Below are 72,089 nucleotides of genomic sequence, written 5' to 3'. Positions count from 1 at the left end.
TTGTTGTGATTAAGGTATTGTTTAGCCTTTCTTTCTCAGACATTTCATACAAAGGAAAATAACAACCAGGCACCCCTGTGCAGAGGCTTCCATTGGCAGACAGAAGGTGCTTGGCACCAGTGAGAGGCAGGAAGAGAAATATTCTCTGCCACTGCTAGTGCTACATCTGTGGAGACTGCATCATGGTTTGTGCACTCTAAAAGTTTTTAGAAACAACCAGAAACTTTTTCTTTCTTTATTTAAAAATGAAATTATACAAACAGAAGTGAGGCAATCTCATGTGCAAATGTCACTGTGACAAATGCCTCAGTTTACTGGAGAACCAATTACTATCCCTGACACATCAATAGCTCCCACTGCATTTTACAAGTGAGATACCTCAGTGGTGTTGTATGTAAATAATACAAAATAACTTGCTTACAAGAGAAGCAATCATAATTTTTTTCCTTCCTCTCACTTAACAATGCTTGTCATGCCCAGCTTCATTCACTTTAATTAAAAGACCATGAAGTCATTAAATGGAGATGATAAAGAGGTGCAGGATTCCATGATGGAATTCACAATGGATGTAAGCAAAGCTAATAGTATTTTCCTTGTTGAAAATGAAAGCTACTAATATGATCAGCAAGGATTACATTTGTTTGCTGTCCCCAGTATTTTAGGTCATAAAGCATATTGCTCCCTGAATGCCAAAGCTGACCCTAGGGCTAAAAAAAGTGGAAAATGAATGGAAGAAATTGGTTTGTTGTTTTCTCCCTTGTCTTGGAAGTAAAATAATGAATGCTGAACAGACAGCAAAACAAATCATACTTTCCTGGAGTGGAGCAACAAAAATCCTCCTTAAAATAGGACAGGGATGAATCTGGAAAAGCCAAATCTTTCTGAAGGCACTGACCAAAGAAAACTGACCAAGTTCACACTTTTCTGGTTGCTGCCAGCTGCAGAATCCATGTGAATGTCTCACGTAGGGACATCTCTCTTCACCTGGCTGGTACAAAGAGACTCTGCTGTTCACCCTCTCTGCACCTTCTTCAAAAGATGGCTTTGCAAGATTGGTACAAAAGAGTCTGTCTTCTTTCAGATAGATTGTGAAGTAATTTTTTTGTCTTTCCAAGAGGAATTCATTGCAACTATATTCATTCCAGTTGAAGAAAGGCAAAAAAAAATCAGAGGAAATATGGATATTGAGATTATATATTGATGTATCATTTTGGGAATATGAAAACAAAGGTTCTGAAATAGGAAAATTGTTTTTCCTTCTTCCACTTGCCAGAGCTATGTCACTCTTGCACCTTTGAAGTCCCTGTGAGCTACTGCATCAAGCATTATTAGATCTTGTGAGACAGAAATTCTTCACTAATAAGCTGGTGAGGTACTGGAACAGGTTCCCATAGAAGTTTTAGATGTCCCATCCCAGAAAATGTTTAAGGCCAGGTAGGATGGGGCACTAAGCAACCTAGTGGAAGGTGTCCCTGCCCATGGCAAGGGGGTTGGAACAAGATGATCTTGCAACCCAACCCAACCCAACCCAACCCAACCCAAACTGTTCTATGATCCTATAAAGAGCAACATCTTCAAGAGATGCAAACTCCTTTTCTGCTGGCATATGTCAGAGCTTTTTTGCTTTATAAAAATATTACCTTATTTTATTCTCTTTTTTTGGTTGTCATTGTCTTTAATGTGTTTTATATACAGAATTTGCCATAAGCAAGTAGACTTGAACTGGCTTTGACAGAAGTCCCAGTTTCCTCTGACTGGTTTTGTCAGAAAGGTCCCAGTGGATTCATTGCAAGCGTTTTGCTGAGGTGGTTAAGCCCCAGGCAGCTGCTCTCTCACTCCTCCACCAGCAGGCCCCTGAAGAGAATCAGAAGGGTAAAAGATGGAAATCTTGTGGGCTGAGATAAAGACAGTTTAATAGGGAAAGCAAAAGCCACATACACAAGCAAAAGTGAAACAGGGAATTATTTCCCTGCTTCCCACAGGCAAGCAGGTGTTCAGCCACCTCCAGGACAGCAGAACCCCACCACAGGTAGTGGTTACTTGGGAAGATGAAATCTGTCACCCTAAATGTCCTCCCCTTCCTCCTTCCTCCCCCCACTTTATACACTGAGCATGATGCCATATGGTCTGGAATATCCCTTTGGTCAGTTTGGGTCACTCACATCAGCTGTGTCTCCTCCCAGCTTCACATGCTACCCCAATTTCCTTGCTGGTGTGGCAGTGCAAAAAGCAGGAAAGGCCTTGGCCCTTCCTAGTCCACATGCTGCTGTCAAGAGGATGTACCCACCAGTACTTAAGAAGTCCAGTGATAAATCCAGTCTGGATAAATATCTACAAACAGTGCTGGCTGTCTAGTTGCAACAGGAATAACACAGAACTGCCACCATGATTAATGTCAATCATTGTTACAGCAGGTAACATTTGAGGTGTATAGAGAAAGTGAGTTTACTGACTAAGGAGTCAGCTCCAGAGGATGTGATCCAATGTCATCTTGCCATGCTCACATGTCAGAGCTCCTGTATTCAAAAGGGAGCTGCTCTTTGATGGTCCTAAGGTGTCCCAGGTTCTTCTGCTTTCTGAGGGAAGGAGAGGCTCTATCTTAGAATTACACAGCTTGGACCCAAACTGAAGCATACAATGAAGAAGAAACAGAACACAACAGACCTAACAGATAGAGGGCTGGCCTGCAGGATGCAGTCCTCCCTCAGGCTTTTGTCTGATTTCTCATCCTATTTTTACCAATCTACAGTCAGCTTAGTCTGCCTCTTGGTCTATTAGTTATACAATTTAAACAGAGTAGTTGAAAAGACTGTCCTTAAAATCCTTCCTTTGTTTGAGGTGCAAAACATTCACAGGTGTCACTAAATAGATTTTTAGACTTCACAAGGAAAGCAGCTATAGCTCCTAGCAAGCATTTGAGCCAGCCTCATCTGCAGTGGCAACAAAAACTGCAGTGCACAAATTGTCCCAGAAACATATTTTGTGGGGAAAAGAAGGTACAAAACATTGTACCTGTAGCTATACTGATGGAGCTGACTGAGCTATTAGAGACACAGAAGACTAAGTAGGACCTGAAGAGACCCTTCTGTTAATTTTCCCACACTGGGACAGAATTCAGTATTCTCTTGAGATAGACTTTAAAAACAATCAGTGACAAAGACATGTGGTGGAGATCTGCAAACTCCCCAGGGACATATTCAAGTCTTAACTGTATTAATTGTTAGAAGGCCTTTCCTAATACCTAACTTTAAGTTTTTCTTTTTCCTCTTTGAAGTGATTGCTTTCCTTTCATCCTCAGTTGAAATGAAGTATGCTTTATTGCCTTCCTTTTCATAGCAAACATTCAGAGATATAAAGACTACTATAATTTTTCCTTTATTTTTCCTTTTTCCTGTAGCTCAACAACAAATGTTTCAGTCTCTCTACACAGTTCACACTCTCTAGACCTCATGGACTTTTCTTGACCTCTTTTCATTTTCCTGCACTCTTGAAAACAAAGTCAAGAATGGCATATTATACTTCAAGGATGGACTTGATGTATAAGTCCACAAGTGACACCCTAGAAGTTTTTTGATTTAGCTTTATAAATAATGGGGAAAAAAAAGTTTGTGTTGAAAAAGAGAGTAGATTATCTGAGCCTGTACAGCATTAAGTAAGTGAAAGCTTCTCCTAAAGAGCTCACAAATAAACATGGCATAGTGAAATGGGCAAGAAACAGCACTAAAAAATATTAATAACCAAAAAGAGAAACACAGTACTATAATTCATAATAGATGATACATACTCTATTTGTCAGTAAACCTCAACCAAAGATAATGAGGAAGACACTTTGAGTCTTCATAGTTCAGAATTTGAGAAAAAGCATGTTTGGTTACATGCTGAAAACACACCCTATATTTATTAAACCCTGCAGCCCCTTGGTGAGGGGAATGGTACATCCCTATTCTAAGTGAACATCTCACAGAACAGCTCACAGAAGTATCAATGTTTTTGGCTGAGCTCCAAGCCATGTCACCTGTCCAAACTGATCCATCTTTTGTAGACCCATACGTAATACCCATCAAGTCAAATAAACTATGATCTAATCAAACCAGATACAATGACTACATAATGAAAGAAATCACCTATGAAGTCAGAATCTGAATGAGCATAAAGATACCTTCAAGAGGGACAGAAATTATTTTGCTGTGGCAAGTGTCCTACTCCAGGGTTTAGTATTTTGTTCTAATCTTAAGGAAAGTTTCCCTTGCTTTATTGAAAATTTAGCAAGGTTAGGCTGAAATTGGTGAAAAAAAAATCAATTTTTCATCTTTTGTGCAATGAAAAATGCTTTTCATTCCTTTTGAAAAAGTCTTCCATAAAGTAAGGTGGTGAGGTTTGTAATAGAAATACAATGTTTTTTCATGAGGAGTTGTAGACAGCAGTAAGACCTCTTCACCTTCGCTTCTCCAGGCTGAGCAATTCCCTGTCTCACAGTCTATTTTCATATATCTTGTGCTCCATTCCCTCCATTATCCTACAAACCCTCCACTGCTCTTGCTCTGCTCCATTATGTTCACACCTGTCTTGAGCTGGGGAAACCCAAACTGGGTGCAGTTCTCCACTACAATAAACCCTACACATGTGTATTTACAAATATGGGTTATTGAGTGTTATTTCACTCTAATCCACTGCAATGGATCCATTAATAAGAACCTGGATTGCCCTCTTCTTCTAGGGTGGGTTGTAATTGGGAGCCTGTCCTATTTTCACTAACCATTTTGTTTAGATCTCACATATTTAGGCAAGCTAATTTATATCCAAGGCTTTGACACTCATCCTGCTCACTCATACTACTCACATAATTTGCTTTAAATATGGCAAACATTTTTGCAGAAGTCAGGGTGTGTTTGCAAATTATTCCTGAAAAATAAAATGTATAGATGGATTCTTCTACTTGCTGTAGAAAATGATTGCACATTTTTCCCAGAGTCTGGCAGGTATTTATTGTGACATTTTAGAGGCTGTGATGCTGAATGGTCAAGTATTTAAATTTAATTATTTACTGATGTAGATAGTAGGGAATATATCTCTAGTTGCTGCTATAGCTACTAAATGCTGACGGTACTCTTCATCACTTGGTCTCTCAAGGGCAGTGCAAGGACTCCATGAGAAACAGAAGGAACACTCAGGTCCCCGATAAACCAGTTGTGATGATCAGAAAACTCTCAGAGGAGAGGCATAATACATGCTTCCTTGGACAGCAGAAGAAGGATGAGTATTTTAGGTGGCTTTTGGGAAGAAAAGGCATTACTGGTGTTTCATACAGTATTTTATCTGGCAGCATGGCCTGAGACAATTATGAGTGTGAGCTGTGTCACTGAAAAGAGATGGCCAGAGAAATGTTTGGCTTGTGAGCCTGTTCAGCAACTGGGCAGACGTGCACATGCTGTTAACATGAAGGTGGGTCTTCACCTTCATGTTAGATTCAGGAAATCTGCCCAAAGCAAAGGCAGACATTGAAGCATTTGCAGAAATTAAGCAGGGTTTGAAAAGTGTAAGTATTGGGCAAAGGATAGCATCAGATAATTCTTTATCCAAGTCTATTCCTTCCTGTCTTTTTGAAGTGTCTCCTAAATATTAACTAGATTATTTTGGATAGTTATTCCCTACTCTTCCTCTAGAACATGATATATGAAATAGGGTAGATACAGGTTAGCTATGAAAAGTTCTTTACTGGTGAGGCACTGGAGCAGGTTACTCAGAGAAATTGTGGATGCCTCACCCCTGGGACTGTTCAAGGTTGGCTGGGGCTTTGAACAATCTGTTCTAGTGAAAGGTGCCCCTGCCCATGGAAAGGGGGCTGGAACTAGACAAGCTCTAAGGTCCCTTCCAGCCCAAAACATTGCATAATTCTGTGTAAAAAGAACTCAACACAGGGAGCTGGAGAGCACAACAGGGCTCTTGACCATGTTCAGATTGCAGGAACACGACCTTGCAGGCCATGATTTCTGTTCTCATACTAAGGAATGCTGCTACATTTTATGGGACAGTCCCTCAGATCTGCTGAGTTGGTCACATTCAAAGTCCTCAGAGCAAGACACTAGAGCCTCAGGGCAGTGGGTCTCAGGCACTTATTAAATGGCTTAACCAAGTATTACTGAAGATAAACACACCTATTTCAGGCAGAAGTTGGGTTATTATTGTCTTAGAGTCTTTGAAGGAATAGATTATCATCAATACTTTTTAAAAAAAAGTGACAGGGCTGTTGGAATTTCAAAAGGTAAGAGGGGAAGTCATTCATTCAGTGGATATTACATGCACTTCATATTCTCACACATGTAAAAATTACAGTTTTCAAATACAGACCCCAAATCAGATACACTGGAAAAAGCAAATTAAATTAAATCCAGGGTTTTCAAAATGTAAGAACAAGAGTATGTATGCATACAAAGTATATTATATAAAATATAACATTACTGTGATATGCTACACATATGTATTTGATATTAATTAGTTTATGTACTTCTTGGGAAGGTGACAAATGATCTAGTGCATCCGCCTTCCAAGAATTCAGGTCTGGTGTTGGGTGCCTCAGGCAGATATCTCTACATCCTTGATTTCTTCTAGAAAATAGGGCATGATAAACAAGGAGACTTTAATGTGCCAGTGCAATTTTTAAAGTAGTTCTTTTCAAGAAGACCGAAGCTGGGAGCCCTTTAATGAAAAGCGTCCTGGAGATATAGACTTGAGATACTGTCAGATTTAACAAACCAGCTTTTATCACTTGTCACATACTGTTGTAGGGAAGCCCATTTAGAAATGTCATGTGCTAGAGCAGCTGTGTAGGTGTACACTGGATGTCAGAGCCTGTTCCATTTGCTGTCTTTCTTCAAAGTGCTCATTAAGGGACTATAGTGACCATCTTCTAACGTTGTAATTCTGGGTATTAAAGGTATTTTTGGCATCCAAATAAAATATTTATATCCTGTGTTAGTGACAATATATATTTTATATATGTTATATATACATCTATATTTTATATATTAATATATAATAATTATATATTATTATATATTAATTATATAACTATATTATATATTGTGTTTATATATATAACATATATAATATATATATATTTATATGTTGTGACAATATATCTTGTTCTCCATTTCCTCATCTGTCCTATAAAATGCAGTTTAAAATGGTGGTTACTGTAACTTCATTACTGAATCCAAGTGAATCACTTCATCCAGAAAAAAAGCACTGCACATAGGAAAACCAGCACGAGTTGTTGTATATGGCACAACTAAATATTCACTGTGCAGTCAGTATGTGATCTAATTAAATTTCTTATTTTTGCATGAGGCTTGTAGAGAAAGTGTTGTTTTCTGCACCATCAGAAGTTCAGTCTCACAACACTGTGCACTGTTCTTACCCTCACTGGTGGTGTTTGCACTGGATGTTCCCAGTGTGCCCTAGCAGGTTATTAGTGCCAGGATTCAAAGCAGCTGCCTCTCTTTCTCAGATGGCTACAAATTCTCAAATTCTCGTGTCTTAGACAGCCTTTTCAATACCATTTCTAAAAGTCAGTGTTGGGTACTGCCAATATGCTAAAAAGTTTTGATGCTGATTTTCTCGTACTCCTGCACACAGCAATCTTAGCAAGCTTGGGGTTGGGACTAGCAGGTGTGCCTAAAGACTACGAATACTTCACTTTTTATAGGCCAAATTCTGTAACATTCTGCTTACCCTAAAAAAAAAGCAAGTGGCAGATCCTTTATATTTTCAAACACAGAAAGTTTGATCATTATTAAAACTTGACATGAAAGATTTTCTCAATCTGCCTTAAGCCAGAGAGCCATGACAATTTTCCAGAATTTCTCCCTCCCTCCCCTCCCAGTAATGGTTTCATTTCCAAATACTAACACAAATAGAAAGTGCACCACCTTCTCTTCATGGCTTGAGGGGGGGTCATTAGTTTCTTACACATGTTCCAAATTAGCCTTCTACCTCAATACAGCCAGCTGTGGTTTTACCCTGTGCAACTTCAGCATGATAATATTTGCTTTCTAAAACCCAGAATGTTTTCCAAAGTAAATTGTCATCTTGATTGCATCATCATGTAGTGGGAAACCTTTATGAGTGTTTATGAAAAGGGCAGGAAATGAGAGGTAAAACTGTCTGTGTTTCAGAAAAGTTTATAGTGTATCTAAATTTCCTGGCCTTGAGGAATTTAGCATCTCTAATTCAGCACTGCAGTAGAATTAATTGCCTTGGATATTCTTTTTAATATGAGTGTAATAGTCAGACAAATATAGCTATTGAGAGACCTTGTAATATTTGGTTCACTTGTATGAGTGCCTGTAAATCCTAGGCATGGGCTGGGGCTCTGCTGCACCCCCAAGGCTCACATGGGCTGGCATTTCCCATATCACACTCAGCACTCCTGGCTCTCTGCTGCAGATTGGAAACCCTCCCACTTTTTATTCCTGTGGACCCAGAGGTGAAAGGGTAAGGAAAGAGGTAGTGGCTGGTGGTATCTGGAATGTGCCCTCCTGGTGGTTTCTGTGGGATCCCCCAGAGGGACCCCAGAGCACGGGCAGCGGGAATGCTCCCCCCGCAGCGCTGCACTGAGAGCAAAGTGCCTTCATTGCTTCGCAAAGCTGACAGCCCGAGTGTCTTGGGAACAGACTTAAATATTTACTTGCTATTACACCATCCACAGAGAACTCTTCTCTGGGGAGCTGTCATCAAGCCTTTAATGTAATATTCAGGCTCATTAACAGCCTGTGAGGACAGACTAAGAAAAAGAGGTCAGAACTCAATATTTGACTCGATGATGTCTGCACCTGAGGAAAAATGCAATAACCAGAAAATATCCACTCTCAGAAACAGTCTGTTTGTTAACAAGAGCCATGCTGATGGCACAAACAAAACATAAATGAATATGTTCTACATTTTAAAGGGCAAACCCCAAAGCAGAATTTTTTAGCCAGAAAGCAAAAGAAAGCCAAACACTTTATGAAGTCTGATAGAAGCAGCTATTGCTATCAATTACATGCAGTAAAAACTAAACTAGAATGGTAATAGACATGGACAGCACTAAAACTTCCAAACTTCCAGAGAGACAAACAAATAATGACTTACGAGTAAAAGACTACACAAGGGCAAAAGCCTAGCTTAAAGTAAGAAAGAAAGAAGGGGCAACACCCCTCCCCCAAGAAATTATAACAAAATACTAAATATGCATATATCAGTCAACTAAAGTCATGGATCATAGGTTTCCCCCTAGAGGAAATTTACCTTATGTGGCATCAATAAACTAATCATCTCAACCTGTCAAGATCACAGAATTAGGAGGAATTTCAGAGGACCCTCTCTTCTACCCCTACTCTGCAATACAGTTGTTTTGATAGGAGGCTTTTCACTCTGTTTTAACCTTGTTCTGTAATCCAAATTCCATATCCTTCCTATGAAATCCTCCTGTTTCACGGGTCTCACCACACGGATGGCTAATGTTTATCTCCCTTATGACAATTTAGTCACATATTCCTCATGCTGTTCAAAGCCCAGACTGGAGCAGGCGGCTCCTGAAGAACTGCAGCCCCTGTGAGGGACCCAGCCAGGGCTGGACCTGTGGGAAGAACCCTGAAATGCAGCAGGGAAACAAGGTGAGGATTACGGAGCAGTGATGAACTTACCCAATTCCCATCCCCTGTGCAACTCAGGGGAGAGCCAGCAAAGCCAATATTGAGGCTGAGCCCGGGAAGAACAAGAGGGAGGGGGCAGAGGAAGGGGACTTTAGTTTTGTCTTTTCTTCTCACTATCTTAATCTATTTTTAATTGTCAATAAATTGATATAATCCTCCTCTATCAAGACTCTTTTGCCCATGACAGTAATTGCTAAGCAATCTCTCTGACTGTATCTCAGCTCACAAACCCTTTCTTCATATCTTCTCCTCCATCCCATTGAGAGAGTGAGAGGTAGAGTGCTTGGTAGGCATCTGGCAGCCAGACAAGGTCAAACCACCACAAGTCCTTTCAGCCATCTTTCCAATTTAGAGAACATTATTATGTCATTTTATAGAGCACATGTACAGTATCTATCCTCTTCAATCTTAAATGAAGTAAATTTTAACTAAAGGTAGATTTAGGAATATAGAAAGCATTGAGCTGTAAGAATTATAGACCACCTAAGCCTTTCCTTGTCTTTATTTAGCATAAATAAAGCCTCTCAGAGAAGAGCAGGATAAAACTCTTCAGAAATAAGAGATGAGCTGGAATTTTCTAGAAGCATAGTTCATAAAATGAGCTTAATTGCAAATAACAGTGTTATTAGACCCACTTATCATACATAAACTGGAAGAGTTTTATGTGACTGGTATGGTAAGCAGGAAGAGCTTCCCTCTGAAGCAGCATTCTTTTGGGGCTGAGTTTATAATCAGATGGCTGGCCACAGAAAATATTAGGTCTTCTCAGAAAATTTAGTTTTTGAGTATCAGGGAAGCTACTGAAATTTCTCATCTCCAATGTACTAATCATCATTTAGTGATGTCTAAAATACAGATACAGCCTTTTAAAAATTATTTCCTATCATCTTAATGTGAACATTTATTTGTTTATTAATTCATTGTATCATATACTATTCTTCCCTTTTTTGTATTGGAGTTCCTTATCAGAATCTTAAGATAAGTCATAAATTTTTTTACATTTCACAGTCATAAAAGCCCAGTTTTGAGGGTGAGTCTCTTTGAATTCTACTTCTCACATTATAGAAAGGAGTCTATACTCTTTTAATCCTCAGTTCTTTAAACTAAGTGGATCCCATTGGTATATTTCTTGCATGGCAACATACAAAAGTGAATAATGTACCTGAGCTGAATCTTTACCAATGAAAAGTACACTGGAAGAAATTATTTCACAAATTTTCCAGGTTTTACCCTTGGCAATGCAACCTAGGATGACAATTCCCGTTTTTGTAATGCGACATGGTTGTCCAAAGTCCATACTTGACCAGAACTTTTCCTTCAAAACTGCTGAAGAAAGTTGCTCCCCTTCCTATACCAACAGGGATGATTCATTCCACTCATACAGCATGTCTTTGGATAATTTTAATTCTAACTTCCTTTTAATTTCATCTTATTTTTAATTCCATTTTCAAATTTGCCAGGAACATTTTTGAACTCTATTTTTGTCATCAAAAGAATTTCTGTCTTTAGTGACATTTGCAATTTTAATTTAAGAATTAATTACTAGAAACCATCATCATTAGTGCATTGCAAGATGAATCAGTTTGAAATCCCTGAAAAGAATTTAGATTTCATGCCGTGCCACCTCTAAAGTGTAATGAAGGTCACACAGATGTGAACTCAAAGTCACTTTAGACTGATGAAAGAGTAAGTTATTTACTTATCTCCAGATTTTCTGGTGTCTCAGGCTCCCCAGGGTCTAGCCTTTACAAAAGTCTATCTCTTAACACCAGGGGAACATGCAAATGACAAATAAAGAGAAGGGTTTGTTCCTGATTCTGTTCACCCTTCATTTTATTATCTATAGGTTTGGACTTTTTAACATTATTATATTACTATATTATTAGTATTCCTGTTATTCAATTCCCCATTAAATTAACTGCCCTGTTAAAAGACGGATTTGATTCAGTAGGCATGCATTATATTAAAGAAGGAATTCAGCTAAGTTTTTAGGGGTTCTGTCTGTCCTTTTCCTTACATGATAAATGAAATTGTTTCTAAAAACGGTCATAAAAAGTTTGGTTCATCATACATATTTTGGCCTAGTTATTCAGCATTATAGAAAAAAATTCAGTCATTTTTCAGACCTTGAAAGTAAGGGGCTATTTTTTCACTGAGATGTTCTGGAAGTATTTGGAGTGGCTCAGTTTCTGTGCCCAGTCCTGCAGTTTTTCTGCTTACCCACGTGGGCTCGTCCACACTGCTGGAACCCATCTGCCAGCAGAGCAGGGCCCTTGAGAACATCTCTGTGCACGGGGGGATGTTGTGTGCCTGTCAGATCCAGAGCTGTTGGCAGGAAGGAGCAGAGTCAGATTTGGATTTAAACTTTAAAACCAGAGATTTATATAATTTGATGGAAAGAGAGCAATTTCATCATTCTTCTTGGAAGTAATTAGAAACATTTTTGGAGCTAATTTATGTGCATAGAGAGATTTGCAGGACTGGTGTTATCTGTGCATTAAAAAGATTGTGCCAGAGAGCCATAATCCAAAAAATTCTCGTATCTTTGGTTTACTGTTATGGCCTCAGTGGAATTAACAAAGATACTTACATAACTAAAGTCAAATACATAAAGAAAATCTCTTGGTATCAGAACCAAAAGATGAATAAACAAAGAGTGGCAAGGGGAGATAATGTTTTAAGGACTATTGTACTTGAAGAAATTAGCATATTTTCTTGATTTTCTCTTTTCTTGAGTGACTGAACTTGATTTACAGCTGTATATTAAGAGAAATGTACAGAAGAAAGAAGGATACTATTAAGACCCTGGTGTTCCTGAAGCCCCTCATTCCCAAGAAAACTGATCTTTCCATTAGGCCATAAACAAAAATCATCTCAGAGCTGCTGGGAATTTTTTTTTTTTGTTTTGTTTTTTTTTTGTTGTTGTTTTTTAGGACTGAGCTAATAATAGAGATGGTCATAATTGCATTAAGTCATGTGCTTACATTTTTGTTCAAAGAGGATTTTATTAATTTGAATGTAAAAGAAATCCAGGGAAGGGAAAGCTGCCTAGGAGCTGCAGACCTAATCTTGGGATGCTCCTGCCCTCTTGTGACGGTTGTGAGATGCTTTCAGTAGCTCTTTATTGTGTGGATACATCACATTTATTCTTGTTCACACCCTCGACCCTTGTCAAAACACGCTCTCACTGTGACAGCAGGGGGCTGTGCCTACAAGCTGAGACCCCCTCCGTGCCTGAACTCTTTGGCCCTATAATTTTACTTACAGAGGGAAGAGAGAGGACCAAACAACAAAAAAAATCCAATCCACCACATAAAACAGTTTTCTGATAAATTTGTTTTTCTCCAGCTGCAAAATGGAGATTTTGCATTATAATAATGAAAACCATGGTTAACTTAATGTAACCATGAGTCTTGGAGAAATGTCAAGTAGAAATTATTATGAGAAATTTTGTTATATTTTTGGGTGCATGCTTTATCATTTATTATTTATTATAGAAGAACTGGCAGTAGCACCCAACCCTTGTTATTATTATGGGGTGGTAGGTTTGGTCTCAGCATCTGTTGCTGGGTGTGGGTGGCTGATGAGTCCAGGTACCTCCTTTGTGTTGCTGGTGCTGTTTTTGGTGTGCTTGGGTGGAATATTAGTGGGTTTTGTTTTTACTCTCTCTCTGGCAGTGGGCTCCTTTCCAGAAGTGTGGGGGGATTGAAGAACTGTTGGGTATGGTGCGTGGCAAGCTTTGGTTATGGTTGTGGGAGCAGCTCTGAGTGTTGGTTTGGTGTAGACACTGTTGATGGGGGGGGGTCTCGTCTGTGTGATTGGGTTTTAGTGGGGCAGCAATGTTCTACCCGTGGGGACCAGGGTGGTTTTTGGTTGCAGGCTTGGAGTTGTTGCTAACCTTTTTGGCATCTTAGAACTTCTGTGGGGGCTAGCTTGGGGAGCAATTTGTGCAGTTTAGGGTAGAAAGGAGTAAAAAAGTAGTTTGATTTAAAATAGCAGCTTTGAGAGTTGTAGATAAAGGTTTTCTTTCTGAAGGGAAAGAACTCCAAGAAGAGGTATAATCTTCAATCTTCGGTTTACAAGACCAAAGTTTTTATGAACTATTAGAGCAGTTTTAGAGGTTAAGTAATTTGCTTTCTAAAGCTCCAGCAGCAGGCATAGGATTAAGAGGATTATGAAGGAAGTGAGGGAGGCAAATTTTCTGATGATAATGAGTGGGTGTTCTACTGCTTGGCTGCCTACACATCTGAGAATAAAGAGATTGGCTGCTAGGGTTTAGGACCGCAGTTGTGATGGGGTTGAAAGGGTATTCTATGTTGTTTTGATTTCTGTATCAGGTGGGCAAGGAAAGGCTCCTGTGGAGGTGCTGAGAGCTGGGACACGCTGTGTTGTGTCACACTGCGAGGGCTCCACAGTCACCACGGCAAAGGCAGCAGCTGGCTGGCCGTAAGCTATTGCCACTGCTCCAAACACCATCTCAGGCCTCAGGAGACACATTTTGTGGTGACATGGTATCCAAGAGAATCAATTCAGACAAGGGGACTGATTTTAGGAATAACCTGATAAACTCTTAGGAAATGTGGTATTGGGTGCATACGTTACGTCCCTTATCACCCCCAACCCTCTGGAGGGATGGAGATGTATAAAGGACTGCTGAAGACTGTGTTAAGGGCATTAAGTAATGGGGCATGGAAGCACTGGGATGCAAATTTTGGGTTAAACATCTGGCCAACAGTCATATGAAACTTCTGCAGGTACTTGAACAACCTTGTTCCATGTTTTCTCCTCAGATGTGAAATTATTACAAACAATATGAAGAATGTTGATTTGACATTGAAATACCAGCATCATTATCCTGGCTGGTCACAGAATTGTGGACCAATTGTGTTTTTCATATAGCATCACTCACTGCAGCTGGGGAAGATTAGGGTCTATATTTTATCCATGTCTTAAATAACTACAGTTATCAATTTATAAAGAGTTTTCTTAATTATTAAAAATTATAGAAATTAGAATTTTAAATTAATTTCCATAACAAATTGTTATCGTGCCTCTTTGCAAACAAAGAGTACCCGAGGAACTGATTACTGTTTCTGGCCATTCTGGCCCGTTCCCTCCTGCCCTGCATCACGGGCTCTCTCCTGCCCTCCACTGCACCAGAGGCCACTCTGGGATCAGCTGGATGCTCTGCAGGATTCCTTTAGCACCACCAGGTGTCCCTGCCATTTAAGAAATCATCTGAAGCCTACCTTAGAAGAAAAAACACGATTTTTAAAAATTTTTTAATTTTTTTTTTATTATTTTTTTTTAAAATAGGAGTAGTGTTTCCAGAATGGGCAAAAATACGAGCAGCATCCATCCTCCCTGCCTTCCTCATTCTATCCCTCCGTGGCCAAGCACAGCCTGTGGCAGAACCAAGATGATTTATGTCCATGGAGGCACAGGCTTCACAGCTTTCCAGCAATGCTGTAGCACATTTACTGTCTCTGCTCTTGCCATGTGTCTTCCAACAGAAACGAACATGGGAAAGCATCTGACACGACCATGAGACACATTGCAAAGAAAAGTAGCCTGGTATTCATCTGCCCACCTTCAGTGGCAGCTCTGGGAGTGTGTGTAGCTACCCCACTGGGAATTTCCAGGCTTCCTGCACATCTTCCTTTGGTCCTTGACCCTGGGAATGAGCATTCAAACCCAGACTCACAGGGTCACTGCAGAGGTCCTTCCTTCCAGCCTTGTCTGTCTTAGAGTCTCCAGCAGAGAATGTCTGAGGAAGGAATATAATAATAGAGAAATACAAAATAATATTTTCTCCTTCCTATCCTCCCAGACTCCAATTCTCAGAAAAAGGCTTCCCATGCCTTCAGAAATTCCCTTTCCATGCCTTATGCTTTTATATTACAAAACAAATATTTGAAACTACTGTCTTTAACTGACCTGTACAGCGCCACACCATAGGAACCAATGGATTTCATGAAATAACCTATATTCAGTACTGATTGGTTCTATTAACTTTCCTGTTCTCAGCTCTGCTCCTCTCTTCCCTGTGGCTGGACAGAGGTATGCATACAGATCATATGAAGACAATGATGAAAACAAAATCAGAATCAGCCAAGAGTTTCCTCACCTGGGGCAGCTGCTGCATTGAACAACAACTCTCTGGCCCAGGGTGGATTTTTCCTCCCAGCCCAGACCCCACCTGCTCACCTCCCTCTTCCTGCTGAAGCTCTGGGGCTCACAGTTAAAACAGCCACATGCCAATTAATGGGGCAGAAACACCTTCCTTTTCTATCATGAAGAAAAGTCTCCTGAATCACTAAGATGTCTCAAATATGAAACATTGTGCCAGGTCATTCAATTGTATACTTCTGTATTCCTGATTTTCATATTAATTTATTAAATGCCTATCTCCAACTCTTTCAAAAGCATTGATTAAACTAATTGCTAACATGCATCCCACAAACCTGCTGAGTTCCATTTTTTGATTTAAAAATAATTTAGCACATCATAATATATAAAATATAAAAATATAAATATGGCAAATATATAACTTACTACTATGAAATCATTATTTTATAATAGGAGCTTTCTACAATGTATATACCAAAGTAATTGCTTAAAAAAACCTGGTCCAGAGTTGCTATTAATAGACCCTGTTTCAGTATATTTAGATGTGAAAGATGCATTACATCTCTAAACATGGCAGTTAAAAAATAAATTTACTCATGTGAGGGCTTAAAAGGAAAGCAAGTTTTTAATTTAATACTACACAAGTGAGGCAGAGACATTTAGAAATAAATCATTATGAAAAGTTGTCTACTCTGAAACGATCATTTGGATTTCTTTATAATTTTCTGCCTGACAATTTCACAGTAAAGGGTAGCTGTAGTTCTGTGGAGACTCTGACCAGTGCCAGCTGGAAGCATCACTTGGTGTTACACAGTTTGTTTTCTATGACAAGTTAATAAGCAAATAGATACATATGGCCTATTGATGCATTTACTGAAACATGACCATCTAAATTTCTAGCAGCCATCCCCTCTGCTTAAGCAGATGATAATCCCCTGAGTGAATTAGATGCCTCATGCTAAGTGCATCATTGCTTCCATGGGCTAAGCCAGAGCTGCTCTGTTTGCAGCCCTCTGCACTCTTCCAAGGGAAGGATGACTCAAGCATGTTTAAAAATCAGTTGGAACTCATGTCCCAGTGGTAGAGGGCTCACAAACAAGATAGAGAAAAAAGAAAGACATAGGATACTTGCATTAATTCCTACTTCTTTAGAATTTAACATATTCCTTCTGTCGTTAGGCTTTTAGAAGGCTTCCAGAGCACAATATTCCTTTGGGTGCTGTAATGGCATTTATGGAGGCCAGAAGGAAGTGCCAATGTATAAAACTTTCAGCAAGAATATTTCAAAACACAGAGCTATTCTGTGCCATTTGAAAAGAGTGTAATAGGAGGAATCAAGGCATTTTTCTAAAGAGGTGTACATTTTACATTTGTAACTAAGAAAATGTCATCTTTATTTCTTTACATTGATGTATTGCACAAACATTGCCATAGCAAAAGTATCTGCAAACAGGCTAATTCCAAGATACCACTGTAGTTTAGTATCACTTTTTATATGTAGCAAATTCCCAGACAGAGAAAGGCTTGGCAAGGAGATACTTGGAAACAACACCCCTTAAATGTTTTAGGCACATCCTCAATACTTCATAAAGGAATCTGACAGGCAGCAAAATAAAAAATCATTGCAAAAATAAAATTGGAAAATCAAGGAGGTTTGAATTGAAGTAATTCTAGAGAAAATTTCAGTCTCAAATTCCCCTGTCAGACACACAGATAGCAAAATGCTCACAATTGCAGGTTAGTCTCAGAAGCACCATGAAGACAAACTGGAGAGCAGAAAAAGCCCTCTGCTCATGTTGAAGGGAACGTAGATGTTGGAGAGTCCTGTTGAGCAAGCAACAGCCCTGTATGTAGTCTTTTCATTTTAGTTAAATTTCGAATCACAGTGATTTGGACATATGGAAACAAAACTTTCTCTTAATCACAGTTAGGGACCTCAGTGAAACTCAAAGATCTATTAAAGGCAAATGCAAAAATAAATTAGGACCTGGGTTTACAATCGATTATTATTATTATATAATATTATGTATTATTAAATAATAAAGAAAAACTTTGCAAGGGTCATCAGCCAAATGAAGGTCTCCACTGTAGTAAGAGCTGAGCAACAGATGCCAAGAGGATCTCTGTGAGAGAGACACATTGTTAATTGCACAGCTGCAGGAAACATTTCTGACCCAGCTGGCATCTTTTTAGTTACTCCTAGTCCCATCAAGAAATAGGAAACTGTAATGTTCATGCAGATACTTGTTTTGTGTTGCTGTGGCTAAGGGAAAAGAAAACACGTGGGCGGATTTTCTGGTGGATGCAAAGCGCAAGTGAGATAAAATTCTGATTAAATATTTAGACTCAGGGAAGACAAAGGTGATTTGGGACATCATCTGAGCCGTGCTCTCGATTAATAAGGAAATGGTAATGCTTCCTTCAACGAGTAGATGGCAGCAGTACCATTTGCTGCATAAATACTCTCCTGTAGCTGTGCTTTTGTAATAGGTGGACAGAGAAGGATGGGAGCCCCTGTTCTGGAACAGACAGCTAGAGGCAAAGGAAAAAAGGAAAGCAAATAAGTGCAGTTCCTCCAGCAAATTCAGTTCAAGGAACCCATAATATTGCATTTAGTATATAAGCAAACATCCATGAAAAAAACCCTACATTTTTTCTTCCAAATAGGATTTAATTATATTCTGTGCATGAAAAGAATGAATTCTGCCTCAGGTCTGTCAAAAATATTCTGACCATTATGAATCTCTGTGGAGCCAAAAGGAACACATACATTGTGTGACAGAGGCAGCTATCAAGCTGCATCCATGTATGTGAGAACTCTAGTTAAATGGGGGTGAAACGCAGCTGGCCATCAGGAGTCTGTGCACAGCATAGCAACAGCTCTGTGTTTGTGTGGCAGAATGATAGTTGCTGGATATTCAACCAGGTTTAGAGTTTGCCCTGCCTTTCTTTATCCAAAGATTGTCCCTGCTATCTAGATATGAATGATTTTTCTGTTTTAACAGCCAGGAAATAAAAGCCTTCAGGGATTGGAGTCTGATTGCTGTCTTCCTCTGAATTTGGATAAGTGAAGCTGCAACTCCTGTCCCCAGCTGTCAGCCCTGCTACACACAGCAGAGGGGAAGAGATGATAGCCAAGTGCTCAGAGCAGCCAAATAACAACTGGAAGGATCTGCCTGTATTAATCTGGCACAAAGCAGTGATGTTTTTGGTTGTTTATCAAGTTTGAATAACACAGTTTATACGATACTTTGACGTCCATATGTTTTTACATGGACATCAAAGACTTACATAGGTTGATATCCTGCCAGAGGTCTAGAGGAACAGAGCAGATGCACCTGCACCTTCAGGTACAGCGTTAGGCAGTGTGGGTTCATGGAGAGCCAGTGGGTTGGCTGGGGGAACAACACCAATACCTCCCCTGGGAATGGGAAGGACTCCACTTGAACAGGGGCATGAGGCAATATGAGGCACAGTGCAGTCCACATTTGTTACCTTTTATTTTTTTTTTTGTTACCAAAGAATGACTAATGTAATTAATCAGGATCGATTTAAGGTCTGGAAATGGTATTCTTCTACTTTTATCCCCGTGTTTTTTTTTGTTTTTTTTGAGAAATTTCTGCAGAATGAAACTAAATTTACCAAAGGTTTAGCATATGGACAGTCCACACACACCATAGGATAGAAACAGAGCATTTGTTCATAAATATGTAAGAGGATTCCCATCATTTCTTTCATAATACTTTGCTTGAATTTTTCTTTCTATGTTTATAATGGAAATGGGGAAATACTGACCATGGCTTAAATTAAATCTAACAACAAGGTTCTACCACAACCTTTCAGCATCCACTGATGCTGGGCTGCTGTTTAAGGCTGACCTTAGCTGACCATAGCAGTGGGATAATCTAAGGATAATGATTAGAAGGTCTGCATTGTCACACAGGAGGAGGGAAGCTGGTCGGGATTTTGCAGAAATCTAAGTTTTCAGGAATTGTTTTGCCACATATCAGCATAATCAATTTTATCAGTTGTATATAAACTCACACACAAGGTAAGTTGTTGCCTCAAGACTGACATGGGACACCTTGTCTGAGGTGGCCAGAATTCTTTCCTAATACTAAAAGTTTCTGCTGTTGATGAGGCATAGCAGTGACAACAGCAGCCATCTACGACTGACCAGTGCCTAATTAATGGTAATTATCCATTAATTGACTTCTGGACCACATGGTGATTGCTAACTTGTGGAAATTTCAGTGATCTAAGCAAGATAATGAGATTCAAAAAGGAAAAGACTCATAGATTCCCTGTTGCTCACAAATTCAGATCACTCTGAATTCAGATCAGAAATTACAAAAGTCAGAGCTTTTCATTATCTCTTTCCCAGAATTTCAATTTCTTCTCAAAAACATTACTGCATCATTTGTTTTATTTCATCTCAATAGAAAACACAGCAGCAATACATGACATGCTTACAAACTGTAGCCATGCATTTGGTAAGGCATATGAGGTGAAATTTATACTGAAAGGATATCTACCATATTTTCAGAACAGTCTGTACACCACAGGCATCACAATGACCTAAAGGAAAGCAGAGGAGTACACAGAAAGTTGTGCAGTCAGTTTCAGGTGAGGGATGCTGAGAACCAATGGGTAGAGTTTGATTTCTGGAGGGATCTAATTTGGTGTGCTACTTGGCACTCAGAAATGCAAATTGTTGGAAAATTTGTTGCAGTCTTCAAGTTCCTAACAGTCCACTTAACATCCACACAATAAAAACAGAGCCTGTGTGTCTGCCTGAAAGGTTACAGCACTTTGATACCAGCCACCTCTAAATGATCACATCAAATTTAGGTGAGGAAGACAGGTTGCTGTTAAGATCTACTCTTCCTCCCTTTTTCCACACATTCTTTACACATTTGTAGTTACTTCCCTCTGCATTAAACCATACTATTTAAGTACTATTTGCAGTACTCAGAGATTTGAAACATAATGATGGTAAATTATTTAGCAAACAATTAGAGGAAAGAGTGCAAACAATACCACTAATTTCTAAGAGTATCTTTAATCGTTTTGTGCAGGCTCAGAACCTGAAGCAAATATTAAGATAATTAATAGCTGTCAACTTGTCAGTCACATGAAAAGCACCTTCAGTCAATTATGCAAATGTGTCCCTCATACTTCAGAAGGTGTGAGCACAGTTACCTGCTGTTTCCATCAAGGTCACACTGCCTTCACAACACTCTTCCCATGGTGTAGAAGTTCAAATCCATTCTGATAGTTCCTTTAGGATTTCTAAGCCTTTGTTCAGCAATCACTATCAATGAATGAAACACTTGCTTTATATCTCCAGTGAGTACTTCAAACATAACCTTTGAATAACCTCCAATAATTGGATGACAGATGACCTACATATGAGTTTGGATGTAAAAATTGTTCTAACAAAATCCAGACAAGCATAGAAATGCAGAATTCATGAACAAAAAGGCAAAACAAAGCACCTTTCCAGAAGGCAGCTGTTCCCATTCTTTGTTTCGCAGGAAAGATTTCGGCTTATAGGATTTGAAGTACCTCGTCACTTGATAGCAATATATTCATGTCTTCAATAACTACTTAAATTATTAAATATAACTGCAAATTGCTAGTGTAGTGGATCTTTGGGACTCTTAACCTCCTGTGAAATGTGCTTTCCCCAACCCCTTTTAAGCGATAACCACTAGTAGAGGATGTGATGGCTGCCTCCACCTTACTCTGGACTTTGGGGGTGGATGGCAACATGGCAGCCAGGAGCTGTCTGGAATGGTGACCCAGACGTCTTGCTGCTATGCAAATATGGCCATAAGTCACTCATCTTTCTCTATAAATAGCGGACAGCCCAGGGCCAGGGAGCTCTCCTATACGGCAGCGGGCTGCACGCCAGGATCTCTCCTTGAGCAGGGACACCTCTCAAGGTTACTCCTCCAGGCTGAGAGATCCCTTCCCACAACAGATCCTCACTAAGTGGTCAATGGCAGGATAAACTTGGACTTCTTAGCTGAGCGGTCTAAAGGATTCACTGTGCATGTATAATCCTTCAGCCATAGACTGTTGACCAAGTCTTGGGACTAAGAGTGGACCCCAGTGTGCCTAGACTTCTCTCTGAGAAGGGGTTCAGAAAGCAGGACAGGCTATTCTGAACCTCATGATTCAGTGAGAGGGTCTTCCTTGACCCTGTCCTCTATGCAGTAACTAATCGAGTACACCTTACTGACAAATCTTGTTAAATCACTGTCACATTTCCCATTGAACATTAACTCACAACTTTATATTGACAATATGGTGGCTTCTTTCTTGTGAGGGAAGGGCATCACACCAAGGCACAAAGCACAGCAGTCTATCTTTTTATCTATCTATCTATCTATCTATCTATCTATCTATCTATCTATCTATCGAAAAAAAACAGAAGGAATGTTGCTGGAGGTATGCCAGTACTTCTACCAAGAGAGCACTCTCTGGGAGAAGTGCGACTCCAAACACTCACCTTCATTTTGGTACATCCTCATAAACCTCACAGGAGGCAGAAAGTACCCATACTTTTTTTTTCCATTAGTATCAGTTTTTCTAACTTAGAACTATAAATACTTTCCAGTTCTGTTGCTGAGCATTGTTGAAGATTATGTATTTGTACTTAACCATTGTTCCTTTTGAACACTGAGATTTCATTGCTCTGACTTCTTAGTGAGGGAAAGCAGCATTATCAAGATGGAGCTGGACAGTTTGTCTTCTGGTACAGGACTGTACAGAAATCCTGGCATAGCTGTTTGCATGTGGAGTGCTTAACATATTAATGCTAAATATAAAGACAGGCACAGAATGCCTCATTACCTTTCTGAAGGATAGCATGTCTGTGTGGATGCTGCACTAATCCTGTAACCCACAAAGGGAGAGTGCAAGGATTAGGTTTCCAAAGAAATTAGGCACACAAAAACCTATTTTAGTGTTGCTTCAGCTTCTTTTATCACATGAAATCTTCAATCTCCAATGCTCAGGCACTGCCTAGCATCCCAATGGCCAGCTCTGTAGATTCAGACTCTTTGTCTCTGAGCAACTGATTTCCATCTCTAGCAGAAGGAATTAAAAAAAAAAAAAAGTGGGGGGCAGAAGGGAAAAGAAGGGAAAAAAACTTAAAGCATGTAAGTTTAAGTAGCTCAGAGATATTTCAAAGGGCTCTGAAATAATCCTGTATTTGCCAGCCCTGGAGGAGGAGGCATTGGGAAGCAGAGTATGGCCTCCCCTCGCTGCCAGACCATCAGGCTGGGAAGTCAGCAGCACGTGGGTGGGCTCCTGTGGCTCAGTTGCCCAGTCATCTGAAAATGTGCTGGCTTAAGCTTCTGTTTGCTCAGGACTTCTGTGTTGCACTGCAGGGCAGGCCAGCCCTGGGAGTGCAGCTTTGGAGACTCACTTGTGGTCCATTTGCATATTCTTGTGAGTCTCGCTAGAATGCTTTGCAGTTGCATCCTCAGAGTCTGGAGGCTGCCCAAAAGAAACCATCATTGAACCTAAACTCATTTTGGTCTCTGGAGCTGATGTTGCATTTTGGGAGCTAGCTCATGCCATAGGCAATGAATGGTGGTTTTATGCCCTGAGGATGATTTACTGCAAAATCCCTTTCTCAGGGTGAGAAACAGCCTTGGCTTTAAACAAGGGGACACAGCTTTTCAGCATCTGGGTGCTTCGAACATCAAGTACGGTGATGGCTCTCTAGAGACTCTCTCATCTAGAGTCCATTAACTTTTGCAGTGTGTCAGCTTTCCAGTGTAGTTGGAGAAGTCACTATAGAGCTCAGGATGTTAGGACAAAACATGCCAATAAGACAATAAAATTCTCCAGACTAGCTAATGTGAGCCAAAAATCTTGGTTGACTCTTCTCTAGTAAAGTCATCCTGCTTATTTACAGCTCACAGCAACTTAAAACCAACTCCTAGAAAGAAGTTGATTTAAAAAACCACCTCCCAGAAAGAAGTATATTTTGCCCAGAGACAAGTTGGATCTCCCTGTTGCTGGACAGCAGCAGAGGCAGCAGCTGGGACAGATGGAAAGTCATGCTATGAGTGTAATGCTGATCCATGAGAAATGATTTTGCACATTCTGCAGCATAGTCAAGTAGTTTTGCATAGTCTCTAGTTTTCAAGAGACTAGAGAAAACATCGAGAACAAGAGTTGAGGTTTGAGGCTGCCTATGACTGGTACAGTGAGGTGATCTTTTTCTTTTCATTTCTTAGCCTTTGAAGAAGCAAGAAGGCTGTTATCACTGTAGGGCCAGGCTATAGACTTGGGGCCTTTTCATAGACCTCTAGAAGAGGGATCTCCTAAACATTGTCTTGGTTTAAGATAATTTAAGTAGACGGACACTCCAAAATTAATTACCTCCCTTTTTAGTTTTAACCCCTCCCTTTGCATCTATAAAAAGAGACAAATGCAAGTAGATATAAGTGAAAGAGTAGCTGCTTACTAAAAAATGAAACAGCAGCAAGAAAAATAGCAGTAAATAAAGAGTGGGTACAAAGTTGCTGCATCTCACAGGCAATGTCCTCTCATTCTCTCCAGTGGTGGCAGCTTCATTGGCAGAGGCGGCTGAAAGGCTCTGGCGGCTCAGAAACTCAGGAGCCAGAGAATTCAGCAAACCTGCAGAGTCAATTTCTCTGCCTCCTCCTCAGCTGGCTGGACCTGTTTGGTGTCAGCACTGCAGTTTCTGAGCCATCCATTAGTGTGCTGCCACAGGTGGTCTCCCCAAGCACCGAACCTGCCGCCTCCCAGCCCCGATGGCTCTGGCTGCGCACCGTGCTGTGGACAGATATTGTGAAAAGTTCTTTGGAGCAGCTCAGCACTGCAAAATGCAGTTTCTTGCAAGCAGATAAGGAGCTCAGAGAGAACAAAGGAAGGCTTCTGCCTTGCTCTGTCCCAACTTCCCCTCAAGAAAGAAAGGGAAAGGGCAAGAGAATTCTGCCTGAGGGACCCTGACCTCTGAAGTACCTGGCTCACTGACCTCTGTGGCTCTGTGTCCAGCTGATGGGTCTTAGAGACACAGTAATATTTTTGGGTGCAGGTAGACATGGAATACAGTAACACATTGGGTTGCTCAGGACAACATTGCATAATCTGGTGGCCTAGTAGAAAGATGATCTCCAGTGAAAAGGAGTTACAGCCAGGTTACTGTTCCGCAAGACCTCATTCTTCATATGTGCTCTTAGGTGACTTTTCTATTCACTAAGAAAATTGCTGCAGTTGGAGGAGCCCTCAAAAATTGTCTTTGCCTCTTTTTTCACTGTCCAGAGAAGTGGACAAGTTGAACTCAGGAAGTATTTAAAGTAGAACACTACTCTCCAAAACTGCACATGCATTGTTATGCACTATCGAGTCACTGCTTCCCACTCTTGTGCACAGAATTCAACATTCATTTGTGTTTAGGTCTTGTACTTGGACTACATTTACACTGTCATTTTGAAAGGAAAGGATTTTGTAAGGGTACTGAAATCTCTGCACCTGCTCTCTCTTCCTTCCTTGAAGAAGCCAGAATGGTATAAGGAGCATTGGTGTACACTAAGTTTAATCTGTGTTCATATGTCCGTCTTTCTCAGAGGAGAAGACAGATTGCTCTAATATGTAAGATTTTGTAATAACAAAATGTCTCACCTAAAATTGTAGCTTAGTTGGTAGATTAGGTAGAAAGAATTATTCCCATGTAGATTCTAACGTTGTATTTTAATAAATGTTTTAAATAAAGGGAAGGCTACTTCCCATGCAGTTTTGCTTTGTTCTAATGAAATATTTACCATGCTGTAATTGCAGTCCATCCCTCAGGCAGAAGAATACTGCCAGACATGTAATAAATATTCTACTATGCCTAAGCTATGCTTTTTGAAAAAGAAATTTCTCTTAGTAGGTACGAGTTGTTTGATAATGGTTTGTTCTGAGATGACCACTGAGGAATTTGTTCATTAAATAGATTCCAGAAACAGCAGGGGTGTAAGATTCTTCACACATCATCACATTTAGCTAATCATTTATACATTCAAAAAACTTTACTAACTGTGCCTCACAGAGGAGAAACAAACCACATGAGTCAAATCACCAAGTTACTTCTCAATTGCAAAAGCACTGCTTCAAATCACCTCTAAAAATACGGGAATCTCTTCTGAAAAAAGAAAAAACAGGAAAGCTAGAGAGAGCAATGTTCAGAATCAGCTACTTCCCCACTACCATAACTCTGCTGCTCAGCTTAAATCAGCTGAGACCCTAGATCTCCCTTCAGTCAATGCCAGAGTATTTTTTTTCCCTTACAAAACTATTCTAAAGGCAAAAAATCTAATTTAATCATAACAAGGGACATCAAAACAGGCCTGGATTTATTTCCACACTACACAAAGTCTGTGGTCAATGTCCAAGGACAAGGATCGTGTACTCACTTTTGAGTCACACCCATGAGTGTTTCTCACCTCTCTGGCCACAGCTGCCCTTTTCCACTAGTGCTGATATGGGCTCAGCATCTTCAGGCTCATGCCAATACTCAGCTTCAGTTGATGAAAAATAACTGCAAGTAATCCTGTAAAACCAAATTACTTGGAATAGTGGAAGCTCATGTGGTGCTGTAGAGAAGATAGAAAATGTCACAGGAGCTCCCATACTGCTTCTTACCTCTATTACTGTTCACAGCTTCTCTGTCAGGAAAAAAAACAGGGTGGGGACAGGCAGGGAGAGAGAATGCAGCAGGAGAAAGGGTGAAGCTGTTCATTTCCCTTAGTTCCCTCTCTCACTCTTTGCCTTTCTTTTCTGGACTTTGATCTAATACTTCGATCTGACAAATGGAAAAGAACAGAGGATTGCCAGGAGGTAGCAATAAATATGCAGCAGTACTTTTCTGCCTTTAGTTTTCACCTTCATTCATAGCAGAAAAATTGCCTCAACATATTCTTCCTTAAAGAATGGGTAGGAGGACACTTTATGCCAAACAGAGATGTATTCGCTTCCTCTTAAAAGAAAAGATCAGCCTCTTACTTCTGTATTCAGAAGCGTGTATTTACAGAGTTGTTACATCGCCTACAACCAGACTTTAAATATTTATTGCTTGTGTGGTTGAAAAACAACACAATCAGATGACAAGCAATCCTCCACAGATTCTCCCTCTGACAATATTTCAAGCCATGGGGGAGCACACACCACAGCTATCTGGCAACTAACTCCACAAGCAGCTCTGCAGGGACAGATCCTGCCTGAATGCTGGGTTCCTCTACAACTGGGAGGGGAACAGAAGCCTAAGGAGACCAGTGCTTCTATCTCACAGAAAAGATCCACAGACTTCCAAACCAAAAAAGAGAGAAGGGATCATCAGAATAGCAATGTTCAGTTTTGAATACTCTTGATACACCACACAGTGAATTACCCTGGGAAGGGCTTTTAGACTACAGAATCTGTACCAGGCAGTTGACAGCCTCTGTGTCTCCCCATCCTGACCAGCAATGAAGAAGACAAAAGTCACAAAGAATGGAAAACTTTAATTTGGACAGACTAAGCCTACAATTTGACAAATATTTTCCTGTTCAGGAGGAGCCACCAGTGTCACTGCAATAGGGAGCAATATCCCAGGAAACTGCAGCATGTCTCAAAGGACCATCCAAGATTTTCAAACACCTTATGTGTCACCAGTGCCCAACATTCCCTTCCAGGACACCACTGATGTGTTCATCTGTACTAGAAGAACCACTACTAAATCAGGCTTAAGGGCCAATCAAACCTTTCCTCAAACGTGCACTCACTGTACAGTGTGGGCTTCCTGCACAGTCAAGTATGATCTGTAACTGTGGAACACTTGCTGCCCATTCTGTTAACTTTATGGAAGGTGGAATCAAATGCAAAATGCTCTTAAAAGGTTTCAATTAAAAATATTGATGAGCTTTTAGATCAAGGCTTCTAGCTTTTAGTCATCTCTGTGGGAAATGGCGAAGCTTTCACTTTTCCTTGTTTATGGGTTCAGCTATACCTCACACTTAGCTCTGTAAGAATGTCCAGTCTGTAATGAATTGTCCACAGTGCATGCTGCATTGTACAACTTTTTTCTGAAGTGGAAACTCTGAACCACATTGTTAAACACAGGAAATTTTATCCTTTTTTCTAGAAAGATAAGAAGTACCTGCAGAAAAGTGGAGATGCATAAGTAACATCTTAACACATATGACAAATCAGGAAGCTTTCCTGCTACAAAATTGATAATTTGTCTCTTGTGAATATAGACAAAAGAAATTGATTTTAGTTTTGCCATTTCCAATTTTTCTTGTCTGGGCCTTGCAATTATGAAACTCCTGATTAACTTCCATGTAGAGTGAGAGTAAGGATCTTCTCATGCAGCACTTGGGTTGCCAAAGGCTTATTGGCTTATTCTAGGAAAGGTGAAGTAATACAAAGTAAATACAAAGAGATGAGATGAAAGCACACATGGGTGGAGATGGAGCAGCTGAAGTTACTATGAAGAGTATGAACATCTTTGTTAGCACTGATGCAGCACCCACAACTCACATCCCTAGCTGTAAGTATAGGGATACTGAAGTAAATGACAGAATTGCTCCTTGCCTCTCCTGCCCTAATACAGGAGAGAATAAATACATTTTCCAATGCATTTTTACTCTTAGAAAATATGCAGGAATGCAGAAGTGTTATTTATGGCCTTCAAAAGGCTAAAAAAAGCAAAATGTTGGCAAGGATTTTGCACAGAAAGGGTCAAACTCATGTTATGAGGTAGCCATAAAGAATGGAAATAAAAGCATTATGCCTTTCTTTAAAGGCACAATATCAAAATTTAATTTCAAAATACTGCAAAAGAAGAAAATATATAAGAAAATTTTATGTTTCAAAGCACACAGGCTAAACACGCTCCAAAATGAAAAATACTCAAGAGGATGGCAAAATTTCACATCTCTTATAAATGAAAGGCTGAACTAGCCAGCAAAAAAGGGTTGAGAAAAGCAATGCAAACCTTGAAATAATACCAATGAGATGGTAGAGAGGGAGGACAAGGGGAAATGGCCAGCAGTGAGCATTCTGTGCTCAGAAGACATGCTGGGAAAATGCCAGAAACAAGTGACAGACAGGATTTTCATTCTGCTTAAACTAGCTTAATTCCTTCAGAGACTCTACTGTGCTGAACAGGGTTATTTCAGTTTTACTCCTCAGAGCAGGGGCATTCTCAAAAACTTTTTGTGACTCTGACAGAAGACTGGTACTCCTTAATTTGTCTGGTTTTGTCAGATGTTGTACAGTTTTGTGGCACTGGATTGAGCTATATTGTCTAGGTGAGATAAGGGGGCTCAGAGCCTTGGCCAGAGATACCTTCATGCCTTTGCTTCAGTGCTTTCCCATCCTGGGCAGAGCAAACTCCCTGCCATTTGCTTCCCAACACATGCCCAGAGGGCAGCTGTCACAGGAACTCCAACAGCACGTGGTTATATAAGTGAGGAAAAGCCAAATATTTTCATGAGTTAAACTCATATGTAACAGCAGTAAGTACATTAATAGGTAAAAGTAACACATTTACTGCAGGAAGGTTTCCTCTCTCCTTCATGTCCTAGGCTCTACTGCACAGGAGAGCCATGGGCTGCTTTCACCCTGAATGAGAAAATCAAATCTTCGGGGAACAGCTTTAACAACTTACTTCTACAGAAAAGTCAGAGCCCTTTTCTCATGGGTAAGGAGATAAACACCAAACAAACATAAAATCAACAAAAGTCCAATGCCCTAAGATACAGCCTTTCTCCTGATGGCAAGGGTAAATCTACTTTTTCTTTTTGGACAAAACACTTTTATTTCTTCCTAGCCTAAACCTTTGCTGCAGATTTATCCCTGTGGACATGAAGGAACGAGGAGGAACTGGGAAATTGCCCTTGCCCCTTCCACAGCTGCCTCCACAGACTTCCAGCTGCCACATCACACTCCCAACTCTCCTCCTGAGACCACTTCCCTGTGCTTGTACTCAGTAGAAACTGGTTCTAGACATCTTGTTTTCCCAAGCACTCCTTGCTACCCCAGCATAGAGGCTTCATCAGCATCTCAGTTGTGCCCCAAATGTGGCTAGGCCTGCTGGGCAGGGTGCTCATGTGGCAGGTTTCTGTCTCTCTGCAGCCAGGGCAGGGCCAGGGCCAGCACAGCCGGTCCCAAAGCTGAAACATCTCTGACTCTGTCCTGACCATGAGCTTTGGCCTCAGACACAGGTGTAGGACAGAGCTGTGAAACAGAACACGCAATTTTCATCACAGAACGCTCTCAGGCTGCTGTCTCCAGCTGAGACTGCTTCTGGGGGCAGCCACACTCACTTCAGGGGCTTTCCACTGCCAAAGCAGTCACTGACAGCACAACCGTGTGTCGATATATCCAGCAAGGAGAATGACAACAAATGTCGTCCCAGAGGAAACATAAAGAAAAATTAATTAAACTTGTGTATAAAAATAATTGCATTCCAGATAAAGACACATGCAAACTGACATTCCATGGATGATTCATGCTTCCCTGCTTTTTTTCCTGTTTCCTTGAAGCCTGCTCTTAGTCATCCTGAGGAACACGTGTTTGCTCACGAAGAGCACCATGCTGCCTTCGTGGAGAGCACTTGTCTGATCCCACGTCCTCCTCACCACCAGCACGGCCACATCTGCTGTAATGGAGCACATAAGATCTCAAGACCAGCCTCAGATCTACCTGTGTCTTCTAGGTCTTTTCCAATGCCCTGAAATTAAAAAGCTCAAAAGCCATACAGAATCACAAACAGGCAATTTAGGACCTCAGCTTCTTTACAGACTGTTGCAAAGGTTCAGTTAGTTTAGCTGTGATCTTGTGAGCATGAAATCACTTCAGCCACCATCACTAGTTCTGTAAGACTAGCACTGCAGGAAGAATGGGATTGTAGCAGACAATAAACCAAAGTGATTTCTTTTTTCTAAGCAGTTTTATAAAAGACCTCAGAGGCCTCATTGTAAGAGACTCTGACATCTCCACTCCTCAGCTCTTTCTCTATTAACCAAAGTGGGTAAGGAAGGAATTTTAGACCATCCTTGTAGTGCAGCACTGATTGCAGCATTCAGTCACAGACTCCTGTATACTGATCTTCCTTTATGGCTCAAAGTGTTTCACCACAGGCTCTGATGGTTGCACTTCAGTCCAAGAAGTTCTGGTAGCTTATACCACCCTCTGCAGCTGCCCTGGGGCTGGGTCTCACTCACCAGCCTTTTTTTGCTCCCAGCCAGAAAAGCTCAGCTGAGGGGTAGCTGTATTATCACTGTGTGGTGGGGATATATTTCTGGCAAACTTTAAATGAGGAAAGGAGCAGAGCTGGTAGAAAGGGCAAAGCATGCCAGGTATGCAAGAGGAACAGCCCACAGCTGTTCTGGCTCTGGGAAATGATGATGCTCAGCAAAGCTGGTGACATTGGTAGTTGAAATGGGATCAGAAAATAAAATAGACCCTTGGGCAAGGAAGTGGATCTCAATTTAAATCAGAGGCACATAAAGCAGAGAGAGATAGCCATTTAAACAAGACTGTTTTGCTACAACGTTTTGTAAGGAATGGACAAGGCTGATACTATGAACCAGGAAACAAGAAGGGAGTTGCAGAAAGGAGAAGAGGGACTGAGAGGGAAATGAATGAGTGCTCAGGGACATTTGTTCCCTCCTCTTTCAGAGAAATACCTCTTTCAAGCAGTAATAACCTCCCTAAAAAGCAAAATGGACTGAGTGTTTCAGCACGGCTGCAGGACACTGCCCTGCTCCAGTGAAGCACTTAAGCACATCCTTACTTTCAAGCTTATGGGCAGCCCAGAAAGCCAACAGGACCATGCACTTTCTTGGACAGAATTATGAATATAAATGCTCTGCTGGATTCAGACCTGGGAGCTAGATTCTGCCTTCAGCTCCAGTCATGTAACTTCAACAAAGGCTGGACTGACAGCTGGGAAACACCACCCTGTGTGCACATGAATGTAATGAAAAATAGCTTACCAAAGAAAAGACACTGAATTGAACTAATATATTTAACTTTTACACAATAAAGTTATAATTTTCTAGGTAGTTTTCAAAGAGCCTTTGGATATATGCAGTTTATCCTTCTGCTTCTACCACTCCTCAGGAAATCATGGCTTCTAAAAAGTACTTATTTCTTATAGGATTATATACATTTTGGTCTATGGACCTTGAATTGATTGATACAAACAGATATGTTTTATTTTTACAACTGGATTATTTAATTTCTTTTGTTAAAACTACTTCTCAGCAATGACGTATCAACATTTTCCCGCAGGACTTGATGAGTAAAAAGACACATAGAAGGAAGAAACCATCTAGTTAAAAGGAAGAGTATCCATCCTCTGTACAGGGGACAAGACTATAAATAAAAAATTGCTGATCTGAAAGGATATTGGAAAGTACCAGCCAGTTTTTCAATGTTAAGCCACACTTCAGTGCGTCCTTCTAGAAACCAAGCATGGACTAATGGAAGAACACTCTGCATGCCTATTGATCTCTTTATTTAGTTTCCAGGCAGTGGAAATGCAGCACAAGGATCACTGTTTTCAGACCTTTTACTTTATTCTGCAAAATGACAAAAAGTTACACAAAATTTTTGAGCTCAGTTGACAATTGCAGAGATGTCTCAGAACTAAAAGTGGGTATCAGCTGCTATTAATTATGATATTTTAATAATATGGGATCTTTATCCTCTTCAGGTTTCATGTCATCAAAAGAATTCTACTTTTGCCACTAATTTTGTAAGGACCCTTTATTTTCAGACAAGCAAAAATGTTTGAATCAATTCAAATTACTAGCTTCTACTTATGAAATTCAAATAATATGTCATCCCCCTGAAAAGCAATGCTAGAAAACTGGTAGAGGATGAGGAGAAGGCTGAGGTATTTTTTTCCCTCAGTCTTCAATGGCAATCTCTCTTCCCACACCTCTTGAGTGGATGGACAGAGGGTGGGGATAGGGAGCTAAGTGCCTCCACTGAAAACTGGAAAGGGGCAAGTTTTGGATCTGATAGGAAGGAATTCTTTACTGTGAGAGTGGTGAAGAACTGGAACAAGCTTCCCAGATAAGTTGTGGGTGATCCATTCCTGGAAGTGCTCAAGGACAGGCTGGATGGGGTCTGAGTAACCTGGTCTAGTGAAAGGTGTGGTGTCCCTGCTCATGGCAGGGGGAGTTGGAGTGAAATTACTTTACAACCAAAACAATTCTATGATTCTATTCTGATTGCTAGTTTTGTATCTCATTTAGTCTCTGAGATGATGGGAATATCCTAGCAATTCCATGAAGAATTTGTGAGCACTCCAGGCACTGTAGATGAAACATGCCATTACTGCAATTCTTCAACACCATGTCACGGAAGTGCTCACAAGTAAGACTCATAAAAGTGACTCTTAAAAGTTGAGCTGCACTTAAAAAATATCCTTAAACAATCTGAGAATTTTACACCAAACAGAGTCAAATTTTAGAGAAGAAGATTCTCAGCTGGATACCCAGGCCTTCATCTGTGGTCCTCCCACCCACCCTGTTACATGGAGGTGGCATGAGGAATACAGATGCGGAAAACTGCTCCCTTTTCAAACTCTACCAAGAAGTGAGTCAGCTCCTATAAGGACTGGATAAAGGCTTTGTGATTGTCTAGTTTCTAGAAAAAAATGCTGAGGGTGGATCTCGTTGTCTACAGCTTCCTGAGGAGGGAAAGTAGAGAGTAAGGTACTAAACATCTCTCCCTGGGATCCAGGAATCTAGGAATCTAGGAATGGTGTCTAAAACTGCATCAGGGGAGATCCAGAGATGGCATTAGGAAACATTTCTTTACCAAGAGCATGGTCTGGAATAGGTCTGGAATAGGCTTCCTAGAGAGGTGGTTGATATCCCAAACCTGTCAGTATTTAAGAGGCATTTGGACAGTGCCTTTAGTAATGTGTTCTAGCTTTTGGACAGTCCAGATGGTTTCTGTAGGTCCCTTCCAATTAAAGTATTCTATTCTATTCTATTCTATTCTATTCTATTCTATTCTATTCTATTCTATTCTATTCTATTCTATTCTAGTCTAGTCTAGTCTAGTCTAGTCTAGTCTAGTCTAGTCTAGTCTAGTCTATTCTAGTCTATTCTAGTCTATTCTAGTCTATTCTCATACAGGAAAATATGGAGAGTGGAGAGTAAGGGATTGCAGCATCACACACATCCTCTGTGGAATTGGCATGGTCCTGTTTAGGAAGATGCCTTTTCAGGCCACTTAAGTCAAAGCAGTGGTAACTTTCAGGGATGAGGATGGCACCAGGTGCTGCCAAGGGCCCTTCACAGCTCCTGAGAGCCACTTCTCTAAAAAGATGTATTTTGAGGAAAGACATTCAGGAGCACCTTAAGAAATCACTAGTTGCTTTTCTGTTTATGCTAGGCTGCTGCTTAGAGGTGTTTTTTTTCCTCTAGACCAATGAAGCCAGACAGAAAATGGTGACATTTCAAATTTTGGGATGTTAATGACTTGACTATTATTGCCTTTCATCAAGTGTAGAGGGCACTGAACACTTGGTCTGTCAGGGTACACCAAGGGCTGCTGCCCCATGGGAGAAGGTCAGCCAGAAGCTGAGCACTGTCTGTGGTCATCAGATTTTTTTGCCATGCTCTGTAAATTGCAAATACAGTGCAATGCACTGTTTCAAGGAGTTTCACAGCTGGACCCTTTTTTTTTTCTAAACACAAAATAATCTAATATTGTATGTAGCACCATATCAGGGTCACTTGGACCATAAGAACAGTCTCAAGAAATATCACCCCTGATTCGCGTAAATGGTAACATGCTTTCAATCTAAGCTTGTAGTGAGGTTTGCACAATTGTATAGTACTTTAGGATGTGGTATATTTCTCCCTGTGATCTTTAAAACACATGATGGGTATGTACTGGAAAGAGGTTTATAAAACTTAAAAAGCAACAAAGAATGCAAAATCCATTTGCTGGTGTTTCCACAGCTCAGTGAAATTGTACATAAATATTATTATACAATGAGATAGAAATAGTGTGTTGGCTGACAGTGAAACAAAAAGGAAAATGTAAAACATTCAGCACTGAGGCTTTCTTAAAGCAATTTAGGGAAATGCTTAGTTTCTGATAGAAAATGTAGATTTAATATTCCTCTATGGTGTTTATTCTTTCATTGGTTAGGCAGGCTTTAGTATCATTCTCATCAATCATGCAGCCTGAAAAAAAAAAGCTGAAAATAAGGTCAATGAGACAAAGAGAAATTGTACAGGAAAATTCTTATTTTTCCCCATCTGATTAGCTGCATTTTTGCTTCAGCTGAGTTGTCAGCTGTCAATTAATGCCCCAAACCTGCAAATACATATTCATATGTATATTAACTGTAAAGGGAGTTAGCCCCTTAATCTGAGTTAGTACCTGAATAGTCTTAGCAGAGTGAGCCTCTAAATTCTATCCTGGTGTATGTTATACAATGTCAGCATGGGTATAAGAATGATAGTTGTGTGGTCTCACTTTGAATTTGAATCTGCTCAAAATGTTTATGTCTCACATGGTTTTCTTTTAGTTAATGAAAACATTTAATATACTTTTCAGTTTGCTGACATTTTTTTGAATATGCACTGCTTTAAACAATGGAACTTCGTCCCACAGAATTCCAGAAATAATCGTTAGCAGAAAAAATACTGCTAACTATGTGCGCCAGATGCAAAGAAAAGCACTGACTACTGGTAGTCAGAAGAATGCTCACAAGAATGGAATAATACAACAAGGACAATATAATCTTCATTCCTTTCTTTTGCATCCAGTACCAATGCTTTTGCATTAGCGTCATTATTACAGAAACAAGAATAGCATCTGCAAAACTAAAATTGAATTGTTTGGTAAAGGGAGAGAAAGAAGCAGCACATTAAAATCTGAAAACATAGATAGCAAATTTTAATCCATATTTTAAATTGACAAAGCCAGAATTATTTATAAAGCCTTTCCCATTAAGTTTGCAGGAAATAAAGGTGAGAAATCACGCCTTGCTACACAAACATTTTATTACATTTACCCACCACCAGTATCAATCCACCATAATACCACTGCTCTTCAAGAAGGTAAGTGTTGGGGAAAGCAGCCACAGTGCATTGCCTCTGGCTGCCCATGGCTCCCATGTGAAGTTCCTTGCTAATGCTTGTCCCTTAACACCTTGTTGGCAGAGAGTGACAATGCCCAAGGCTTGTTATGGTGACACCTTCACAATATCAAGGCCAGATTAAGTTATCATGACATTTAATATGCTCCTGAAAACTTGTCTTCAGGAGCCATTTGAGTTTAACAAAGTCTCAGCATCATGAAAGTCTGCCTCAGTCTAAATGGTGACTGAGTGTGGAGAAGAACCTGGAGTCCAGGCAAATAACTTGAATTTCCCAGACTATGAGGAATGATGGGTGAGAAAAGGTATCCCTAGGCAGGTGGCCTTGTTGCTGTCAGTCAGAAATGGATGCTCCTGCTGCTATTTCTGCCATGCAAGAGTGCCATGGTTCCCTTTTCTAGGAGATTAGGAAAACCCAGAGCTGCCTACTTCCCTCAGTGGGAAGGAGGTTCTGCAGCTGCCACAGGAGGCTCAGGGTGGTGCACGGGTCACTTTCAGCTGAGCTGGGACTGGTTGCAGAAGAAGGGATCCCAGTGGGCATACCTAAGTGCCTTTCTATGAACAAGGCAGGATGTCCTTTCTCTCTACAGAGCCTGACTTGCAATCCAGGCTTTTGCAAGAACACTTCCTCTTGCACACTTTTTGGCTGTGTGGGCCAGTTACAGCCCAGCCCCATCCCCTGGGTGTCACAGAGGATGTGTCAGTGTGAGACCACACAAGGAGGATGGTGTGTGGTGCCACACAAGTGCCACGCACGTCAACAGGCGTTCTCCAGGTGACAGCTCCATTATGTAAAGATGGATCATTGGAAACAGTTGGGTGCTTTCAGCTCTACAAATTGCCTTTCACCGTCTGAGTCCCTAGGTGAAATGCAGATAAGCAAACCTAATGCCTGAGACAAGGAAAGTCTTATTGGAGACCAGATGGTTCATATGCAGATAAATGCATACGGAAGCATGTGGGATTTCAGTCTGGTGTGGAGACTTCCACACTGAATAGGTTTTGTTTCTCTTGGATCAGCGGTAGGGAAAGAAAGCTACACTGACTTTATTAGACCTTCTGGGATGAGCCTCCAAAACACACAGCCAGGTATGGAAGCAGTGCAGGTTCTGCAGGGTGTCTGTAGTGTATCTGCTGGAAATAAAGGTAAACAGATTTTTTTTTGCTGTTGATGTTGTGTAATGTGCTATTTCATAAATTTGTAAATCTGTGCATTCTGTTCCAAAGAAGACAAAGCCTCTCAGCAAACAAGAGGTGCTTACATGTATGTGCGCTGTGTTCCTGGGCTGCCAAACAGTTCTCTTGGGAAGGAAGCCACTCAGAGTCCTGGAAAGCGTTTTCTTTGGAGGACTGCTGCTGAAATATTTTCAATGAGGTTCTTTCTTTCACTTAGACATATTTCTTCCAGAAACTTTCCAAGGAAAAATAATGTCTTTTCTCTAAAATATTGGCTATCCAGAAACAAAGTACTCCAGCTAGACCTCAAACGAATTAGTAAATTCTGCAGTGCTGCATCCCTGGCATTTTAATTCAGTTAATTTTTATCCTTTCCCTCTATGGGCCAAGTTCTCTGCATATGCCATAATTCACACTGAAATGGCAATTCCAGCTCAGAAGCGATGAGACCTCTTGACACAGGTGAGATCTTGGGGCCTTTGGGGTGAGCTCTAGTGTATAGATTAAATGGAAATATAAGACACGTGGACTTAAGTGATGCTTCATACTGAAGTTTGTTTGTGATGTAACAGAAGCTTTCTTTTGTATTTTGATGCCTACTGAATCAAAATTTTACCTGTAGGCCAGGGGTGGGATTTTGTCTGGGAATTCACAAAGTATCCCCTAGATTATCAGAGAGTAGTAACATGATGATGATTACTGACTGTCCTTAAAATAATAAAACTCAGGCCCATAGAAGATTGTTACACTGCAGTAAAACAAAACAACTCCTTTCAGAGGCTGCCAGGCTGGGTTTGTGTTCAAAGTCTCCTCAGGCACAATGAGCCACACAGCGCTGCAGAGGTGCAGGTGGAAGGAGCAGAAGGTACATAACTGAAAGGACTGCCCCTGACAGCCAACACACAGGATGAGACATTCCTGTATGAAGATGGGATTCCTACAGTGCAGTTGTAGGAACCAGATTGGAGGGCAGTAACCTGTTTTCTTTCTCTTGATCCTGTTGTGTGCAAAATAGTTTTATCGTCTCCCTTCTTGAAAGTCTTCTGTATCCACCAGCCAACACAACAGATACTAATGGCGACAGTGACATCTTTCTGTAACCTCATGAGAATATTTTTCATTCTCATGACACAGACCATCAAACTACATAGGATACGTAATCATATTCTTAGTTGCCTGAAGCAAAAGGCAATGCTTTAATATCTTATTATGATGTTGGATATTAATTTCCTTCTACTCAAATGCAAAGATGAGAGTTCCTGTCACTAATGGACTGACACTTCATTTTTTAAAATTTATTTTGGAAACTGTTTGCATTACATGTAAGTCAAGCCAAAAATGAGACTCTTGGATATTTCCTTGCCAAAGCAGATTCACCATTCAACTCTTGTAATGAAAAGTTTTATTCAACTGTTTATAGAGCAGTTACTGGCTATCAGGTATCCATGACATATATATTACCTAGTTAAATATTTCTTATAGGTGTATGTGAAAACTGCTTATAAAAAAGAAAGCTTGAGGATAATTTGGGTCCAGCTGTCACTGAGCCAAGAGCAGGCCTGCCCACAGGTGCCTGGGTAGGCACACCTTCAAATCCTTGTATAGAATATTCCTTTTCCACTGTCATTCTTGAAAACATTTCCCCTACCAGCGCTTATGAGTACCAAATAAAAGGTAAAGAAATTGCCCTCGAAGGAAACTCTTCACTTTTCTTTAAATGAATACTTAATGAATCTACTTAAGAAGAAATTGCCCCAGGATATTTCTAGAACTATCTGTGAACAGAAACCTGTAAAATTAAAATATTAAATGTTAAACTTTTTGTGGAATAGGATAAACCTTTCTTCCTCTTTCAGAGGGGTAAAAGTCCTGTGGCAAAGCACACTGCACACAGCTGCTGTGGTGGGGGGTGATAGTCCACCTGGGCACACTGCCTACATCAAGACTAACAGGCAAAGCACAGCAGACAAAACATGGAATCCTTAGGCTCTTGTTCCACCATTTCAGCTTATCTGGGCTATTGGCTGTACCTGTCTTGTTGAAGGTGCTGGCCCATGTCTGAATAAGTGCAACTGTGCTGAGCAGCAGAAGTACTGCTTTACTTTAATGGGTGTCTTATGCTGTTTTCCAATGCAGAGATTTAATTTGTAACAATAGTAGAAGCCCTCATGAAATTTGATTTGTCAAGTATCTTCATGCCCACAAGAAGATGACAGGTATTACCACTTGATGAAGAGGGAGGCAAAGAAATATCTGACATGAGACTTCATCTTTTGGCTCAGAGGCTGCCCCTCTGGAAGATGAGCATGAGCCTCCGGCAGATGGCTGTGGTGTTTGCTGGAAAAGGAGGAGGAGAGCTTCAAGAGAAGTATCTGCAGAAAAGATCCTGGCTGAAGTTAGACTGGTGCCTGGAGCATGTGCAGGTGCTCAAAGCCACAGGCTGTGAGCAGCAGTAGTTTTAACAGAAGAAAAAATGCCTTGTAGAGTAAAATATATTTTAGCCATCGGGATGATCAAAAAGCAGAGTTTACCGATTCCTTAGAATTATCAATAAATAACTATAAATTTAAAAACAAGATCACCTTCACTGAGCTACACTTTCCTGCACCACTGTTTCTTGTCTTTTCTGAGACCTGCAGCTCTACCAGCACTGTGCAAACACAAATGTTTCTTCAGCCATGCTGGCATGCATGGCACTGGTTTTCTGTTCTGTTTTCTACTTTAAATCTCTGCTCATTTTCTCACCTCTCTCACCCTGTCATGCTTTCATTAACACGAGATTATTTTTGCTCTGCTTTCCTTCAGTCTTCGTATCTGGTTTCATTGTAATTTATTTCCTGATCTTTTTTCTACTCTTAATGGTTTTGTAATTGACTGTATGATACCATAAGAGACTAAACACCTCTGTTTGTAAGAGGTGCCCCTCAGGATTTTCCAGGCTTTCTTTTATATCCTTCATTGAAATTCTGTAATTCTGAGATCATTCCTAGACCCTGGAAAATGGTGAAAAACTCATTATTGATTCCAGAGGGACAGGTCTGATCACTGAAATTAATGAGACTCCAGGGTCAAAATTTTCACAGCTCTAGCTGGCTTCAGTACCAATCCTCCTTGTGCATCTGAGGACACAATCCAAACCACAAGTCAGTAAACAATTAATTGACCTATTTTTTAAGAGGCTATATCAGTTAGTGGGCAATGTACTTAGGCAGCTTGAGGCAGAATTGAGGTCTCATTTTTTTAATGCTTCATATATTTATAGGTACTGAACTCTGAAGAAAAATGGTGATCATCATCACTGTACATTCCTGTCAAAAACACAAGTCAGAGAATTTCACTGCACCAACTCAGTTAAAGCACATGTCAGAGAAGCATAAAGGGTTAATGATCCTCACATTTAAAATACACCCCATATTTACAGTCTGGATTTCATTCAAGCCCCTCGCTATAGGCTCTATAAATTTCTCTTTCCAACTGTATAAAACTCTGCTCACTTCTCTCAGCACAAGTACTTAGAGAGCATGACCAGATTCTGAAAGCCATAAATTCTATGAATTTTGCAGTATTTTGTGAGATGCTTCAGTATTGCTTTCATTTGCTTTTTCATTTTTTAACTATAAATAGAGCCTTCTTTCTGCAACCAGTCTCCAAAGGTCACCTTAAAATGTTTTGCTATTTCCCATATTAAGCAGCAATGCTTTTCAGCTGACATTCCAACTTCAAGTCATGCATGTGAGCATGATGTGAGCTTGCTTCAGACCTCAGTGAGAGGGCTGCAAACAAGACTGCTGTATAATTGCTGAGAAAAATAACATCCATTGTCAAAAGGGGCACTTCATCAAACAAAATTTAGCTGCATGAATACAAGTGTCTCCAAATATTTGGTTCATGCTAAAAATATAGCACATTTATTAAAAATATATATTTATAAACATTGGTATGAACAGACACAGATGTTAAGCAAATGAGAAAGGAAAAATAACCATGTAATGTATTTCTCCCAACATTTTATCAGGTTTAGGCAGACCTTGCTCAATGGAATTGTTTTTTTCATGATTGCACCATATGTTCATTCTAAATAAAAAGCTTGTCAGATTCAATGTAAGTAAAAGCAAAAACCAAGAGAAAAAACCATTTGACCTAACAGACACGTGATCTGTGCTATGAAGCTATCTTTGAGTTCAATCTTTGCGGGTATACAGCATACATTTCTAATTATATATAGTGTACAGTTTCTTTTCCTTTTTTCCCTTTTTTTTTTCTTTTCCTTTTTTTTATTTTTGTTGTGTTAAAACAACATATCCCTGGTGGATTTCTTCAAAGCTACAACTTACATAACTGCAGTCATTCTCCCCCAAACTGAAAACCAAACCGAAAAGGAGAGGGCAGGAGAGAAGAGTTAAGCTTATTACTGTGTGAAAAAGTCTTGTTAAATTAATTGTGCTTCAGTCTTCGCTGCCTTCAGGCAGTGCTTTTATGATGTGTTAATATAATACAGAGTCAATTCTGATTAAAGAACTTGTCAATAGTCAGCAATGTTTGTTGTCACTCTTAATGGCTGTTTTATCTGGTCTATTTGCATGCCTTCTAGTTTACAACGTTGTATAAATATACACAAAAATGATCACAATGAGGTTCAGAATTGTCCCAATAATTCCAAGCATTGCCAAGATGGTTTCTTCTTTGCTTTCCTTTTCTTGACTGCCTTTATCTTCTTCATTTCCACTAGTGATTACCATCTTGGTGGCCAGTTTCTTTATCTTCCCCTTCAGAATAACCTAGATTTAGGAACAAAAACATCAAAATGGATTATTAGTTGGAGTATAGAAATTCATATTAATAGTGGAGCCAACGGTAGAATTTTTTCACCATAACACATTTTATTAAAAATTCACTTGAAAAAGATTAGTATTTCTATTAGCTATTTAGTAAATTGAAATTATAGTTTGGCTATCCTGTGGTTTACTTATAACCCTCTGCTTACATGCCAGCAATTACTCCTAGCACACATAACTCAGCTGCTATATCATTACAAAACTGGTCAGAAAAGTACCATGAGGTGTGACTCCTCCAGCATCAGCGGGGACTTTGCCTGCACTGGGACTGCAGGAGATCATCTTGCCACGCTGTGGACACCCCATATTTACACTTCAGAACCAAGAAGAGAGGGAAATAAAACTGGGAAGACCTTGCCTCTTTTTTACTAGGAAAAAATCATTAAAGAGAAAGGCATTTTGTCTCCCAATGAAAAGGAAGACAGCAGTGACTGCTTAATAAATAATTCAAAATAAAAGCAAAACCAAAATAACATCCATCTTGGCTTTTATTTTCCTCGTTCTTAATGTACGATGAAAAGTTACTTGCAGTGCAGTGAGCTGAAATGTATTGATCTGCCTGCAGGGAGAATACAGCCATTTCCCAAGCAACAGCCCCAGCCTAAAAAAAGAAGATTCTTCAAATGTGGGATGAGCCCTGATCCCTGACTCCCAGCACAGCTGAAGTCACAAACAAAGAAGCTCCCTTGGTCTTCCCACAATGGGTAAACATCTGATTGTTCAAATTAGAAATGGATAAATTCTTATCTGTGTTTATCTAACACTGCACATTTTAATCACATGGGCAAAACAGAGTGTCCCAGAAAACTGAAAAAGGTTGGCTGGTCTCCCAGTGCCAAGTGATCTGCCAAGATCTGGGTTCAGGCAAAGCCCTGCTGCTGTCTTCCAAGCTACAAACCGTATCCCCTTGTATTTCTGCAGTAGAAAGCAGATTGACTGGGACCAAACAAAAAATTGTTCCCCAATAGCTCCTGTCTAAAAGAGAGATTTGATTTGGTCCTTTAGTGGACCCTCATTCTTCCCTCCACTAACTCACAGAGCAAAAGCAGTACCTCCCAGGCAGTGCACATGTTCATGGTGGTGAGGGCTCCCCAAGAACTGACCACCACCTCTGTGAGCAGATCCCCTCCAGCAGCTATCATCCTGACCTGCAGCTCCTCTGAGCTGCTCCTGCACTGCACAGCTGCAGAGCAGCAGCCAGAGTACTGAAAGGATGGAAAGGACTGGGAGAGGTAAGGAATCCTGCAATGGAGAGACTGAGAGGCAGAACTCAGGATCCAGGAAAAACAACCGGTATTTTTGTCACATCCGCAAGTTGTTCATATATAGGACAGAGAATAACAGCTGGCAACTTCCTAGAAGTGTTTGATTTCCAGCAGGTACAAGTGGTTAGTGGCAAGTAAGGCAGCAATGGGGCTCTGCAGAGGCCTTTGTACTTACACTTGCATTAGCATTTACATGTTTTGTCTTATTGTAACTTTGGATCAGAGGAAAAAATAACAATGGAGTCAGAAACCTGAGAGTATCCACAGCAGACAGTAGTCAGTGAGAGCAGTGGGTACGAAGGAGCAGGGCATCAAACATCAGAGCATGATCATCCAGAAGGTCTTTGGATAACCTGCCCTAGGAAAGCAAAATTTCACAGGCACCAGCCAAACCTCACAGGGATATGCTGTCCCTCTCCAGATTCCCTTCCAGCCCTCAGAAATTTTGTCTCCAATGTTTTTTCAGCCACAGCCATCTCCAGCTCTTCCTGCAGGACCTACCTCTTCTAGCTGCAGAAGGGTTTTGTTGTATTTGCCCCAGCTGGTGTCCAGAGGAGGGTTTGGCTGCCCCTCGTCCTGGTGTGTCCTCCCTATCTTGTTAATTGCCACTGAGCAGTCAGTGGGATCTTTACAAGCAACTTGTCTCTGGGAAATCACAGGAGAGTTCCTACCAGAGCCATTTATGCTAACGTCACAACCTAAGTGCATCCACTCCATGCGGCATCGGACCACAAACCCACATCCCAGGCTATGACACGCAGCCATGACTTCACCCACAGAGCCATGAGTCATTCGGATATTGTGTTATTTTCCCCTTCAGTAACTGGAAGGTTTTCCCTCTGGCCAACTGTTTGCATTTCAGTGTTTATTTGAGAAATCAACTAGGATTACAAATATAGTCTGATAAAATCCCAGGCCTGGAATGCAAGGATTTGAGGGGAGGGTAAAGTTCTTTCTGGCTGGTTCCCACAAGAGCTGAACAATCTTGATTCATCATTCTGGTTCCCACAGAAATATGATCATGCCTAAGCATCTTGTGGGTCAAGCCTTTCTGTCTTGATAAAAGCCAGAGAAGGTACAATTTGACTCTGCATCCCGTGATTTGGGCAGAGTTTCCCATTCACACAAAAAACCCCACAGAGAGTGGTGGAGAGCCACAGCAGTAGCGCCTTTGCTCTGCAGCCACTGGCACTCTTAACTTCGGTACGGTCACCCTGCACCACAAGCACTTGGAAACTCTGATTCCAGGATTAATGTGAACAGAGGCAGCAGCATGGGGGCTCAGACAGTGTCTGATCTCCTGTTATTAACATCCCCATTTTTTTCTTAATAAACTGTGCAGCACGAAGTCAATATCAAATTCTCTCCTGCAGAATGCTAGATCCTAAAATTAACATCAATCTAAAAAATAGCTAAATAATTCACAAACGAAGGAGACATATCATAGACTATTAGATATAAAGACAAAGCCTCTGGCTTAGCAAATCCTTGAGTTGTGAATTTTTTGTAAGCTAAGAAATTATTCTGGGGAAGTACCACCACATCTTTGCCTTATTATTAAAGTCTCTCTCAGGCACCCATTACAGCCGAATGAGAAAGGCAGACGTCCTTGGGCAGCAAAATCTCTTTTCTGAGGTTGTACAATCACATTTTTCCTCTTTGCATGCTGTACTTATTAGCAAGGAGATAGCGGGTGGTTTCAGTTCAGGTGACATGAATCAGATTGCCAGGTTATTTCTGTCCCACTGAGGGGCCTTAACTGAGGGAGAAGTCCTCAGTATGATGCAATGAAATATGCACAGAGAGGCTGGTGGCTGGAACATGATGAGCAACAAGAGGACATCAGCAGGTGAAGGTTTACACATGGGCTGATGCTCAATGTGATTTGTTGGAGGTTGTCTCTATGTGCCCATGTGCTGTATTTGGCTCACGCTATGGTGCATCCTGGGACTGCATAAACTGCATCTTTTTTGGATGAAACTATACCCAAAAAAAGTGCTTTCAGCCCATGGCAGTAGGCATCCAGACAAAAGCTGGTGTGAAGTAAAACCCCCAAAACATACACAGTGTGGGCACTGGCAGCACAGGTTTCCCTGGAGGGATTGCTCCAGCGGGTCTGCGCTGCTCGTCGTTTTATACATCGCCGAAGCTACAAGAGAGAGCACACAACGCCTTGGTATAAGAGCAGTTTAACATTCAAACAGGACATGACTGTGACCAAACACAATTATATTAGTACTTTGCCAAATATAGCACTGTTGAAAATAAGGTAGAGCGTTGACTTTGTACAGTGAGGAGACCAGAATCAAAATTACTTCTCCATATGTAAGGATTGACCTTGGGAGAAGAGTAGCTCTCTCCTAATGTCAGACTCAAGCCTTTAACCTTCACAGATCTCATGCTCAGAGTAGAATTTTTGCTGGCTGGGGTTTGTGGGTGTTTTTTGCTTCTGGGGAAATACTTGCTGTCAGTTTTAGTATAATTACCCCACTTAAGAAAATAGAAAAGTTATCTGGATTCCTGGTCACCTTTTCTCAGTCTTTATTATTATCTTCTTAATGAATGAACTTATTTCATTCTTATTACTTATTTCATTTTTTGACATTATTTAATATTTTTATTATTCTTATGACACATTTTTCCTTTTATATTTTTCTGGTGGTACTTCATGCTTGACAGAAACATTCCTTTTCCTTACCCAGAACCACTGCTAGAACTGCTGAGGTAGAAGAGCTAGAGAACACTCAATTTCTCTCTCTCTTTTTTTTTTTTTTTTTTTAATAACTATCTTTCTTATTTAATTACTACCTCATTAGGAAAGCTCTTTCCTGCCACATCAAAATTAATGCCTTTCCTACTTCATTTTGTAAGATTCATCATTAACCTAATATCAGCCTTTGAAAAGATATGTATTCCAAAAGGCTATCCATTAAAAGATAAATATTCTGTGTATTCTGCACTGCACATGGGAGACAAGGACAGTTCAGTGGTTAGGACACTCCTTGCACTATTAATTTCCTTGCACTTTTGCTGACTTCATGTATATCTACAGGAAATCCACTTATTCTCTCTGCTTCAGTTTTTCATCTGTGGGATTTTTTGAAGAATAGGTTATTCAGCCTACAGCAGAAAATGGTCTATAACAAAAGGGAGGCCTCACAAACATTTCCAAAAGAGGAACACGCTAACATGAAAAGTTTTAAATCCAGCTGTGCTATGAAATATACCCACTCCCATCTCCCCAAACCTGGGGAACATGATGCACATCACTGCCATTGCCAACAGCAATTTCTAAAATAAAGAATTTTTTAGAAAAGCATTTCTAGCAGAAGATCTCTTTGCATCTCTTCACTCAGCCTGACTGATCTAAAGGTGATGGCTTGATGGCAGGGCTTTGGAAAAAGCAGTAGCAAGTGCATGTTTGAGAATTTACTGCAGTATGTTTGTCACATCAAAGATACAAAACACATCCCTCACAAAGCACCTGCCCTGACATATCTGACAGTTTTTGAATATGCTGGCACCTTGACTTGATCTTGAAAAAGTTTGGTAATATTAAATCATTTCTCCTCTAAGTTATTATTTATGAGCTCCCTAAAGAGGCTGTGAGTGGAGGGCCCAGCCAGAAGAATCTGAGCTCCTGGGAGCTCAGAGAAGTGGAGGATCATCCAGGCTCTCCCAGGGGCCCTCAATGCTCCTCCTGATCAGCCCTGTGCTGTCATGTATTATCTGGCACCTCAAAAAACAACAATGGAAGCTTCTGAAAACCTCCCAGGGTCAGATGCTCAGCTGGTACAAAGCAGACTTCCTCCCCCACTTCAGCTCAGCCACCTCCATTTACATCAGTTGAGGATATGGCTCTTTGTTTTCAATCTACCTTGAATATCAGTGAGCACAAATTTTGTATTCTTAATCCATAATCACAGACAATCACCAGCTAAATTGTTTTGATATTTAAACTTGTTTACAGTCCCCAGGCTATTAGTTGTGATGACACATTAAGAGATAAGAGAGCTTTAATTTTCTGAGGATAGTTCCACCCTCTGGGGATAAGAAAAACAGCGGAAACTTGTTTTGATTAGCAAACTGAAGAGGGCACAGAAATCATACAAAGCAGAGTGTGAGTTCAGATGCTGCTGGAGCTGACACCTTCCCTTATCTCACAAACAAGTGCTCGAATTACCAAACAGGGAGGCGAGGATTTAACCTAACTTGAACATCACAGCCAAATGCAGTTTTGTTCCTTTCCTCCTAATAAGCACTTCCAACCTCTTTTTCCTCCAAGGGCAAACTTGGGAAGTTGGGTGCTTGGCTTAAATCCTGGACAGTCCCCAGGCAAGATGCTGAGCACGGCATTAAGTGCTGCTGCTTGTGATGTGCAGGAGGAAGGCATGCTTGGCACACACATTTGTGCTTGTTTGCTGTTCTTTTTCTAGGGATTACATTGTCACACTCTCACTTCTGTGACGACTTTGTATCTGCTCTTGCTCCTTGTGCTGTTTTTACTGGACAGTCCTCTCCTAAACTCCAGTAACACAGAATGCTGTCAGCTATCAGCCAAGATCCTGCTCAGAGAAGCACTGGTAGGTGCAGGGAATCACATTTGCATTTATTCTTAGAGTTTGGTTTCAGGGAACAGAAAGGCGTCATGTAAATGCAAGATAAGGCCAAGAGAAGCTCTGGGGTTATAAGAAGCTTGACTAAAAGCTCATCCAGACACAGCAGTGTGCACAGGCAGTGCACAGTATGTATGAACAGCAGAGGAATCAAAATGGAATGAGCAGAAATTAATAAACAGTAGAAATCAGTATACCCAAAAGAAGCAAAGACCTGCCATAAGAGAAGGGAGAGAGGAAACTAGGAAAGGTGCCCATGGGGAGGTCTTTCATTAGAGAAAAAATGATCAGAAGGAACAGGAATATGAGCCAGGTTCAATAACACTCCCCAGCAGTGAGCAGAGAGACCAGTGCCTAAAGCAAAGGGATGTCTCAGCGGAGAGAGGACACAAGCACTTATGTAGTCCTCAAGCAGGAAAATAAACCCACATCAGACTGCTGCTATGCTGCAGGTTTTAGTCAGTGGGAAATACTTGCTATTTATAGCACTCCAGTCAGGATATTTCCAAAGGTCTCAGCAACGTGAGACCCCCTCTAGAACAGAGGGAAGCACTCAGCAGCAAAGAAGTTACTCTGAGAGGGCAGAATTTAAATAAGTAATGTATCACAGGGCTCATCCTGCTCTCCACGTTGGGTCTGATCCAGTTTGTTCTGGCAGCAGTTTTTGTCCCCCAGGCAGCTTAGAACTCAGGGGAGGAAAAGGACTTGCAGCCAGTTTTACAGTTCTTCCTTCTCCTTGTTTATGTCTCTAGGACTACTCACAGCTGAGATATGCTCAGGATACCTAAGCTCTATTGTAAACCATTTGAATATTTTCCATACAAATAATCTTATTTTAGAAACAAAGCTACAATCCATAGCAGAATAATGACCCTCAATGGTCCACTATGCAGGCAGTGCTATCCCCAGACTCACTGAGAGCCTTTGCTTCCTCCACCTACAGCAAGGCTCTCCATGGCAGGGTTCATAAGGCTTCTCAAGTCCTAGTTTCCCAGATTGTGGAAGAAACAAACCTGACCAAAGGGAGACCAAATTACCCTTTAACCCACAGTCCTTTCCCTTTTGGTATGAGATGCACTGTGAAGAATGAATTGTTACAGATCATAATTAAGAGTCTATATAAAACACAACTGGAGGAAGCATTTGTGATTTAAAGTCCAAATTTAAGAAGTCCAGAGGTTACTAATTTTCTGGTTCAGCCTAAAGAGTGGTGAAAATTCAGTGTGTTTTTGTTTGGTTTAGACTGGCCTATTTTGTGTTCACAGCCCCGTTTCTTGATACACAGCACTTTGCTTGGTTCCTCAGTTCTAATGTGCAGAAGCAGAAGCATTTGACTCTCAGTGCTACTGTAGCACACACTTGCCATTTTCCTCCGTTTAAATGCTCATTATTTCTTTCCAGACTTTTAGATTTCCACAGTAATACTTGTGCAAGTATTGCCCAGTTTTATTAGAAAAAGTCAGATGGTCCAACTTCTGCTTCTGTTTGTTGCTCACATAGAGGAAAATTAAATTCTGGCTTGTTGGAAGTTAGTGACAATATTCTCTCACATTCACTGCAATCAGACTTCATGGGCTGCCTTTAGCAGGCAACAAGAAAGTCTTTAAGATGAATAAATATGAATTTGGTTGAATAAATGAAAAGCAAGGAACAACTTTATCCCAGGAGTAGTCAGTAGTTAAATCAGTGCATGAATGCAGCTATTTTTAGTAGCATCTTCTTCTTATTCTTTGACTTTGGTATCCAGTATAGTTTATTTTCTGTTTTAATATTTTGCAATCTAGACTTTTCAGAGAACCTGCCACTATAGTGTCCTCTAGCAATGAGATCAAAAGATAATTAAGGGACTTCTGAAAAAGTATCTACTTGTTATTTTTCATTCCTCATTAGGCAATTTGGAACCAAATGAGTAATTAGCTTTTATTCTTTAGGCCACCTAGAATGCTGTAAGTTTCTTATCATATCCACGTAGCCATTTTTTTAGCTGACTTTACAGAGGCTATTCCATGCTTTTGGTTATTTTCTTGCCTTTCTCTCTGACAATGAAGGAGTTTTAAGCAGCAGATGGCAAAACCTTTCTGGGCTTCAGGTATTAATGTCCAGGCTGTGACCTGAAGATGTACTGTACTCCAAAGATTTTGTCATTTACACATATCAAGGTTGGCAGAAAGGACATTTTCATGGAAAGAGGGGAGAGGGGAGAGGGGAGAGGAGAGAGGGGAGAGAAGAGAGGAGACTCGAGGAGAGGAGACTCAAGGGGAGGAGACTCGAGGAGAGGAGACTCGAGGAGAGGAGACTCAAGGGGAGGAGACTCGAGGAGAGGAGACTCGAGGAGAGGAGACTCGAGGAGAGGAGACTCGAGGAGAGGAGACTCGAGGAGAGGAGACTCGAGGAGACTCGAGGAGAGGAGAGGAGACTCGAGGAGAGGAGAGGAGAGGAGAGGAGAGGAGACTCGAGGAGAGGAGAGGAGAGGAGAGGAGAGGAGAGGAGAGGAGAGGAGAGGAGAGGAGAGGAGACTCGACTCGAGGAGAGGAGACTCGAGGAGAGGAGAGGAGACTCGAGGAGACTCGAGGAGACTCGAGGAGAGGAGACTCGAGGAGACTCGAGGAGAGGAGACTCGAGGAGAGGAGAGGAGAGGAGAGGAGAGGAGAGGAGAGGAGAGGAGAGGAGAGGAGAGGAGAGGAGAGGAGAGGAGAGGAGAGGAGAGGAGACTAATATTTCTCCCTACCACACACCAGAAATTATGATAAAAGATTTAAAGTTTGAAGCCAGAGCTCTCTCTTCCAGTCTTTTGCCCATCGTTCCTGAGGTTAGCAAAGCAGAGCAGTAAAAATCTACCATGAGTGCATCTGCTGAATTTACATGCTGAAAAGTTCAGATATATTAAAATAAACAAACAAACAAACAAACAAACAAACAAATAAATAAATAAACAAAAAAAAATCTGTAGGAAGTCCTCAAATTTGAAACTTTTTTCCCCAGATAAAAGTAGTATTAGCTGAAAAGGCTTTGTGAAAGAATGAGATGCTAAAGTATTACTATAATTTCAGACCTATTTTTCTATTTCAAGGGCATCTCCAGGCTTCTCGTTTAGGAGCAAAAATACATTGAAGCCATGTACAAGGAAAAAATGCAATATCCAAGTCTCAGAGAAAGACAGGTCTCCGTTATCTGCCAGAAGGCACATAACCTCTGTCATAAGCAATTTGAAGATCTGCCCTCACCACTGCATGTTGGAATGGAAACCGAGCTGCTTCAAAGACATTTAAGAAATATTAAGAGAAGGGAAAGTGACATAAATTTATATTAATTTGTTGCTATATAGTATCTCCAAGTTCAGCCAAGGCCAGAAGATAATTTGGCCTGTAATGGATCAAACTATTAGCTCAGATGTGTGACCCCTCCTTACAAAACAAATGTGCACCAGAAGAGCATTCAGAAGCCTGAGGGATATAGAAGTAGAATTTCTCTTGGAAAGAGCCTTTAGAGTGTAGGTAATACAACAATCTATAAAGCCTAAAATCTCCACTTTTACTTACATCTATAGCTTTATTCCCAAATTGGTTATTAATTATGGCTGCATTAAGGGACACTACAAACAAATTTGACCAACAGACACTTTCTGATTTAGGAGAGTTGTTGTTCATTTTAATAATTTTAAAATTATAACTGTTTGATTTGAAATTGTACTTACCAGCCATTTGTCTCAGGAAAAATATTTTTTTGGAAAAATATCACCTAGTTTTGCTGTTTATAGGAATGATATTTGTAAACCATTTTTTTAATCTATATACAAACCTGACAACCATTTCTGTGAAATATGCAAATATCTTCACTTTGGAGCAAGGACTCTATTTTCAATTTTACTGTGGCTGAGATGGTTTGATATAAGTGATTAAGAAGGTTTTGTGTGTCTGGAAGCATGTTTATTCTTAAGTTACAGGTTTTGTAAAAGAAATTACTTCTCTTGTAATTTTTTTTCCTGTTTAATTACTCTCCTAGCTCAGTGTATTCTTGCCGCACTCTGACAGGTTGAAATGACACCGATAGTTTTCGGTAAGAAAATCTGAACAGCAGAAGGTTTTAATTTTGCTTTTAAAAACAAATTATTTGTGGTTTTTTGTCATTAATTTGCAAAGACCGTCCAAAAATGCCACAATTAAAGGTGATCCAGAAAGAATTCAGCCTCCATCTGTTCATGCATTATCAGGCAGGCTTTAGAAAGCACTAAATTCCAGCTTCGGTCAGAGCAGCATGCGTTTGCCATAGAAGAGGAGAAAAATAAAGCTTTTTCTTGTAGAATGTTTCAATTTCTTTTCATTTGGTCAGAATTTAAAGGTGTCAGGAGAATCTGAGATGAGGAGCAGCAGTCTTTTGTCTGCAAGTCTGAGACGCTGCTCGGAGGACCAGGACAAGTTACTCACACACTGCTTTTCAAATCTGTTCCCCTGGTCTGTGTTTTGGGGAGTCTGCCTTGGGCCTGGGGGCTTGGAATATCTGAAAGTGGCAACTGCTGGCCAGTAGTGTAGGGAAAGGTAATAGGAGCTGCAGGGTGTGCTGCCAGGTCCTCTGAAAAATTTAAATTAGACACCCAAAATTACGGATACTTGTAATCTTGCTCTTTTTTTTGCCTTAGGTTTTCGGCTGTTCTAGGGAGCAATGATACTCAGAACTGCTATTAAGATGCTATAAATGGAAATTAGTCAGTGTTTGCACATGGCAAGGACCCGCACAGTGGAACACCCTGGAATGCCCCAGCGGGACATAATTTTGCCTTCACAGCAGAGCCTGAACTATGCCATGAAAAGAAAATCAAGTATTGAACTCACAAACTGAGTCATTTATTATGCGCACCAAGTGAGGCTTGGATCCTGCGCAAAAATAGTCTGTGACTGATGCACCTGTGCAAGGTGGCAAATTAATGGAGTAGAGACAATTTTGCTTACAGCATTTCTTAGCTTCAAGTGCTGAGCTGTGCAACCTTGATAATGTTCTTTTCACATACTGTTTTGTGTGTAATTATTACCTGTATCAGCCCAAATTTAAAAATAGAGCACTTGCATATTAAATTCCTCTTTTAGGACGCAGTTGCAGCTGACTTTTAAAGGTTCCAGTACCCTGCAACTCACACTGAAGGCTACTGGCACTGTCAACCCCACCCAAACTCTGAAAATTTCCAAGCCTCTTTCAAAGCCCTGGGATGAGCTCTCCAAAACGGAGGCAGTCAAAAATCCCTTGCTACTTGTAAAATATTAAATGTAATAAGATAAAATAGCAGATAATTTGAGGAAGAAGCTAGTTTCTAAAACAAAGTTGTCAAAGTAGGGTAACACTCCAGGCAACCAACTCCCACACCTTTTATCATCATCATTAGTCATTTATATTGCAGCAGCATGCAGCAACCCCTGCTGACGTCTGGGCTAGAAACCAGACACAGATAGTGAGAATGATACCTAGCCCAAGCAGCTTGCAAAATTACAACAGTATGAAGTATAAGAAAGGGGGGAGGAAGAACAGAAGGTTGAAGTGGGTTGCTGAAGGTCGATTTGCACAAACCTGGCACAGCCAGTAGAGTCAGGGCCTCGATCCATGGGAGCAGCTGCCCCTCTGGCTCACGCTCTGAGTGAGCATGGCATGGAAGAGAGATGGTAGCTCAACTTGTGCAGGCCCCTTGCTCCTGGGGAAACAAGCTTGTTGTGCCAGGAGTAACACATTTGGGAAAACATGAGGGCAAGGTGACTTATCTCCCCTTCAGGTCTTGGGGTAAAACTCTGTGGCAGAGCAGAGAACTGGGATTTGGGAGGGAAAAGGTCACAACTCACAATATGCTCTGGCAAGGCCATTGGGACAGGCAGTGAAGAAAATAGCACGAGAAGGGCTGGTTTTCCTAACCCCTATGCACTGGTGCATTGCTATAGCAAGTGTTTGCTGCTGGAGTTGTGGGTGTCACAGGATCACAGAATGGCTGAGGTTGGAAGGGACCTCTGCAGATCATTTGGTCCAAGCCCCTGGTCAGGCAGGATCACCTACAGCCAGCTGCCCAGGACCATGTCCAGGGACCTTTTCAATATCTCAAATCTGGATACTCCACAAGCCCTCTGTGCAGCCTGTTCCCCTGCTTGGTCACCCTCACAGTCGTGTGCTTCCTGAGGTGCAGAGGTTTCCACAGTTTAGCAAAAGATTTCACCTTGCCTGTGGAGCAGATTCAGTTCTTTTTGGATTCAGTTCTTTTTTCTTATTGCTTATTCTTATTTTTTTGAAAAGATACAACTTATGTGGCCATAGATCTGGAGAGATTATTTGCATATGTTTCCCAACGCTATATGCCTAACAACCCAAATCTCTGTCTGCAGTGGCTACTGTACTATATAAGGAACACACTTTGATAGCTAATGTAATGCAACGTACACATCATGTTGCCTCAAGGTCATCGTAAATTGTGTCTGTTTATATGATGCATCTTGACATACTCTAACGTAGTGCTAGTAATTTAAAACAGTGACCACATAAAATGTGAATAAGATCAAGAACATAGCCACAAATTTCACTGATTTTTTGTATTAGAGGATTCACTAGCATATTGGTAATTCTTCACAAGGATTTCAAGGAAATTATGTATATTTTGTCATGTTTTTGTTCAATGGACACTAAGTCAAATTCCATTCACAAAACCTTGAGTAAAATTACTGCTAAAAAGAAACCTAATCTGGAATTATGACCCCAGAACAGAGAGCCAAATTTAATCCTGATTTTTTTTTTAAACATATAATTCATTAAAAAGATTGAATCCAAGATGAATCATGAATTCATTAGAAATATTGCTTTCAATAAAGAGGCTCCTATCAATAAATAAAATATTCATAGTCTCTGAATTATGAAAAACTGATCATAATCAGTTCATAATTGGAAATGATTGTGTATAAGTCCCAGAATCCTTATAACACATATAACACTGAGTCCCCCTGAACCAGTGTGATAAGTAAATAAATAGCAACTTGCCTGGAAACAGTAGATTGGATAATGTTTCTTTAAACTTTGTTTTCAAAACAGTGTTTATGTGTAATGAATTGTTGCCCAAGATGTTCTGCATGTTCACACAGACCTGGCTTTTATTCTAGCTGCTGTCATACCATGCCTATAGGATTGATGTTTTCTCCATTAAGATAGTTTGCTCACATTTGTAAAGTATCCATTTAGCTTTACCTGTATTTTTAAAGCCAGGTGATCCTCTAGGGAGATTTTGAGCCATTTCTTTCCCTTTCATGCTCTAAGGCAGCAGCAAGGAGTGCTGGGACGAGCTAATTTGAAGAACTGACCATTCTAGTGGAAAAAAAAGCTTACGGTCATGGACCATCAAAAACCCATGGAAAATGGTAGCCCTGTTCTTCAAGCTCTGGTGAGAAAAAGGACTTTCCTCAGGAAAGAAAGCTGGAAAGTGAACACTAATAGCAGAGATATTCAGGTGTTTTCAGTTCATGACATCTGAAGAAATTCTAACAAATAGAAAAAAAATCTAAGATTAGAAAAACCCCAACCAGTTAGGCCAAACTTCTCTAAAGGCTATTTGAAGGCTGAGCTAAATATTAATTCAGGTTAACCTAAAAATGCTGATCAGAATCATTCATACTCTAAGAGAATGTCTGGATTTCCTTCATTATGCAGGAAAGAAATGGAAGGCTGCTTGATGCACCAAAGTCAGAGCTGCTCCAAATCTGGACTGAGAAATGGCACCTTCTAGTGAATACTCACAGACACTGGTAAACATAATTAACCAATTCCAGGATACCATAGCATTTCCAGATATTATGATTTTAAAACCTCTCTGTAATGTAGATTAAACAGGCAGTCATACTGATAAATGTTAGATGTGAAAAGAAAAAGACTACATGACTGAAAAATTGAATGTGCAAAGTGCTTTAAAAATACAGTGACACTCTACCACCCATTCAGAAAACCTGAGGCAGAGGAAGATAAAAAATTTTATCTAAATTTATGAAGCTACAAGAGAACCAAACCCTTTTTCTTGGTTTCCAGATCAGCACCCAGTTCTTAGGACCACATTTTTTCTCTGCACCCTCTAGTTTAAACTGATGCAGTTTATCTTCAGTTTATACTGGTTGAAGAGTTGCAGCATAAGCTTTTTAAGAAGTCACTTTGCAACACCAACAATTTAATTCAGCTTAACAGAAACATAGAAATAGAAACAGTAAAATGTCTTTTGACCTTTGCTGTTGGCTACAGTCAAACCCATGCAATGAAGAGAGCAGAGAGGAAATGTTGGACATGCGCTCAAGATGAAAAAAAAAATGTTTAGGCATGTAACACAGTACACTGGAGAAAATATTCAAGAACAATTCATTGTGCTGAGATTATTCTTATAAGGCTGAAAGGGTCAGTGTCATCTTAGATTATGCACTGCACAAGTGCCAGCCATAGAAGAAGACTCACCCACAGGCCCTACACTCTTGGGCAGAAGGTCACTAAACACCAGCAATTGATCTGTGGCTCTAGAGACTCCAAGGAGGGGCACAAAAAACACCAAATAAAACATGCAGGTTTCTTTTTGTTATTATACCAACTACGTTGCTAAAGATGATTAATAAAGCTTTAATAATGACACTGTCCTGTCAATCCAGTGTTAATCAGTGCCAATGATGAATGAAAATAAATTAACACAACTCATAAAAACACCCTTAAACAAAATTCCTCTCTATTCCTCCTGATACAAAAACAACCTTCCAAAGATTTCTCTTTGGAGTAGTTTTTCTCCAAAGAATTCCCAGGAGGAATTTCACACAAGCCTGTCTAGCTTAAGAACTCAAGCTAAGCCCTACTTTGCTTGTCCTATCAATCCTTAGCTCTGCCCAAACTTCACTGGCAAAGGTGTCATTTTCAACCTTTGTGCTCCTCACAGGGATTTTTTGTCCCCCTCTAAACCACTCTTTTTTAAGCTGACACTAAAAGCCATGCTGTGCATGCCATGGGTCCAAGGGGAGACAGCTTTTGACACCCAGTGACTTTTTCTGTTGAGTTTGGCAAGGGCATTGCCTCAGCCAGACTACAGACCTGGCTCTGCATCTCTGTAAGCCTTTCAAGCTGCTGTATGAGACCTGAACCAAAGTTCTCATTTCCTTAAAACTCCAGATGTCAAGCACACTCCAATAATTCACACAGAAACTCTGCACAGTGACTAGTGACTGAAGTGTAGCCAGCTCTGGAGTGAAGCTCAAGCAGTTACAAACCAGAGGGCCAAATGGTCCAGAGGAGAGGAAGGCATGCAAATTTTTTTTCTGAAGAGAAAGTGTATGGCAAATTTATACCATAAATCAAGAGATGCAACCCTTCTTTGCCAAAAACTGGGAGCCTAAAAGCTCGTAACTCTACATTAGTGCAGCAATTATATTAGCTTTCCTGTACTTTAAAAACCCAAGACAAAAGTTTAATGCTTCTAGCTCTGCTTTTTAAATAGAAAGTGAGAGTTAAACTAGACAAACTCCAATTTAAAATCTCAGCAGGGCTAACAAATGTATTGAAGAAGAAAGCTTTTTACAGTACTAACTTGTAGACTGATTTTAATAATGGATATTTTCTTTCCATAGATCCAATATTTATTCTCCTGTTGTTATTTTAAAACCTGCCTGGGGACACATAAATCTGCCTGTATCTTAATTACACTTATCTACATTTCATGCCTGTAATCAGACTAGGACCTATGGCAGAAGCCATAGGAATATTTGGCAATCTATTCTGCATGGGTAGGACTCCAGGTATTTTTCCAAAAGGATAATCTATTGTATGGATAACCAATTTACTCTGTCAATTTTTTAGGAAGCTAAGGTTTTGTCAGGATAATTTTTTGCCTTTCTTTTCTGAAAGTAAACATTCAAAGGACTCCTTGGTCTTTTTTCTTGAATTCACATGTCTCTTCCAATTGCTCCCAAATTCTGGTTTCTTTCTCCAGCCCTTGCTTCCCTGGAGCTTGCAGAACTTCTGCAGCTCAGTCTGTTTGGCAGGGGTGGAAAGGAAGACAGATGCAGGCTGGCTGAGTCCTTTCACGAGGAAGAATAGGGTAGTACAGCTCATAGCTACACTGAAACCCCCAGAAATAACCCAAGAATCAGGCTTTTTATGGAAACCCACTGGCAGTGTTTTACTTTTAGTACTGCTGCTTTGTGAACTACAAATGTCAGAAGCGTATCTGTAGTGATGCGCTGCTGCAGTCTGGCTTTGGGAAACCCTTCATAAAAATCTGTCAGTGAGGCTGGGTAAGTTCCCTCCTCTTATGAAGTCATCCATTCTGGTCACAGCTACACTCTGCATTGTCCCTGGGGCTAAAGTAAACATTACTGAGGAGAAAATGTGCAGGACTTACAAATCCACAGCACTTCACCACATGCAGATATTTGAAAATATTTAAGAACAGAATAGCTTTCTCACAGGTACCTGCATGCACACCATGCTTAACCAACACGCTGCACACTGCACAACCAGGTCAGAACAAACTCTTCTACATTGCACTTGCAATTACAGTTTTGGTGGATGCGGTTGCCTATCACAGGAAGGATGTTTGAGTGGCCAGAGCATCAGGTGGGGACTTACGGGGAATATGACAAAAAGCACAATGGAATTGATAAAGGAGCTTCGTGTCTTAGGCTTAATCAAACAGAAACCATGGGGGAGACAGACACCGATAACTACTCCCTGATGTAAAAGTGACCAAGAGATATGTTGTGAAACTTTGTAATGACTACCTGGTAACTGATGTCATGAAGAATGTGTAATCAGTGGGAAACAGTTACTATAAATAGAACCCCATGTAAGTGCCATACAAGTAAACCCCTATATAAACACCTTGTATACTCAATAAAATTGGCCTCTGATCTCGACTCAGATGTCCCCGTCTCTCAATTGCCAATAGGGACTGAGGGCCTCTGGGGTCCTAAGGGCATCTTCTTGAACATAGGGATACCCTTTGCAGTTGGGAAGTTGGTCAGTATGAACAGTTCTGGCTCTGAGAAACTGTGTCTTTGTCCTCCCTTTATATTAGCAGTCTCTCTCCAGCCATATGCTGCCGGGACAATGCTGTGCAGAGCCACTAAACATTTTATTAAAGCACATGATTGCCATCTTATCAAAGCAGTCTATGGGCTGTCTCTTCCTCACTGCTGCCAGGTGGAAATTGCCAAGCAGGAAAACAGGGATTTGCAAAAATTACTGTGCTTTATAGATGGCACATTGCCCTTTCTTGAAAGCCATAATCCCTCTGTTAGCACAAATCTCTGCTGCCTTCCTTCTGTTTTCTCATTTCTGACTTCTTGTAAATGCTAATTTTGATTTTTTTCTTGTGTCATTTTGCTGTCAAAACTGTAAACACTAGGCATCACATCAAAGGAAGATCTACAGATCATTGATCTTCATTGTTTTTTAACATTTTACCTTTTTTTTTTAACAGCACAGTAAACAAGATATTTAAAACTTCCCCAAAAAGGTTTATAAATTCATCCCATCCCAACTTTTCCAACTTGCAGTCATTTATAATTGATGTCAGCTATCTCTCTGCTACAGTGACAGTACTGTGCCCAAGGTAGCTGCCACCTAGCCAGATGGGAGCAGAAGACTAGAAAATAAAAGGCCTGTACCCCATGAGGAACAGCTACCTGAAACCTCAGCCACAGTCCTGCTACACCCTATAGATGTACCCCAAAGCCCATGCGCTACCATCTCTCCCCTGCCTGTTGCTTACTCCAGCTAGGTCAATGCCAGCTGGGTATATTCATACACATTGTTTAGTGCGAGTGTAAACAAAGTCCTAAAATGGAGTTGTGCTGTCATTTTACAAGGAGAAAGAAGAAATCAGTTCCTTCTATTATCAATCATTCTCATGGAGTTTTGTGGCTGACAAACAGGCTGCTTGAGAGAAACAAAACAAGAGATGTGCTAAATTTTGGAGATACCTGACTGTGGAGCAGCAATTCTCATATCAGTGAAGATGTGTGTGCAAAGGTATTGTGCAGACACACAGAGATGTGCCCTGAACATTTGCTGAAGCCCCAAGTATATGGCAGATAAATAGCTGAAAGAGGAAACGAATGGAAAGTAAGTTCCAGGTAAAGAAACAGAGTGCAAAGCCAAGGTATATTTGTATTTTCTACCACAGCAACTTGTACCAGTGGTGAAGATGAAACAAGGCAGTGATTTGATCCAGCTGTGGAAGAAATCAGTGGCACAATTCTCATTGACCATCAGGTACTGGATTAGACTTTGAAATCAACAGTCGCCCAGATGAGCAACAGTGAGAGAAATAAAATATACTTTGTAGTAACCTAGTAACCCAAATTGCTTTGAATAGACCCTACAGCCCTGTGTTAGTCCCTGAAAATGAGCCACCTGGTAAATTACCAGCTCCAGTAACCTCCGAGAAGAAGACTATGTAACAATGAAGTTCCACAGAAAGTCCCATGCTTTTGTGGGTCCTACTCTTGTTTAGAAACAGCTTGTAAGGAGAACAGCCCCTGCATCATGCTGCAGCACAGCTTTCTAACTTAGGTAGTTAAGTACACTTACAACCAGAGACATCAGTAAAGATCAGTGGCAAGTGGTCCTCTCTGTAAAAGGCTTTAAAGATAATGAATGTATTAATCATTAATACCAAAAATCAACAAAAAGATCCACATGTAATTCTGATAACTAGGACCAAGTATGTAGTCAAGCAGACAGTGAAATCAGTTACTATCTTTTTGGCATTCTGTGTGCTTGCAGAATTAGTTATGGGAGTTGCATTCACTCAGAATTTAATTCTCTAGAAGAGGCTGTTTCTCTTACCATTTCTTCAATATCTACCCCTGTCAGACCTTGATCTCAGTAACTGATATTAGCAGCAATCTATGTGATAAGCACAGAACAAAAAGGTTCCCAAATTTCAAGCACACCTTCCTCTTGGTAGGGTTACACATTCTTGGATGAGCTTGTGCTGAGCCTTGCAGCTGTTCTGAGCTTCTGCAGCTCCTGCAGGTGCAGCAGGGCCAAATCCTGCCAGGGGCTCACAAAAGCAGCTTCTGCTGCTGCCTCCTGCCCACAGCCAAGGACAGCACAAAGCTCTGCTCGCCCTCACATCCTTTTCCTTCAGGACCTGAACTGCACACGTAGTGTAATAGATTCAAGAGCTTTCCTTGGAGTCCATGGTCCTGTACAAGCATAAATCAAGCTCTATATTGAATTCTAGGTTATGTGGAAAGCACTGGCTTTGCGTATTTGTGCTTTATCATCCAATCAGTAGGCTAGAAGCAGTAAGTTCAAATCCTGAGAGGGTTAAGCCAGTCAAACTACATCAGCAAACACAGTCTGAAAGAGTAGGCATTGTTTGGCATGTGTCTTAAGTTGTCAGGAAGAGCAGCCAGTGAGCGATGCAGCACTTGACCTGTCAGCATGATACAGATCATTTACATAGCTTTTTACAAACATTAACAGATTAATCCTCACCTTGGGACACACAAGCAAGGTTCAGTAGCCCTGACAAACAGATCTGGAAGCTGTCTCCCACAGTGATGGTAACCTGATTTCCAGGAGGATCAGCATCTTTATATCTTGTAAAAGCAAAAAGGATGGGACTTCATACCTCCAGACCAGGAGAAAAAGAAGTGTGAAGCAGATAGCAGCTTTGGCCCAACCTCTTGTGTTTGTGGGGAACTGGGACTGTGGGGACTTTCTTAAGTGCTCTATCCTGGCTCCTGTTCAATTCACACCAGCTGTGACAATCACAAGTAGGATGGCAGCTCTCACCCTGGCACTGAGGACACGGGCGTGTTCATACTGCATTTCACTCCCAAAGCGTACAGCAAACCAAGCAGCTGAAGTGGAAAAGTCCTACCTGGTTGCGATTTCCCTACCCAAACGGCTACCCAAAGCATCTCAGCTCACCTCAATGGGATCACATTATAAAAGAGTAGCAATCATCATATGAATGAAAACTGAATTCTGAGCACAGGGCTGGGGTTTGCATTGAGGAGCAGGTAGGATCTGTGATGGATACAGCCCGGAAGATCATACTGACAGAGCTCACAGACCTAGAGACAAAGTGGCACCTGGCCATGAGGCCATGCTGGCTGGTTTTTTTAATTACATGAGAGACATGATTTGTGCACACATCATTTATGAATCTGAGAAATCTGGTCTTAGCAGTATTACCGAGGGCTGAGGAGCTGTCTGTAAGCCATGGGGGACCGAGAGATCAGGTCTCTGGAGAGGCAGGACAGGGTGTGATCCCTCAGGTGTGACCCCTCACAGGAGGAACATGTGCATGTATGCACTGAAGGGATAATAATCTTGGTTTATACCCACATGCAATGCATGGATGTACCCGGATGCACTGTCATGGGGTTTAACCATGTATGCCCATGTGGACTGAGATAGACACAAAAAGGAACAAAGGAAGATGAATCTGTACAAGCATCTGCTAGAGACATGTGGGCAAGGAGGAGAGGATGCCAGATTCTTTAGATCTACAGTAATTCATGTGCTGTAACTTGGTAAAAATTTTTAATTGATTTTAACTGGAGGTCTCTGTTTTATGAAGGAAATTGCTTATTGATCCTGTCTGTTTGCATCATATTCACACTGTGCTATTCACATGCTTAACCTGGAGAGACTCAGAAAGGTTACTTCTCTCTTCACATGCAACTTGATTTCTACAGGGAGATGCTGCACCTCCATGTGAAGGTGCAGCAAAGGGCTGTGGATAGGAAGAGTTTGTGAGGTAAGGAACATTAGTGTTCCTGACATTAAAATCCCCATGATGCCCATTTGCTGTGCCTTCTTCATGTACCCATAACATCTGCTGCAAGCCAGATGTGAGCTCACAAATGGATTTGGAGATAGATTCAGCAAAACAATTGTAGGATTCTCTCTGTGACATTACACACGGTCTACTTATGTTTGTTTTTTTGTTTTTTTAGTGATGCTTTTGATCTCTCTCCTTTTTTGAAACATTGCAGCTGTGATTTGTGGTCTTTTACTAGTTTACTAAAATTCAGTGAGGAATGGAGCAGATACTTGGGACCCTCCATCGTTAAACATCCATTGCATGTTTTTCAGGGTGGGGCCAACAACTAGACTGAAAGACAGCAGTGATCCCTTAAAATTCCTTTTGAAAGTACATGAAGAGATGCGGAATTTGTGGCATAACAATTAGGAACAGAAGTAATAGACCAGCCCTTCCTCAATCCCCTCTAAAGTGCTCATGATACTAAAACCATGCAATGAGGTACATCACGTTACACAGTCAGGGTGTTCCCAGAGAAATGACACATTAAAACATGCTGAACATAGCATTAAGTAATGTCAAAGATGCCATTACCTTTATGCTGAGCCAAAAATACCTCAGAATGGCTCCAGAGGAGCAGGTACATTGTAGATTGTCAAACATTGGCACAGCAGTGTTTGTAGAGCTCATCCAGCTGTGCCAGGCTTCAGAGCATTTTGGTGCATTTGCTATGGGATGAGGTCACAGGACCCCACACCAGATGGGTATGACATTACTGAAAATCTTTCTTACAGAAAGGTATGTTTTCTAGCTTTCATTAATACATATAAAGGACAAGTACTGTGTTCAGCAGCACAGAAACAATACTATCCTAAGGCCCATTGTGGTCATCCATTAAGAGTCACTTTCAACTGTTCTTTAAAAGCTTTCTGAAACCCTACCTTCTCTTGCTAAGTATTTTGTAGTCCTATATTCACTGGAAAGTTACATTTACTGTGAACACCTGAACAAAAAGCCTTTTACCCAGTGTTTTTTTAGATGCAAGGCAAAAAAAAGAATTCCAATACAGAACTCTTAGACAGTCTTATAATCAGCTTTCCCATTCAAAAAGTTACATGGTTTTGTTTTCAAATATTAGGCTCGTCTTTTTTAAAGGAAAGCTTCTGGTATTTTTAACATAGTTCAGTAAATCTCACTTTGCAGACAATATTGCTAAGTTTTGGAATGTGTCAAAATAAAGTCCTAATTTTTCTCATCAAATGTATCACTGTTTCACATAGAGGAGAAACTGTTGCTTTTCAGTATCTAAAGACATATGCATAAAATGATGAATCACAAATTTTCAGAATTCAGAAGTTATGAATATGGACTGTATCAATATCCTCTTAGGCTCTTAAAATGAATGAAATTCATGATTTATTTTTCATTATTTATGTTTATGGACTTCAGTTGTTCTCCAATATTTCTTAGCCAAATAAAAACCACTTTACCTGTTAAAGTTCAGTAATAACCCAACTACAATAATTAGATTTACTTTCCTGACTTCTAATGTTGTGGAAAATATGCAAGTATTATGAATCCCATGGTCAGATCCTCAAAGATATTTGGATACCTTACTCCCTCTGGCTTAAAAAATAAGTAGAGGCCATGTGATACATTAAGTTCTTAAGCACCAGCATGTGCTTGAACTTAAACACCTTTATGTACTCTAATATCCAAGGTTTAATGGAAAAAAGTTGCCAGCTTAGCTAGAAAAGACTCAGAATTTTCCATGCAAACCATCTTTTCATTTATCATAAAAAGGATATGAAACTGAAAGATTACCTTGGACAGAGGAGGCATACAGGGGTTAATAATAATCACTTCTAGGTATCATATGCTCTCTTTCACCTCTTTTCTCCACAACTGCTGGATTCATAATGACTTGTGGGGATTCTAGACAGCAAATCATCATTCTTTTTATGTTTTAACTGGATTTTTTTCAGTATTGAAATTTGATTAATTTACCAAGAGCCTTCAAAACCATTGCACAGCCCCACAGCTGTCCCAAAGCCCTGACAGCATAAACAGGTACGTATGTACATCCCCCAGAACCCACATGGCATGTTTAGGGTGCTCATGTTTAGTAACTTTCTGTTTAATATAGGATCGGCTTCCCCTGTGTAGTAAAGCAATTACATAATTAATGGTTACATTCAAACAGAATGGCTCAGGAGAGAAAAGAGAATTTTTAGGACAACTGTGTCAGACTGGAAAGGAAGTATGCATCAGTAATTCCCTTTCACATTTGATACTTCAGCTAGTATTAACTTAAAAGTCCAAATATAAGTCATTAAGCAAAGAAATGCACAAAATGAAGACCAACCTTGCAGGGACAGTGATGAACTGAGAATAAGGACATTTGGGTTCAATTCCGAACTCTTCCCTTGCCAGTATAGCTTTGGGCAGTTTCTTTGTTGCTCAGTTCCTTATCTATTTAATAAGGATATTAATATTCGATTAATTCTACTCCTTCTTGCATGCCTTTTGAAGGCCTCTTGAAGGCTTTTGTAGTAAAAAGTATTACTTCTGGTATCTGTAAAACTCAGAAAAATAGAGACTAGCTTTTTTTTGAAGACACAAGAAGAATTAAAGGAGGGAATTGCCATCAGAGATTATGTTCTATCACAGACCTGGCAAGAACTGCTGCTCAGTATCAGTAATAGGGGCTAGGCAGTATGTAGTGCTAAGGATGACCCTTCAGAAAGCTTCTAGGTAAAGGAATGACTTGTGAGAGCCAGTAAATATTGGGACAGCTATAAAAAATCTAGTGAAAAAATTCAGAAAAGTTGCGAAATTTCACAGTGAAAAACAGTTAAACAGGTATAAGTGCACTTTCTTTAAACAAATTGGAGGCTGATTAAAAATGTCAAAATGAAATCTTGTGCCATTTTGACATCAGTATTTCCAAACATATTGATTTTTAGAACTTCTAATTTTTTAAAAAAATTCAATTTTTTACCCTAGTTTATGCAAAACACAGATGCTGATCAATTGAAATTAATTGACCTAGAAATATTATTTCTATTTACACTTTTTACATTTACACTTAAACAACAAAGCTTCAAGTTTCTTTTAGGATTTGTTTTGGTTTTTTAGCAGGCCTTTCAAAAATCATGTTTCTGCTGGATTTTGAATCAAGATAGCTGAAGGCATTTTGGATACAGGAACTTCTTATGTGCCACGTATTTCTTGACTGGAAATAGTTGCTGCAGGTGTGGAAAATATTTCCACTGCTCAGTATAACTTCCCTGAAAATGCAGATGGTTCAAGTTTTAATTCATACTCTTTATCTAAAGAAATAGCTCAGTGGATAGAAATGAAATACAGGTGTTCTCAGCATCAAACCTTTACTATAAGTATCGGAAAAGAAAAGGAAATCACTAATTTTACTTGCTTTAGAATTGACAGAGAAAGCCAACTACATCTGCTGTGCAAGTTTTTAAATTATTTAGAATTTTACTAAAGTGTCTTAAATTGCAGCAAATCATGGGCAGTAATGTATGCTAAAGACAATGGACACCCTGTATCATGTAAACATTTCTCTTTCAAAATAACACATTCTTTAGAAAATAATTCACTATTCTCAATATGTATCTTATGGGGATAAAATAAACAAATGAACCTATTACTGCATTAGTGTGCTGGACACATATTAAGCAACTATCCTTGTTTTTTTGTAATATTCTTCTTTCTACTTATAATGCATAACCCCATGGAAAAAAAATCCTATGCAAAAAGTAACTGTTCTTTACAAACAGCAGTTAATTAAATATTGCTTGTTATGTAATATATATTCTAATAATACAGACATTTATAAGCATGCAAAATTGCACAGGGAAATAAAACCCAGATAATTTTTTTTATCCTTCCTGTTTCAATAAATATCTATATTCTGTAGGAAGTTTACTGTAATTATGGTTTCATATTGTGTTTCTATACTGTAAAGATAAATGTTCCTGGATCAACTAAAGAGCTAAACATCATGTATTAACTAAAAAAATGAACATATTTAATGTAGTAAAAAGCTGGGTAAGTATCCTTGAACCTAATAATAGTGAGCATTTTGTAATATCAATGGTGCTTCAAATGAGCACAGGATGGGTTCCTGGAAAAATTGACAATACCCAGTAGCAATGTTACTACTGTCAGAAAAATAATAAGGCAATGAATGTTTCCAATAAGAATACACTTTGTTTCGATTTGGAGGCTGCTAATAAAGGTAAATTTTTGCATACTCTGATAGTTTTTCTCTAACAATGTATCTGTACAGTTGCGTGATCTTTAGGAATGTAATTAACCTATTTTTCTTGCTCTAATTACAAGGCAAAAGATTTGCATAGGTAAAAAGAAAAATGATTTTGTTTAGAAGGGAAATCCAAATTATGTCTGAAGAGTCATAAATCTGTTGCCATGACAATCAAGGAGCCTGGTCTTACAAAACCTTTTAGAATTTATTCACATGAGTAGTTCTTACTCACTGTGCTAGTTTTGACCTCTCCCATTCTGAGTGAGCACTGCAAGAGATGGAGCCCAAAGTCATGGACTAAATGAACTGAACAGAGATTTTGTGGACTTTTCTGGATATTTTACAAGGGTGCTCCATAGACTGAGGGAGGGATATCTGCATATTATATATAAAGATAGGAAGGGATTTGGTTAATGAAGATGTATTGGATAGTGTGGTACCTGAGCATGATGCAAACAGAATAGAATAAGGAACAGAGAATGTGATGGGTTTAGCTGGAAGAGAGTTAATTTTCTTTCTAGTTATTAGTATGAGCCTATGTTTGGTGCTGGAAACATATTCACAATACAGAGATGTTCTAGCTCTTGATGAGCAGAGCTTCCACAGTGCCAAGGCCTTTGGTGCCTCTCATCCCACCCCACCAGAGACTGGGCTGGGGCTGCACAAGGGACTGGGAGGGAACACAGCTGGTACAGATGACCCAAACTGACCCAAGGGATATTCTGTACTATATGGTGTCATTTAAACATGTAAAACAGCATATAAAACAGGGGAAAGACAAAGGAAAAAGGGAAAAGGAATGTTAAAAATTATGGCATTTGTCTTCCCAAGTAACCATTACACATAATGGAGCCTGGCTCCAGGGATGACTGAACACCTGCCTGCTCATGGGAAGTGGTGAATGAATTCCTTGCTTTCTTTGCTTCAATGTGTGTGACTTTTGCTTTACCTGCTAAAGAGCCTTTGTTTTACCCATGAGTTTTCTCACTTTTACTTTTCTGGTTCTCTCTCCTATCCCACCAGGGGGGAGTGAGCAAGCAGCCCTGCAGTGTTTAGTTTCCAGCTGGGGTTAAACAATAATATTCATGCAAGTTGTTCCACTGATTGACATAGAACTGCTGATGAGAGGAGAGGTTTGCAATGGGCAACTTGAATTTAGGATGCAGTCCTTGTTCACATAAAGAGTTGAGGGGATGACTTCTACAAGTAAGAGACTGTCTCTGACAGTGAAGATGACATTTATGGGTTGTGTTGTTCTTCCTCGGTTTGCTTATTGGTTCTTACACTAGTCACATTTTAGATTGTAAAATACACAAAAATTCTGCTTCAATGCACAGGTATATGTGTTTTGAACCTTTACTCCTAAAATCAATTCCTCTGAACCCTGTTGAAATATTGTCATGCTCCAATGTGTTTTTTCATCTGTGCTTCCTCCTGCTGCAGTGATTTTAAGAAGTTGCATTAATATTCTCTCTTTAAAAACTGCCTTATGGAATCCTCCATCATACAAGGAGGAGATTTATTGGGAACTACCACAAAATTAAATCTTTTCCTCTAATTCTTGTTCATGAGTCCTGCTGTGGCCTGGATTTGTGATTTGGCTTTATTTATCCTTCTCATCCTGAAAACCTGCTGTCAGGAACCTGTCATCTCCATACCCAGCTGCACAATCCATGACAGCTGCCACACAAACCTGCTCCTGATCTTTTCCAGCTCCATCAAAAGCAGTCAGATTTCCAAGGGGTTGCCCTCAGAGTGGAGGCAGGCCCTTACCACAGTTTACTCAAGAACCCCTCAACTTTCCAAACTCAGTGATCAACCAGGATGCTTAAGAAAATACATGTTTCACATCACCACTATATTATCTTTTAGTACTACCCTAATTTCTGAAACAGAGACCCAAATAAACCAGTGTTCCTGGAAAAGAAATCTGTTCTTCCATCTCAGTTGTGCAATTCCTGATCTGCTTAGCAATTTCTTGACAATGACCCTAAGTATTTGTAAGTCAGGTAGTTACATCTCCTTGCACTCCCCTAGCACCTTTCATCCAGGAAGACAAAACCATATTACAGCTATTAAAAAAAAAATATCTTGCAATACCCACTGAAGGTACTTCTAATAATTCTCAATGCTCCTCTAATACATAGCAAAAATTACTTGATGTGAGAAGATCCCATACTGGATTTGTTTATTTTATGACCTGGGTAATAATTCACAGTGGTCATTTTCATCTTTCTGACATATGTAAGAGGATCTGTCTCCCACTGCTTCTAAAACACAGCCTCCAAGTCTGCACTTGATAGTTGTTTCCCATGGAAACAAAATAGAATAAATCTTTTGTACCTGACAGTATTGCAGACATTGAAAACCTTTCTGTAGCTTTATTTACTAAAAGAATATTATTCAGGACCATTCTTGCATTGATATAGGATTTCTTTTGCCTCCCATTTTTGCCTTCTAGTGGTCAGTGCATGACTGAGGTGCAGGGAAGGTACAGAACCATGACCCCAGAGAAACAGAGCAAAAGAAGGAGGAGGCAGGAGGAGGGGAATGGAGGAAGGGAGGGAAAAAGAGAGAGAAATGTCAAAGCAAATTCCTAAACATCCTCTTTAGCATGCAAATATGTACAATACAGCTGCAGATGTTCCAGTCCAAGCGCAAATGACAGCACAGGTGTGCACAAACACACACACACACATACACACTGTCACAAAGCAAGGGAGAAAGACAGAAGTGATCTTACAAAGCTGCTGCAGTAATCAGGACACTTGCTCCTGAAAACAACCATGCAAGCAAACATTCTTTTGTTACATTTGTACATTTTTTCAATTTTCATTTCACTATTGCTATTATTTTATACCTCTCACCACATCAGAAAGATAGTTATTATTAAAAGGAAGGAAAAAGGCCTTACCATGCAGTGCATCAGGAAGAGATGAGAAGCACAGAGCATGCTGCAGAGATTAAGCTCAGCATGGCATTCAGATATCCTTTGGAACTGAAGAAAATTGTCCAACCCATTCTTCCTAAGAAAGCGGACAAGTTTTCTCTAGGCTTGGATTTTTCACCAGAAGACAGATCCTTACAGTGCATTATATTTTCTTCTTCAGGAGATATATTTCCTCCAGTTAAGTTTCAGCTCCGCAATGCCATTTCCAATCAGCTTTAAGAAGTTCTTCATTCCCAGATTCACGGTGTCATCAGAGGGACTCCAAAGAAAATCAAAGAAAGAAAGAAAAAAGAAAATAATACCTTACCAAAGCCCTGAAATTACTACACTGAAAAGGAGAAGATATAAAAATCCCGCAACACCCCCTCATTTACTCTATTATCTTGGTGTTTCACAATGATCAGTACTACCTCCTTGGTCTCACATATGCAGTGCTGATCATTTGTAACAAAGGAAAAGGAAAAACTTTCCCAATTTACACATGATGCATTTTCATTGCTGCTTCTCAACTGTGTACTACCAAACAACCCTTTTCATCCTGAGACATCTTTAAAACCATCTGACAAAACCACCAGCTATCCCTTTCCCTTCCCAAAGAATATGAATATTAGAATTTCTAGAAAACTGTTGAAGAAAATCTGACAAAAAACCAAAAAATACAAATCAGATCTAAGAGCAAAAGCCTTGAAGCAGGAGGCTTCTTGAGCAATGAGGTACTTCGCCTGAAGAATTCGGGGACACACGCGTTAAGCACCATAGGGAAAGAGAAAGGGGAAAAGAACGATGGCTAACGGAGTGTTTGGAGAAGATGGGGTGGGACCAAATGGGTGTCAGGCAGGAGTGGGATCCTGAGTCACCCTCAGCCTCCTGCCTGCTCGCTGACAGCAGCTCGGGCTTCCCCTGCACTTTCTGCAAAGCATATTAATTGATTCTGGTTGCTGAGCAACTAACTCTGGGGAGCCACATCGACGGCTCCGGTTCCAGCACAGCTTCAGCAGCAGCAGCAGCAGAGAGAGGGGACGGTCCCTCCCGCCTCTCCTCCTCCTGGGATCACTCACCCTGCCCGGACGTCCTCAGCTGCCCTGCAGAGAAGCTTTGCAAGGAAAAGGAAGGAGCCCTCAGTAGTGCAACAGGGAGAAGAGGTGGGATGCTCCCCCAGCCTGTGTTGCACTGGCAGGACTCGGGAGGGAGAGCAGCCCGACTCAGCCCCACTGACAGCAGTGCCCCTCTGCCACCCTGCTTGGGGTGCCCGGGCCAGCAGGGCTGGAAACCCAACCAGCTGTGTCGACACATATCGAATCAGGGTGGTGCAGCCGCCTTCTGAAAAGCAATCATCTGCAGGATGTTAAAATGCCAAGTCCCATGGTTATCACAGAAACATCCTGAATAGGAAGGGACCCACAGGGATCATCAAAGCCCAGCTCCTGGCCCTGAACAAGGCATCCCCAAGAATCCCACCGTGTGCCTGAGAGCCCTGTCCAAATGCTTCTTGAACTCTGTCAGGCTGATGCTGTGACCACTCTTCTGGGGATCCTGTTCCAGTGCCCAACCACCCTCTGAGTGAAGAACTTCTTTCTAATACCCAATCTAAACCTCCTCTGACAGAGCTTCATGTCATTTGCCCCAGTCTTATGTGAGTTTTCAGTTGAACATGTGGCCACTTAAGCTCTGTCCCTGCAATAACAGTAACTATTGCTTATTCCTGACCTCTTTATCATGTTGAACTTCAGACAGAGCCGGCAATTTTCTGCCTAAAAGGGTGCACTCTAAACCAGAACCACCATGCAGCGGAATTGCCTAGGTGTCTTTGACACTGTTTTGGTATTGCCAAAGGGATATTTCTGACAAAGCCTTATAATTGCTTTAACTGACACATTTAAATTCCATGGAAGAGCGAAGCAGCAAAGAGGCCATTTAGTTTTGGTCCACAAAAGAGATGGTATAGCTGAGTAACTGGAGCTGGCTCAAAGGACACTCCTAGAGTGCCTCGACTGATAGCTCAGTAGGAGCAACACAGAGAATTTCTGCAAGGTTGATGCCAAGGCGATGGACCCTGAGCAGGGCCTGACCCCTGCAATTTGTGCTTCCACTGACTTCTGTGGCTCTGGAGTCTGTCTGAAAGAACTCCCCAAAACACCACAGTGCCTAAAAGAGGACATTTCCCTTGTGGTGTATAAATCCTTAGTCAGATCATGGCATTTGTTCAGCACTGACTAAGCTGTCTTTCTGAT

The 72,089-nt window shown here is 40.5% G+C and overlaps 1 protein-coding gene across 1 annotated transcript; it reads right to left on the bottom strand.

Annotated features, from left to right (window-relative positions):
- Nucleotides 1-41,026: 41,026 nt before the first annotated feature.
- Nucleotides 41,027-69,938, bottom strand: TUNAR (TCL1 upstream neural differentiation-associated RNA). Its single transcript, XM_058851579.1, has 2 exons — nt 69,823-69,938; nt 41,027-41,924 (listed from the first exon to the last, which is right to left on the bottom strand). The coding sequence occupies exons 1-2, from the start codon at nt 69,859-69,861 to the stop codon at nt 41,739-41,741; spliced, it is 225 nt and encodes a 74-aa protein (XP_058707562.1). The 5' UTR covers nt 69,862-69,938; the 3' UTR covers nt 41,027-41,738.
- Nucleotides 69,939-72,089: the final 2,151 nt, after the last annotated feature.

The sequence above is a fragment of the Poecile atricapillus genome, chromosome 1, assembly GCF_030490865.1.
Source record: "Poecile atricapillus isolate bPoeAtr1 chromosome 1, bPoeAtr1.hap1, whole genome shotgun sequence".
In the NCBI taxonomy this organism is placed as follows: domain Eukaryota; kingdom Metazoa; phylum Chordata; class Aves; order Passeriformes; family Paridae; genus Poecile; species Poecile atricapillus.
Note: the sequence above shows the minus strand (reverse complement) of the source record. Positions and strands in the feature narration are given on the sequence as shown.

Bases quoted from the DNA above. Each gene is read 5' to 3' on its own strand.
- TUNAR (XM_058851579.1), bottom strand. From the start codon at position 69,861: ATGCTCTGTGCTTCTCATCTCTTCCTGATGCACTGCATG. The intron at 41,925-69,822 runs GTAAGGCCTTTT...TCCTAAATCTAG, and splicing joins TCTTCCTGATGCACTGCATG to GTTATTCTGAAGGGGAAGAT.